The sequence below is a fragment of the Carassius auratus genome, unplaced genomic scaffold, assembly GCF_003368295.1.
Source record: "Carassius auratus strain Wakin unplaced genomic scaffold, ASM336829v1 scaf_tig00215997, whole genome shotgun sequence".
NCBI classification, from domain to species: Eukaryota; Metazoa; Chordata; class Actinopteri; order Cypriniformes; family Cyprinidae; genus Carassius; species Carassius auratus.
Genome location: NW_020528353.1, coordinates 1 through 61,200, shown reverse-complemented (window position 1 = coordinate 61,200; position 61,200 = coordinate 1). Strand labels below are relative to the sequence as shown.

At 35.0% G+C, this 61,200-nt stretch overlaps 1 pseudogene; it reads right to left on the bottom strand.

Moving 5' to 3' along the window:
• Positions 1-15,208: 15,208 nt before the first annotated feature.
• LOC113096604 (UPF0606 protein KIAA1549L-like) lies at positions 15,209-46,937 on the bottom strand (annotated as a pseudogene).
• Positions 46,938-61,200: the final 14,263 nt, after the last annotated feature.

Here is a 61,200-nt window from a genome sequence, read left to right as displayed (position 1 = left end):
AGAATGATCTAAAGAGCATCTTGACGTTATTTTGAAAATAAATGTTCAGCTGAGGAAAGAACCTTTGAGTACTATACATGATCAATTGTTTAAATTTATATTATTTCACTTTTTATGTATTTTTAGTAAATTAAAATAAACAGAAAATAGTTTTGAAATGTAATGTCTAAATGTAATGAATACATTTTCTTCAAACCTATATTTCTCTAGTGTATTATTATTATTATTTAAATTTATTACACTTCAAACAAACTCATAATGGTAATCTATCAGACAAAACAAAAACTTATATTCCACATAAAAGCTATTTACTTTATACAGCCTCTTTGCCTTACACCATTTATTTTTGCGTGACAATGAAAGACAATTTGTTTCAACACAAAGACATAGACTAGCTTCAAGCTAATGGAGATGAATTAAGCAAAATTCCAGGTTTATTTCATTTGCAATGCTTTCCCATTTCCACCGAAGGGGTTTAGCTTAGGCCATTTCATTTCCACCGTTCATTGTGCCTTGTTAGGTTAATTCACAAACAACATTACACTCCCAAGGTCTCATTTTAAACATATTCATCATCATAATAATTGAAAAACCTTACAAAGCACCTTACAAAGCTTGTTTTTGATGAATCTGAGGCTTGGAAGCTATTTGCCTGATTTATGTTGAACGTCTTCTATCATTTGATGATGAAATGCAGGGGTAATTTGTCTGTAGCTTATAGCTTACAAGCTGAAAACCTTACGCTTAGGTGCCCTACAGATCTCCAAAATCTACCACAAGACTTTTCCGGAAGACAAACTGCAGGCTTAGCAACATCTGGCATGGGATATGAGTTTTGCAACACTGCTGTGAAATATAATTTTGCCACAATGTTTGAGTCACTTCTTTCCTATTTTGTAACTGTGTTTCACACCAAGAGATTCTGCTGCCGTCAAGCTGATGTTCTGCGTAGCCCTTGGCTCCTTACAAAATGAAACACAAAAATGAAACTTTATTGACTGCACCTTGGAGATACCAGGGCGTAGCAGTCTCTTTACTGATATCTCAAGTGCATCACCTTGTAGAAGGAATATTGGACGCGAGTAAGATTTAAAAAGAAAGAAAAACCCAAGAAAAACCAAAGCAGCCTTGGAAGAGATTTCAGATTGCTCCTCATAACCTTCCAATACATTCCCGCAGAATCCAATTAGTTCAAGATATGGAATAAAACGATCACAGAATGGGAAATGTTATCGGCCTACTGATGTTAAGACAGGATGTGTGGGGCTAAATTGAATATTTCTATGAAGCTTTGAGTTTTTCGGGTTGAAATTCACTTGTTTTGCCAATTATTTTATTTCCTGTTTCATAGTATGTCATTCGCTGCAACTCTGATATATTCAGTGTGCTTCTTTCAATTTACAATTAGGTGATTCAACTTTAGTGTGACAGCAGATTGAAAGTGTGTTACCAACATTGCGTATAAATTACTGAGCTTGGATTGCGGGTGCTGTATATGCCCTTCACTGTGATATCCATCATCATTTTAATGATCTGCAGCATCTGAACCGTTGGAATGGTGCGGTGTCAGCCAATTCGCACCAGTATATGTCGGTGTTAAGTTCAGGGCTTTCTGATTGCACAATGTCCCCGTCAAAGGCTCTGCAGGGACTTCAGGTATAAGGCTGACCTGTCATTCCCTGCAGGCTCGTGTCTCTTTATATGCTGATCATTAGCCGAAGTGAGATGTTTGAGTGTTGTTTTGCACAGAAGCAGAATATGTGGTTATACTTTCTCACCCAGCACTCAGCTATGGGTTCCTAACCCAAATATGGGCACAGGACTAATAGGGGAAAACAATGACGAATCCAAATAATAACTATACAATCATCCATACTTATGTTGGTGTTCCTGGGTCCAAAAATGACTAGCCTTTTCAGATTTCCTTGCAAATTTCTAAAAAATGAAAAACATTTAAATTATGCTAGACTGTCAATAGTGTGGAATCAATATTTTGCCAGCTTATTTTTTTTTTCTTTTTCAATTTGCATGTTTTGTACATCTGTTTGGAAATGACTGATCTAATACGAAATAATGCACTTTAGTTTTGAGTAAAAAAAAAAAAAAAAAAACTTGTGTGGATATTTTTGGCAATATTACCTCAAAACTGATGTGCATTAGCTAAGATCAAGTAGGCCTATGATCAATCTGTTCCAAAAATGAAATACAAAACTATTGCGAATTGAAAGAAAACAGGTTAAGAAAATAAAAATCCAACATTTAGTTACAATATAGCATAACAAATTTTTTTAGAAGCAATTATTTGTAGGCCAGTCATTCTTCACCAGGAACATCACACATTTAACACATTGGGGGAGTACAAAAATTATCAAAAAATTTGACAAGTGATCATTTTGGGGAAGTTGCTATACCCTGTATGAGCAAAATCAGTAGGTTTTAGTCCAATGCCGTAACATTAACTAACATTTTATTCTGTCATTAATTACTCACCCTTATGTCGTTCCAAACCCGCAGACCTTTGTTCTTCTTCAGAACACAAATAAAGATATTTTGGATGAATTTGAAAGCTTTCTGACCCTCCATAGACAGCAACACAACTACCATGTTCAAGTTCAGGAAGCTACAAGAATACTACGAGAAAACAAAATTAACAACTTTATTCTAGAATTTCTTCTCTTCCGTGTCAGTCTTCAACGTGTGTTCACGAGAGTACCAAAAAGTTATCTCGTAGCTTCATAAAATTATAGTTCGACCACTGATGTCACATGGACTGTTTTAATGATGTCCTTACTACCTTTCTGGGCCTTGAATGAGTTAGTTACATTGGTGTCTATGGAGGGGAAGAAAGCTCTTAGATTTCATCAAAAATGTCCTAATGTGTGTTCCTAGGATGAACCAAGGTCTTACAGGTTTGGACCGACATGAGGGTGAGTAATTAATGACAGAATTATAATTTTTGGGTAAACTATATCGTTTAACAATGACTAAAAAAAGAGAAAATATATAATAATAATTAATATAATAATAATAAAGTAAAAGACAGCATTTTTTTATTTTTTTTTTTGAGAGAAAATTCAGCCATTGGTAAAAACTAAATGATTGTCATGCTAGCACAGGCTGTATGACATAATCATCCTCCAAACCATGAATAAAACTACTACTACTACCAAAAAAAAAAAAAAATGGATATGACCAAGACTACATGAAATATGGCTTCACATGCAACAACAGGCTGTGCCACAACTGTGCTGCAATGCCTTGCAAATTACTGGCTGCTGAAAGCATGAAAACATCAACATTCATGAGACATTCGGAAACCAAACTTGTCTATTTTCCTATTTCCACTGGATCTAATTGTTCCCGGTGTGTTCCTTATCAAATCACAAGATCACAGGTAACATAATCAATGCGGGAGTTGCTATATCATTTCTGCAAGGCTGAATATCTGGTATTTCGTTTAGGCAACAATGCATCCGTCATGCTGTAAAGAATGATTTGAAATGACTGGAGGAGAGACGGCTGTAAGATTAAGCTATCATTCAAAAGACATTTGATTGACACATTATAAACTCAAAGACTGGGCTAATTTATCTTCAAACTGAGTCACAATTCAAATTATGGGGGAAAAGCTTTTACTCAACTAATTGTAATACTAGTTTTAATTTAAAGCGGCAAACTAAGACACAACAAACTCATGTGTTCCCAACTCTCTTTCTCTCTCTCTCTCTCATATACATATATATATATATACATAGAGTTTGACTGTTTCAAATACGTATTCATATGAAATCTGCATTGTACTTGTGTGTTTCCCAATAATACTTTTCCTCCCTAGAAAAACTAGCATATATTTTGCACCATCCTAAGGACAGCATGAAAATGTATGAGCTAAAAACACAGAATATATCAATTTACTCAGAGCATCTGGGAACTAGGATGATCTAGATAATGATCATCTCTCCGGGTGTTTTTCACACCAAGCTGACTGAATCTTTACTGATCCTCAACTGAAGGAGAAGAGGTGTGGAACGAGGGATCCATTAGAGGGAAAGGAAACAGCAGTCAAGGCCTCCATGCTCTGATGATTTATGTGTTCAATATGAGGGCAAGGTGCATTTTTCTCCATTTTAGCGCTTTAGCCCTGACACAGAGCAAGGGGGTGCAGGAGGATGTAAAAGTGTTTGGTTTTGACTCAGAATCACAAGATGTTACTCACACACAAACTTTGCCACAAGTACAAAGCCAGTTCCTGCCAAAACAGGATAGGGGACATCAATTTAAATACTGATATAATGATTAAATAATTAATAAAAGTAAATAAATGATGAACACAATAAAATAAATCAAATAAAAATGTATAAAATAATTGAATAACTTAATAAAATAAATTCATTTAACTGAATAAATGGAACATAATAATTTAAGTGGTCTATACCTGCAAGTTCAGAATACAAGAACACACACATTTAGAAGCCTCAAAAATGGATTTTGGACCAGACATGAGTCCACAAGGAAATCCAAACATGTAGCCTTAAAAGCACACAAACCTCGGCCTCCAGAGCACAGAGATGTCATAACATGGTGATTTGTAGTGATCATCACTTAGGGCTGTTTTGTCCCAGGTACATGTTGCAGTTTTGAAACGAGAGCCGTGGATCATCACTAGCCCTCGCTCAGCTGAAACAACAATAATTTGGCTGCTTGGTATTCTTTACTTAAATTACACTGAGATTGTCAGAAAATATGGGCAATTTTGTGCTATTAGACTGTCATGCTTTCTCTTCATTTGCTAATTAGCCTACTGAATTGTAGCTCCAGAGCATGGACTGCAATCCTGGTTATACAGCATCCGAGCGAATCACCCATGATCTGCAATCACAAATTGAAAAAAAAAAAAAAAAAAACATATAGGCTACATTAAATACAACGCAAGTGTTAATGATGATCACATCTAGAATCTGAATATATAATTACATACCGTATCCCCTTTTATGCTTAGCTGTAGCTTCACTTTTGATTACTTCTGTGTTTCACTAAAAGGTTCAATGCAATTGTCCCATGATGCAGAACCTTGCTGACATTTGAATGCAACACCACAAAAGACCTGCCAGTTGCATCAGTTCTCGTCTGCTGCTTTAATGAGGTTCGGTGGGTTGTTTTTGTACGGAAAATTTCGAAAGTGCACAAGGGAGCTAAAGCGACAAACAACTCTTAGCGTTTCTATAAACATTGGATTACAGTCCGCAGTCCTTTTTCCCCTTAACTGATATTAACTAAACACGAGAGATGAGTAAGATGCTGCGTTTTATTCTTACACGCATCTGCCAAAATAAACTTTCTCACGTATTGGATAAGTCCTGCTGTGGATCTGGTGTCCAGCATATTCAGGATTTAATTGGAAAGCACTGGTTGATATTGTGATAATCAGGCAATGTGATTTTTAGTCCTTCCATGAAATCAGTTTATCGTCGTAACATTTCTGAACAATTTCTGGAGATAGAAAAGGAGGACGTCTTTATTCAACCCTGAAACTGGATATATGTTACCGTGATCCCTCTACGCTTGCAGAAGGACACATACCTAGCACCTCACAGCACAACGCAGCTCTATTTTGCTTTTGTCAGACTGCGCTAAACTGTTAACCAAGTATGAATTTTCTCACATAGATTCAACTCTGGAACTAACGTGAAATAGTATGTTGGTCAAATGTAAAGAAACGACATGCTATGTTGTTATGAAAAAATATAAATATTGAAGTACTAAAGCTAAAAATCAGACTAAAAGCAAAATTGAAATAAAATAAAACGAATAAAAATGACAAAAATGTAACAAAATACTCAAATTAAAATAAAAAAGCATACTAAAATAACACTGCGGTTTAGTCTACTGCATTTTATACTATATAACAGTTTGGAAAATCTGCTTGAAAAGGAGTTACAAATAAAATACTATAACAGCAAGTCCCCAATGAACTTTTCTCCTTAAGATCAAGTTCAGTGAATAAATAAAGAAACTAAAGAGCTTGCTTTCAGACTCTACGTTTGATGCAAACTGAGAAATCCCATGAAAGGGGTGGTGATAGCAAGGGTTTTGCCCAGTTGCCAAGTTTTCTTCAGAGCAATCCCCCAGAAAAGACACAAGAAGTTGTCAATTTCCAGTTGTCTTTTTGTATGCCAGTTGTTTTTAAAACATCTAGTCACCCATAAAAAAGTTGAAAAAGAGTGGTCGAGGCACAGTTGCCTGCAGACTTCAATGGGTTAATAATATATTTTTGCATAACAAGAACCATTCATTTCACTTTGTTGCAACATACTGAAAGAGAAAATGAAAGAGAGAGTAATAAAGTTTTAAGACCTCATTTTAGGGCATCATTTACTCTTTTTTTAATTCTCCATTGCCCAATTGAGGTTGTTCCCGTTACCGCTTTCCCTGTGGTTACATCTAGCGTAAGCAGTTTTTCTCCAGTAATTGTTATTAGCACCATGTCAAGAAAACGTTCACTCAGCTCCCTGCCCGGCCACACTGAGTTTAATGTGACTTGAGATCAGGGGGGATGGGGTACAGTGGTTGTACTACAAAAGAGCGGTGGGCCATGGAGGTCATAGAGATCCAGTATGTGTCCAGATCCCAGTGGACAGCTATGACGGAGGCTAGATTGCCCTGTCACATGACTCCAGACTGAGAACTAATGAGAAACATGTCTGGAATCGCCAACGCCCCTTGACTGGTATGGCTGGATGAAAAGCCAGTTTACACTAATGTTAGTCATGGGACCATGACCATGATGTCTTTGAGAAGGTGGAATTGATGTAGGGGGAGGGAGAAAGTCAGCTGATGAGAATGAATGGCAAAGAATGGAAGTAAGGACGAGTCTAAATTAAATATTGGTTTAAAAATGTTGACAAACCATTTAGACCATCCGGTCAACAACCGATTTATAAAACCGAGAGCAGGACTATATTTTTCTATTATATTCAAAAAAACTTGGAACATTCGTTTAGTTTGTTCGCAAACAATTTCTGTCAGTGAACGACATTCAACAATACAGGGTCTCCATGGCACCTACCAATAAAGCCCTGATAACATCCAAGTAAGTGGACATCTAAAAGTCAGCCAGGGAAAAGTTTTTGGTTGCCTGGTGAAAAGCTCAGTGTTGGGGCACAAAATATGTGCAAGATAAGAGATATAAGGACAAGAATAGCACAAAACATTCAGACTCAGAAAAGCTTGACAGTAGAGCAGGTTGCAACTGGTCATGAGGTGGTGAGCCTAAAACACACACACGCTCACACACTATCCCACTGGCAGTCACAGTCGATAGATGGACCGAGAGATAGATGAAGAGGTAGGAAAATTTAGTGACAGATGGAGAGAAAATGTGTGTGGGCAGGGGACAGTCAGCCACAGGGACATGCAGTGAATCTATTGTTTCCTAAAGGTGAGAGAGAGAGAGAGAGTAAGAGAGAAAGGCAGAGAGAATGGAAGACAGAATAAGAGGTCGGGAGAGAGGCTGTGAAACGACATTCACCAGCCCTGAAAGACACAATACATTCAGCTATCAGGCTCATTGTGAAAACCCTCCATTTCACAATAGTATTAAAAGAGAGACAGCGGCAAAAGAGACACAGCGCTTTTATTTAACTCCTCAAAGAAGAGAAGACGCGCAGAAAATGGAAAATGTGACAGAATTACAGTCACAGAAAATAGCCTCCGCTGGAAATCGATTCACACTTGACAATCAGCCAGATAAGGCAAAAATGGTTGTCATGCTGTATCATTCAGTTGGGAAGAAAAGGATATTTTGTACCATGATGCATCATGGGAGGGAAAAGTGGTTCTGGGAGTCTTTCTAAACTATTACATCTTGAAAAGCCGTCTCTCCAAAGATGAAATGACACACAGCGTCCCCTATTGGGAATGAGATGTAATTTCAGATGTGTCATACAATCAAGAGCTATGCAAGAATGCTAGCATACTGTTTAGTATATGCTGAATCATGATTAGTATTTTTTTAATAGGAGCATTATGATTTTGCACCTTGATCTAATTTTGGACCAAAATGTCTTAAATGGTGTGCAACTAAATAATGAGTAAAGAAAACAGTTGAAAGTCAGTGTGCATTGCATTGTGGGATACACTTTACATTCTGGGAAAGTATTAGGTGATCTGGGATTACAGGAAGACCAAAAAAAAAATAAAAAAATCTAACTTTGCCAACTGAATCAAATCTGAAATAAAATGAAATTGTCGCATAGACAACTAACTGAATAACAAACAAACAAAAACCTAATAAAAGTGACAAAAGCACATAATAAAAGTGCTAAAACTTTAACTCAAATGAAAACACTGATGCAGCATTTATGCTATTCTAAACTTATTCCAAAAACAACAACTACAAAAAAAGGTTTACAGAAAGTGGTCAAGGCTTTTAAAAAATGTATTCTAATTATCATTAATGATTATATCATGTCTGCAGAGATACAGAAACCTACCCTTATTTAGTAGCAATATTTATAAAAAAAAATTCTATATATATATATATTTCAATTCTGCATTAAAAAGCAACTACATCAGTGGAAAAGAGGGTCATCTACCACCATTATACATATTTTAGCGCATATTAACATGAGCCTAGGAGTATTTCTAGTTTCTTAAGTAACTGTACCCGACTCTACTAAATAATACATTTAATTAACACAGGTAATTACTGATAGAATGCCTCAGAAGCAAAATCTCAAAGGTTAAGGGTACCCCTTTCACAGTTACTCCCACTCACCTAAAATAACCCTTAAATAATCCTTTCAACTTCATACAATGCTGTCCTGTCAGCATAGAACAGCTATCTGCATGCCACACAAAACAAAGGTACTCTGTGTGGGCTGCTGTGTCTCCCATTAGTGTAGAGTAATTGTGTTTGAATGTGTACCTGAATTGCTTCTAGGGTGTTCAGGACAGTGTGAGCGGACAGATAAGAGAAAACAGCAGACGGAGCGTCTGTCAGACTGCTGATGCTGCACTTGTGTCTGAACGCTACGGCACGCTGCAGCCCACTTCACCAGCGCTCATTTGCATAAGGCAGACGCGGCCAATCAGTAACGGGTATGCAAATGAATGGAGTCATCGCCTTGAAACACGAGCATAGGGATAGAGTATTTTGCTTTGTCAGAAAAATAAATAATTTCCGCACACGAGCAAATATTTATGTAAATTACAGAAAGCGGAGGCGCAAATAATCGAATGTTCCGCCGCGGATAAAACTGCATTTCTAAGATTGAGTGATTTAGTTGATCCCAGAGAAAGGCACGAACTAGTCCAAATCGGCTATGATAACCGTCCTCTAAGAGCAAACAAAAATACACATCTTATCAAATGCAAAGTAAACATTGCTCCCCGCAGGACACAAAACGATTCCTAATTCATGAAACGGTTGTCAATCAGAATAAGAAAATTCAACTTAGGGGACAGTCTATGCACAATTTCATCATTTGAAAACCTTTTTATCATCTCTTTGCCTCCCTCAATGCCTCTACCTCATTCCCTCTTTCATGCTCTCATTTTGCCCTTCAACAATTTAATCAGAGCCGTAGCACTGCCAGGTATATTGAGCTATAATTATAGCCTTGCTTTCTTATTAGTAGATGAGACTTTGATAATGAGCCCTCGGAGAGGGTCCAAATGGAATTGCTTCTGGCCAAACAAGGCATCTATATGAGCTTAGCGCTCGTATCGCTCGTGTAAAAACGTGATGATTGCGAAGGAGATGCCGAATGGAGTTCAGACAGATATTGTAGAAGACCAACAAGTTCATTAATTCAAGATTTGTTCCATTTCTGTCCAACTAATGAGAAAATTTCGCACCCTGACTCATCCAAGCACTTACTCAGCATCCTCGGCGTTCAGAGCCCAAATATTGCTCCATTAAGTTTGACTCATAAACATTCTGCTTAAAACCCAAGTTCTTTTCTTAACCATTGCATCAGAATGTTCATCGACTCAGCTGACATCTTGATATTTCTAGTCGAGCCAAGTGCTAGAAATTGACTCACCCAAACCACCCACGTGAAAGAAACGGCGTCTATCGAGAGCAGCGTTTACCTCACTTGTAACACTTAAATAGCACATAATATTTATGGTTCTTGACATACCTTTTACTTCGTTGAATACTTATTTTTGAGGAAGTGTATTTTGAACGTCAACGAAATGTGTGCTTACCTGAAACAAGAAGTGTTTAATTTGTGCAGCACTACTGGCAACAAATGGAACTGCACTCGTGAAGTCGTTCTTGAAGACTCTTGTGGACGGAGGCGGAGACAGACACGGAAAAAAAGGTTGAACAAAGTCTTTATCTTTATTATCTTTGCACACAAAAACTATTCATGTAGCTTTATAAAATAAAGGTTGAACCATTGATATCACATGGACTATTTTAATGATGTCCTTACTACCTTTCTGGGCTTTGAACGTGTCAGTTGTGTTACAGTCAGGTTCAGAAAGCTCTTGGATTTCATCAAAAATATCTTAATTTGTGTTCCGAAGATGAACAAAGGAGTCTAAGGGGTTTGGAATTGCATGAGGGTAAGTAATTAATGAACTATAACTCGAAGTATCCTGACTAATGGTCGACCGATATATCGCCAAGGCCGATATGTTGCCGATATTTGGCATTTTTCAAATATCGACACTGGCCGATAAGTTTTTCTGCTTGGCTGATGTGTTCAAGAGGGGCTTTTATTTTAATAAATATTAAACACTAAAACAGTTATTAAATAAATTTATAATAAGTTTGCTCATCTTTGGTCTGTGGCTAATGGTAACAATGCTGCATTCAGTATATTTATAGGATGGTTGTCAAGCACACAGTTCAGTGTTGCAAAGGATACATAGGACTTTGAGGGTGCTGCAGCAGTCTTACTGAGAAGGCGTTTGGGTGGTGAGGGTCATTGTTCTTAGTCTACAAAGAGCCGGCGTGGGGCAGCTGAAACATTCACCCCTCCAACTATTAATTACTCAGGCAGTCATCCAGTAAGCTCCTTATCACACGCCGCTGCCACTTTCACCAGAGCTGTGCAGCATTAGTATCACTGCTGGATTATACCACATCTTCCATGAGTCCTTCAGTTTGTTATACACACACACACACATTATATATTATGTAAATATATAATGATCAGTTTTAAAGTTCTTCATTTGGAATGTGGCAATGTTCTTTTAAGGTTACCTTACTCAGTTCAAGTCATACTCTATATGAAAAATCCAAAATTAATTTAAACCTTGAATATTTACATTTGCATATCCCATAGTGGCTCATAGGAGTTAAAATTTTAGATGAATAAGTCTTTGGCTTTAGCAAATTCTAGATTCTAAAGTGAATAGATGACATGCATCCAAAATAGTGCTATGCTTATTAAATATTCAAAAGAGCTGTAATAAACCACAGGGACCATAACACAAAATGAATATTTGCTGTTATGATTTAACCAGTGTAAAGAGCTGCGATGCAGGAAATACACGGACAGTGCAAAATTAAGCCGCTTGAGATAAATATGCAAATATCCTCCTGGCGTATTTAAAATGTAAACATCTTCGTTTAATAATATCAGTGCTTGGCCTACCAACATTCTCTCTGTAATCCAAGAGCCCTGTGATGCCTCGGGGACCCACATTTTTATCATTTTTTTACTTTCCCAAACTTGTTAAAAATGCATGCTTGCATTCACATTGTTACTTTATGGCTTTCTTAAATGAGAATCACTTTAGCTTTAACCATATTTAGTTCACTTAAGCTGTGTTTTCTCTCTCTCTCGGTGGAAATGTAAATCCTCCGAGTGGCTGATACCCTCCACTCTGATCATTTGCTGAGTGCTGTGCAATTCCCATTTGTTTGCCTTTCAGTGATTGCACATTAATTACTGAAAGAGGCGATTAAACATCTCTTATTACACCAGTCCTCCTAGGCAGTCCACACGAGCTGAGCCAGCAGAGCTTGAAAGGGCTCCAAACGCTTATTTACATCCTTCACAACAGTGCAAGTAGCCCAAGCCTAAGGTAAAGCTGCTGCTCTGGCTCTAAGGCCAAACATCTCTGACAAGCCAAAAAATCAGTGAGAAAAAGACAAAGTGACAATCACAGTAAACTGCTTAATGGGCAATGACATACAAGTCTGTCCATAATACCCATAATGCAAAACAATATTTTATTGTTAAATATATGCTAAATATATAATCTTAATGGTTAAGCTTAATTAAATATAGCATTTTGAAATGGAAAATTACTTGTCATATACCAAAATATATTTTTGGGGCAAAAAAATTAATTTCCAATCATACAGTACTCTACATTTAAGTTTTATTCATTATTTATTTTTAATAAAATGTGTTTACATGTTACAGACAACAAACTTTTTTTTTTTTTTTTTTGCAAATGTGAAGGGAATGTATTTTCTTCTACTGAAGTGTATGGTGGGCAAATATATATAAATAATTAAAAAAATAATATACACGATTCAAATGTTTAAAATATAGATTCAAAAATATACAAAAAAAGAATATATATAGGGATTATATAAATATATTTTGAAACATTTTATCAAAATATATTACAAATAAACATGAGTAAAGACAAATATTTTATATGTAAATTTATGTTGGTTTATTAAAGTTTCGGAAAATATTATATTTATACCATTTTCAAGGAGTATTTACAAATAATGACTCAAATTTCATGTGGTATAACCATCAAATAAAAAGTGTTATAATCACTATTTTCAAAATAGTTTCTAAAAATAAATAATAGTTTAATTTATGAATACACACACACACACACACACACACATTCATAAATATATCTTAATCACTTTGATATGGAAGACAACATAGTCTATAATTAATGTTAATATTTTTTTACACTTGCAGAATTGACAATGTTTTATTCAATTGTCCACAATAGCTTCTAATTAGTAGTTTTGTTGAGTTGTTTTGTGTTCTTTGGTCACCTTTAAACTAAATGACTGCCAGCCTATAGTCATAATCTAAGCCGTTTGGAGTAAATTATGACCAAAAATGCATTTACTCTATGTAGCTTTACCTGCAATATAAAGAGAACAGTGATTAGCGGTTTAAATTCTGCCAGACGTGATAGAGACGAGCCTCGTCCCTGCAGTGATTGATGTGACTCATGTGGCTCTGGATGGCTTTGCTGTCACAGATAAAGGGCCACAGATGAGATCGAAGTGGACAGGCCTCTTTTGTCATTAGAGAAACTCACCTCAGCCGGTCTGACAGCCTGCCCTCCCGGACAGTTCACCAGTCCGGCCGATGAATGAGACACTTTGGCAGGTGGAGATGTGAGTGAACGGATCCCCTCAAGGGAAGAGGATAGAAACAAGGGACGGCACCTTAATATCCAAAGCTGGAAATACTGCTCGAAATGTGCTTAAACGAAAGTTAGGGAACATAATGGATTTTACAAAGTGAATAAAAGCCGCTCCATCAATGCCAGGAATAATTTTGTAGCTGTGAGGAAGCTTTGGTTGCAGTGGAGAACTAAAATTAAGTGGAAGTGCGTCCTCTAGTGGACAGGATATGAAACGCTAAGTAAAGCTAGGCTAGCAAGGTCATACAGGCAAAAAAAAATAACACTCTACACACGATATTAAGCCATTTTACCATTTTTTTTTAAATGATCAAGTTTCTTAGTTTTTATTAGAGTTGATTCAGTGTGTAACTCACAAAAAATGAGTCCTTCAAAGCGTTAAACCATTATAATAATGATGGTTATCTTACATGTTATGCTAAATGAAACAATCAGGAAGAAAAGAAAATAACAAGTAGCACGGTTAAATCGAATATTTTTTTTCTCTTTACAGTAACGAAGGAAAATATACAGTACATCTGGCAAATATGGAGTTGTTTAGTGTTGTATAAGTAGGAAAAGAAGTCAACATCTTATTTGTTATGATGATGTACACAATGAATATTACACAATTTTCTCACAGGTTCACAACGAGGCATTTTTTTTGTTCTTTGTTCTTTTTTTTTTTTACATTTGTAGCACAATATCTTACAGTTTTTAGCATAATGTCCTCCATTGTTGGCCGAAAAAGGGTGACTCAATTAATATAAAAATATGAAAAGAAAATGCTTTAAAAAGGAACAATTACATGATAGATATTTGCACATCCCCTGCACCACCGAAGTGAAACGGAAAGGACAATGTTTATTTAAACACAAATCAAACAGTAGTGGCATTTTTAATAATTTACACAACACATTATGTCAGTTTCAAAATCCGATTATGTCCCTTGATTTATTCTGAAATGGGCCTCAACCAAAACAACGAGAGGTTTGTAAAGTACATGGAAAGGTAGCGTCTATTCAATGGGATACTTCTGCTGTGATTAACCTTTTTACAATAGCTTTCCATCCTATAACTGCCCAAAGAAAATATGGGACTTACATGACATACAAAGCCCTTATGAATCATATGTCCAGACTACATGCATTAGACTCATTCTCTTAAAAGAGCACATGCCAATCTTACTTCTGTAACACTGTACTTGCTTAGTTATAGCAAATTCATGTCTTATTAAGATAGTATGTTAGAGTTTTAATTAGATTTTATATTATCAATATATTCTAAATCAAATTTCAAGTCAATTTTGGTGTATGCTGCATATTTGATATATATATATATATATATATATATATATATATATATATATATATATATATATATATATATATATATATATATATATATATATATATATGTATATATATATATAAATATATATATATGTATATATATATATGTTTTGGTACCTTTTATAAGGCAATAAAATACGTAGTTATAGTTACTCTTTCAGTAGTTACAAAAAGGCTAGTAAAAATATGAATCCCTTCATCTATTCATCATTTATCAATCTCTCTGTCCACTAAACCTTTATGGCTCTCTTCCCACGTCAAACCTAAACATTTCATGCCTTTCATGAACAGTTGTGCATCGTGAAACACTTAATTACAGCATAAACTGGCTTTTTTTTTTTGAAAAAAAGAAAAAGCTTATACTATTATTATAATATTTTTTTTTTGCATTGTGACTACAGTAAATACAGTACAGGATGTCGCATCCCTCCAAATGTTTGATTTCTTTAATATCATTCATCGTCATCGTAGTTTTTTTTTTTACGTAAGCTGTATGGAGTGCACGAAAAGAATCGCCTGCAATAATATCCGTTTCTTTAAAAAAATGCATGAATGAGAGCAAAAGACACAGATAGGCATCGATGAAAGCCCAAGATGGATTTTGTTTTTTTTGTTTTTTGTTATTAGTAACTTGGGTGTTTAAAACACACATAAAACCACCTGCATTAGATACAACACTTCTTAGTTTGAAAAAGCTTTAAGAAAACACAGTTTTGGCCAGTGAGGCGACCTGTTGGTAGTTGTGGTGATTTACCCTCACTGTAGACGTTGATTAATAACGGGTGCTGCATCTCGCTTAGGCTGGCAGGTGAGTTTGTGGTTTGTGGGTCCGGTTGGCCGTTCGGCTGAGCTTCGTGGTCGGTTGGGGCCGCTGGATCCGAAATTTCAGAGTAGGTGCCGATTCTTTTTGATGGTTCAAACCCTGAAAGTTACAAGCACATAGCAGCTTCTTAAAGGAACAATGCATCCTCATGTCATCCCAAACCTATTCCAAAATACAGGCTGGAAACAATATGAGGGTGATTAAAAACAAAACAATAACAACAACATTGTATGGACAAGTATTTGATTATATAATTTTTAAAAAGGTCAAAATAATTATAAATGTATTTCATAATTAAGAATTAATAATAAATGATTAAATAAGAAAAAAAAAATTATTAAGCTGATTTTTCAGCATCATTACTCCACTCTAGCCTGAGTTGGTGCTCAATAAACATTTATTATAATTATCAATATTGAAAACGTTTTTTAGCTGCTTAATACATCTGTGGAAACTGTAATGCACTCCCTATTTAAAATTCAGGTAAGATTAAAAAGAAAAAAACACTTTTATTCGGCAAGGAAGCATTAAATTAACAATTAAATTAAAAGAAAATTAAAAAAATTAAAAGTGATTATATGTTGTCCAAATGAATGAGGTTTTTTTTAATTTCTATTTATAAAAAAAAACCTGTATCACGGATTACACAAAACTATTAAGCAGCAAAAATAGTTTCCAGCAGTTTTTATAATAATAAGAACCATTATTAATTGAGCACCAACAATAGTCCTTTAACTCAGCACCAAATCAGCATATTTTAATAATTTCTAAAAGATCCAGACACTGGAGACTAGAGTAATATATATATATATATATATTTTTTTTTTCAATAAATGTAAAATATTTTTTTTATTTATAGTCCGCTCATGTGGCTGTGTAAATGGCTAATAATCTAAAACTCCAAAGTACCCTGGTAAATGTCTGTGTCTGCTCAACATCAGAAAGGACTCCAGTTCAGCAGATGGTCTCCAGATGACACTGGTTCTGTAAGACATATTTTCAAAAGGAAGAAAATGACATTTACTTTTAAGATAACACCACAGAGACAATCCAGATGAATAAAGGTTGGTTGTTGATTCTTTGAGGTCGGTAACAAGATGTGAATGTAATGAGGTCACAATACCAGAGATGTGTTAGGAGTCATCGGGTACGGTTAGTCACGCCGGAGGAACTGTATACAGAAACAGAGCTTGCCTTTACCGTGTCATTCCACTGATGTGGAAGGTCCTCTGGCTCTGGAGGGTAGGACATCCAAGACGGGCTTCGGTAGGAGGACGGGGGAGACAGGACGAAGTAGTCCGAGTAGCCGGGTCGGTTGGCAGATATGGCATATACTGCTGTCATTGGGTTTCCTGTAAACATCGGAAGATACAAATGTTTTCCGGCATCTTTGGAAACCAAAAATCTTCAAATTGATTCAAAATGTTGTTTTATAACACCGTTTACTAAAACACACTGACCTGAGTAGCTGGTCATAGACTCGTCGACAGTGACAGCAGGGAAAGGAGCTCGGTTGATTGGCAGGTAGGGGGTGCCATTGTGCTGACTCATCTCTGAGGCCTCAGAGACACGAGGCTTCAGACTGGTGTCTGGTGTGGAGCTACAAGAAGAGATGAAGCAGGCTTGTTATAATGTGATCAAACCACCAGGGGGCAACGCTGGCCGGCATCGCCTCAGAACCGCATTAAAAAACAAAGCATCTCAATGCAGTCAGCAGCACTGGCAACCATGCCAAGCACCTTTAATGCATGCCAGCCACAGCATCTCAGAGGAAAGAAGCTTATTTCAATATACATGCTCGTCTCAATAACGCTGGCAATGTGATGCTGTAATGCTATGTGCTGTGACACTGTCAGCAGGGGGGAAAAATGTGAAAAAAACCCTTGTCTTTGGGACAGTAGCCTAAGATGTTCATAAACATTAGCTGGAAATGTATTTCTACCAAATCTAACTCTAAAGAGCAAAGTGACAGTCAGTGATCATCAGACAAACTAATAAAGCAAAAATTATATAAACAAGTAAATGGATATAATAATAAAAATAAAAAGTCAATCAATATATCATCATTATTCTCATGTGGATAAGTATTTGCTATTTGATATATATATATATATATATATATATATATATATATATATATATATATATATATATATATATATATATATATATATATATATATATTTTTTTTTTTTAGATAAACAAGCAAACAAAATATTTTACTAATTACTCATTTAAAAATATTGCTGAATAAAAATAGAAAATAATAAAAATAATTCTGTAAATTTCTCGTTACAAAAGGACTAATGAATGCATTTTTAATTTGTTCAAATTGAGGATCTTTGATTCTTAATTTATCTACATCCTAAATGTTCATTTCTTGATTGATTAGTTCTTTTCTAAATTTGATGTATCATTTTTTTCTGCAAATGATCACTGACACATTTGGCCTGCCATAAAAGAATATACATATATTATGTACCTTTTAGGTAGATATGATACAAAACCACACTTAAAAAAAAAAAAAAAAAAATCCAAAAATGACTTTAAATGTATATATATATATATATATATATATATATATATATATATATATATATATATATATATATATATATATATATATATATATATATATAAAATTAAAATAAAAAAAGTGTGAAAATGATATCAATTTAAGATATATAATATAGTACAAAACATTATTTTGCAGCAGGGTGTGCAAGTGCTATCAAATTTTAAATATAAAAGAAAAATTTAATATTTTAGTAGTTATATATATATTTTTTTATAAATGTTATGCTTGATTTTGTACCATGCACTTAAAAAATGCTATCAATATATTAATATAATATAACAAATTTAAAACGCACATATTTAATTTAGTTATATATATTTAAATATATTTTATGCTTGATTTTGTAGCATGTGCTTAATGCTATCAACATAATATGACAAAACACATAATTTTTTTTTTATATTTAAATTTAGAATTTTTTTTAAATGAATTTTATGCTTGACTTTGTAGCATGAATTTAAACAATGGTATCAATATAATATAATAAAATATAACACAAGACCCAAATATGAGTATACATGTGTATTTTGAGGTTTCTCTCACCATCTTAGTGAAGTTCCAGGTGGGGCTCCACCTCTTGGAGGGATGAGGGGTGGTGGGAACCCAAACCCATATCAGGCAGCTGTGTAAACCTGAACCCCTGCAGAGCCAAGCACAATCACCAGTGAACTTTCTAAATACTCATATGGTGACATATAGCAACATATCACCCTATATGCCCAAAATATAAACAATCAAATGAACTGCAAACATGAGTGGCATTGAAGACTGGCGCTCACTGGTTTGGGGAGGCTACACTGGTGCATATCCGGCCCAAAGGAGGAGCCGCGCTGTAGAGCTCCACTGGGGTGGTTCATAGTCCCAGGTGCGCTGGTAACTCCATCCAGGTAGGGGCTACCGTGGCTGGGGTTGTACGGACTGTGAGGGTGGTGGTGATGGTGGTGGTGGTGGTTGCTCGGGGCTGGCTCAGCAGAGGCCAAACCGAAAGCGTTGTCCAAGAGGAGGTGCATCTGCTGCCTCACTTCATCGATCGAGGGCTGCGAGCTCAGGGTGGACGAGTCGGAGTGGCCTTTGACCTGGTGACCACCACCAAAACCCAAGGAACTCAGAAGGCGGTCCACATCTGTCTCTTCAAATGGCTCGGGCTCACCCTGAGGTGGGATCAGTGACGAGACGTCATCAAACAACTAGTTAATAATCTACTCATTTTTTGCTTAAACTGTTCAGGTTGAGATGTTTTAAGGTGCTGAAACTATCCATTCATTTCCAGTTTTAATTAAGATTTTAAATCCCAATCACAAGACTCAGACTTCTGGATACTTTTCTAGGTCAACTGCATTGCAAATACACTTTTAAAAGCTTAGCACAATCACGGCTATTACCCAGTATCACATTTCCAATCTAAATCTATGCAATTAAATATTATATTAACTACTAATATAGAAAAATGTAATTTTTTAGTATCCCTCTAATGTCTGTACCCTTAAACATCAATTGAAAATGTATTTCTATCTTACCTACCCCTTTTGGCAATCTGATCATCAATAATGTTACAATTGAGAAAATGTTTTCTCTCTCTCTCTCTCTCTCTCTCTCTCTCTATTTGATTATATATATATATATATATATATATATATATATATATATATATATAATAAGTGAATATACTAATTGAAAAAATATAAATACATTTATAAATAAATAATATTAAAATGTCAATAAAGTATTTGCTATTTGTTACAAATGTTTAACATATTTAAAAATATAATTTATTCTGAAAAAAATTAGATAAATTGCAAATAAAAGCTAAATGTTTTATTAATTACAACTACAGGAATTATAGTGATAAAACTAAAAACAATGAAAATTATATTTTGAATTCCTCATTACAAGATACGGTTCTTAATCTATCTACATGCTAAAAAGATTTTTTTTATTATTGGTTTATAATGATTTTCTATTGATTAATCAATTATTCAGTTGCCTTATGATTTCTGGTATGTTTTTTATATGATTATTTAAAGCCACATGATTAGTTACAGTATCTAATACAATCAGATTTGATACATTATATATATATATATTTGCATCCAAAATAAGTTTGTTTACATAATTTACAGTATGTACAGTAAGTGTGTAATGTGTATATCAATCAATCTATCTATCTATCTATCTATCTATCTATCTATCTATCTATCTATCTATATATATATTTTAATGTTACATTCAATAATATTCTGCTCTGTTTCATGATGACGTAGGTAAAATTCAGGGTTAGAGCACCGGCTACCGTCATCTCAAGCTCTTTACCGTCATAAACTGGGTTTAAAGTTAAAGCTAAAGGTAATCGCCTTAATTTAAGTCTCAAAGAAAACTTGAGCTGAGAGTCATTACTTAAGCAAAAAGAAGCTCTGCCGGCTCCCTGATCTGTGAATGGCATGCGGCGTGTGGAAAGACTACAGCACAAGACTTTATATCAGGGATTTGGGGTCCCATGATGCAAGAGGCTAGCAGCGCTTACATCGTAGCCGCTGTTGCGGATGCCTCTCCTAGATCTCTCCCTCATGACCAGCATGTCCATCTCTGTCTCTACTGGACTCGGGGTGTTCAGAGACTGCCTGCTCCAGTATGCAGGTTCCCTGTGAGAGTCACTGTTGAGAGAATGGGTGAAAAGTTCAGTATTGTCTTACGAATCAACATGGTTATTATAGTCATTGTTAATTTTACATTGTGGTTTATTTTTAGTCTAATGCACAATGAAATATTGATTTCCAAACACTGGAGAAGAGCTCATTAAAGAGTTCTTTATTCATGCCATAGGGAGAGTTTACTAAGAATGAATGGTGTTGTTTATTTTCATGAACTGTTATTTTACCACACAATTCAATAAAACGAATTATGCAAAGACACAAACATTGGGGTAAAACTGTATATGTGAGTTGGTCTGATTTGTTTAAACAAACTAAATTTTTTAGTCTGCAATGATGTGCTTTATTAAATTGATCAAAACTTACAGTAAAAACATTTATAATGTTATAAAAGTGTACTATTTAATTATAATATATTTTATGTGAACTTTCTGTTTATCAAAAAATCCAGAATGTATTTTTTAAAAATATATTCAAATAAAAATAAGTTATTGTAAACTGTTAATTAATTGAAAGTTCACAGTTTTGCTATTTTTACTATATTTTTAATCAAACAAATGCAGCCTTTCTAGACATAAGAAACTTCCTTCACAAATATAAATATATATTAATTAATAAGTTATTCATAAATTCATAATTGATTCCACTTTTCATTTTCTATCTTTATTCAGTATCTAGTAAGACACAACTGGCTTCATTTCCTCAAAATATTTTGGGATGACTAAGAGCATGGGTTTCATCTCCGCCCACCTCCTGCGGTACTTTACGTAAGTGGAGGGTTTCCTGTCCTCCTTCAGCCCCCTCAGTTCTTCCAGGTCCAGGGAAGCGTTCTCTCGCCTCAGCCGGTCTCGATGGCTGTACATGTGGCTGCTGCTGCTGCCGCTGCTGCTAGTGACCGGCCCGTCACTGTAACCTTTCCTTTTAGCTTTTAACCTCAGCTTATTCCGGTAATGCTCGATGTCCGACTTCTGCTTCAGCCCCATGTTGACCTGCAGGTGAAAATCTGATGTTATTTATTAACTCCCAACTTTGTGCTGCTCGGCTGACCGTAAGTGAGTCTAAATAGAATCCTTTTTTGCTGATCTAGAGGGAAAATGTGTGGAACAGATTCTCTGTGGGTTTGCCCCGTAAACTGACAAGGACTCAAAACAGGTAAAAATAAATCACCAATAAAAGCCTCTTAATGAGGTGGCCCATCTCCACAGTGACAGCGAGCTCACCTCTCCATTCAGGATGACAGAGTCTTGGCTGTGATTGGAGGAGTCAGGATAGGAATAGTTGAGTGGGGCAGCCATAGGCTTGATGGTGATGAGGCGTAGAGAGCCAGTTAGAGAGTCATAATGGTCTGCAAACACACAGGAGACACATCCAGTCACAAAATTACAGCAGGAGGGTAAAAAGGGGATCAGCAAAGAAAGCAGCTGTAAATATTCAAAACAGAGTCTGATACTAGCACACATTATACCGAGCAATCATCAACAAAGATCATGTTCCATGAAGATATTTTGTACATTTCCTACCATACATATCTAAAAACTTTATTTTTGATTGGTAATATTATGTATTGTTAAGAACTTCATTTGTACAGCTTTAAAGGTGATTTTCAAAAATGTTCTCAGATTCCAGATTCTCAAATAGTTGTACCTCGGCCAAATATTGTCCTATCCTAACAAACCATACATAAATGGAAAGCTTATTGTTAATATTATTCAGCTTTCAATAATAATAATAATAAAAATGTAATTATAATATAATCTAATATATTATATTAATAATAATATAATGACTGGTTTTGTGGTCCAGGGTCACATTTTATTATTCTAGTGTTTCAAATATATATATATATATATATATATATATATATATATATATATATATATATATATATATATATATATATATATATATATATATATGCATGTATATATATATATATGTATATATATATATATATATATATATATACACACACACACACACACACACACACATTGTAAAACAAGACAAAAATACTGATTTCAGAAATTTTAAGATGTATTTAAGTAAAAAATCGATTAACTAGATCCAGCGTTCCTGATTGTAAATAATGGGCTTCATAGATGGGTAATGAATCTTGAGGAATGTGAATTGTGTTGTTCCTTTTACCTCTGTCTTTCTCACCATTTCTCGTGTGCTGCTCTTCTTTAGGTGCTTTCTGTGCCGTTGATCTCCGAGCAGTGGAGCTTCTGCCCGTGTTCAGCTTCCCAGATTCATTGCTCGAAACAGAGCCGTTCTCGCTTGGCAACCTGCTGCGGGTAGCCATGGCAACAGAGGCAATGGTTAGTTTGCTGCATGCAGTATGATGCAGGGTTAACAGTTGCCTTGCAGGGCCCTCTGGCCTCTGTTAACCTGGATTAAATTGCAGTGGTGTCATTTAGCAGACATCACCGTAGGGTGAGCATCCACTCATCATGTTTTGTGCCATTTAAACAAATGTTCAACAACAGGACGAATCCTGCTCTGAAACAACAGCCACAATGATCCACAGACCACATATCAGAATGCACATCATGTGCCAGCGAGAGTTCTAACACATCACTGCTGGAAAGATTGTTGGCAAGCATATCACATTAACACTGACTTGGTAGGACAAAGGAAATCTACAGACCGTTTGTTTATGACATTTAATGGTGTGTACACCAAAAGCAAATCTAATTATTTGCGTAAATAGATTACATCTACTCACAAATATTCGCAAAGATGTGAATTTGCACCAGGTGATGCGTTTTCCATGATATTGACCTCAATCGTGTCTTCCACGCAAGAAAAAACATTTCAACTCTAATGGAAACTTTGCATCCCTTGTTGTCTCGCAAGTCAATCAGAGAAAAGCTTATTGACACGTCTAGTTGTATTAGATTTTTTTTTTTATATATATATATTTTTTGTTTTTATTCAGTGATGTTGAAAAAAAATGTGAAGCACACACCATTACTCGCTCTAGATTACTCACAGGATGTTTTTTACGCCATTCGCGCAAATAAAAAAATACAGTAAAATCAATAACAATTTTCTCTGATACAACCTGGACATGTCAATAAGATTTTTTCTGATTGGCTTGTGCAACAATGTGTCATGAGAAATTTCTGCTTGAGTTGAAATTTTTCACCTTGCATGGAAGAAGGGATTGAGGAGAATATTGTGCCTTTATGGCAAATGCAATGGTGCGAAACATCTTTACATTGACTTTGTAATCTACTCGTGGGAATAACTAAATTTGCCTTTGGTGTGCACAAGAAACTAAACAGATCAATAGATCAAGTTTTTTTTAGATAATATCCTGGGGCATACATATACACCAGATCACAATAATCCAAACGTGCTAACAAGGTAGCAGATAACAAATATTTCCTTGCTATAAAAGAAAATATAGATCTATGTTGGTAATAAAACTGCAATTTGAGCTTAAGTTTTGAAATGTATTTATCAATATGTAGCTTAAAAGTTAACTGTCAAATAGGATGCCCAGGTACTTATAACTTACAAATTGTTTTTGTTCCCTGGAAGGATAAAATGTCAGGACGATTACTTGGTAAAAAAATCATTAAACTAGTTTTATCTGTGTTTAAAACCAGCTTAAGCTGACAGTCAAACACTGACTGTAAATAGTGAAGTGCTTGTGAAGCTGATGGAGGACTCCAGTAAATAGCAGTGTCATCTGCATACAGATGGAACTTCAGATTTGGAATGTTATTGCATAAATAATTTACAGACAAGGAAAATAAAATAGGTCCCAGAACAGACCCCTGAAGGATACCTTTGGAAAGTGACAAAATAGATGAAGTACAGTCTTTTAAAAGCACACACTGTGTTCACCCTGAAAGATAGCTGGCAAACCATGTAATGGCATTTCCAGAGATACCAACAATGGAGAGTCTATTTAGAAATATGCCATGATCAACTGTGCAAAAACCTTTGATAAGTCAAGAAAAAGAGCTGAACAATTTTTTTTTGCAATCTAAGGCATCAATTATGTCACTGATCACTTTCCAAGCAGCATTGACAGTACAATGCTGCTTTCTAAATCCACACTGAAAAGGAGAAAGAATATTTTTATTTCCCAGAAAATATTTACATTTCTCCAAAAGCTTAGATAAAGCTATATATATATATATATATATATATATATATATATATATATATATATATATATATATATATATATATATATATATATATATATAGAGAGAGAGAGAGAGAGAGAGAGAGAGAGAGAGAGAGAGAGAGAGAGAGAGAGAGAGATGTTCATAATAACATAATAAATTTATATTCACATATGTACAGTATTCATGTATGAAATTCACAGTAAATTTGTTTTACTCAGAAAAAAAGAAATAAAGTGAGCTCAAAATGTGGTTCTATATTGATTTTATACTTTAATTGTAGATTATAACATCCATAAAGCTCAAGGAACCATAAAAGCAATTAGCTATAATTACAGAAACAAGGACTATTTCATTTTCACATCAAAATAAAAGCTTCAGTCATAACCCATTCTCTCTCTAAGAAGAAGGTAATCAGCCACAGTCAACAAAATATGAATATTACATTAAATCTGCTAATCTCTCAGGCATGTGTGCCAACAATCTGCCATGCACATAACACCCAGCCCCGCTGGACTCGCAACTGCCACGGCCGCACCAACACAAGCACACATCTTCTAGGTCGAACATTGCCCAAGCTGCCTATGGGCACACTGAATCATACATGATTCTGTAGCTGTGAGTGTACTTAGCTTCTCTGCATGCATCTCAGTCTGTCTCTGCCAGGTTTAAATGCTCGTGTATTTACCGCATTTGCTTTTCCAAATAATTATTTCCCCAGCTCTGCTCTCTGCAGGATCATTTCCTTTTAATCGAGCCACTCAGGAGAGATAACAAACGGCAGAATACATTTGTATTCCAACTAATAAGCGCGGATGTTAATAGAGAAAGAGCGAAAGAAGGAGAAACAATGAGAGGGAGAGGAACGCGAAGCCACACTGCAACCATTTCAAGGATCAGTGCTTTATGCTATGTGGCATTGTCCAACGTACGACGCAAAGGCATATTTACGATCCCACAGCCCGCAGAGAGCGGTTAAGAAACCAGTAAATGTGGGGTGGTGAGTTTTAATGACCTTGAAAGGCTGCTTTTGTGACGAGAGCGTCATGCTGAACACTGATAAATTTCCTACCATCTTTCATTTGCATTTTTATGCGGGATCAGAAAAGGACCTTGGGAGGTTTCACAGAGAAATTTCTCTGAAGTAATGGGAACAAAGAATAAAACACTAACAAATTAATCTAAAGAATCTGGTGCTCTAAATCCAATGAACACTTTTTTTTGCTTGTTTGATACAACCCCGATGAGACACTTGATAGTATGAATATATAATGTATACATATGAGTTATGACTTTGGTCCCAAATAAACATTACATAAAAATGGTTACGTAACACCATTTTTGACATGCAAAATTTAAATATGACCCGAAACCCAAGCACGTCATTATGCAAATTTTTAGTGATACTTTGATACTTGTCTGTATATATATATATATATATATATATATATATATATATATATATATATATATATATATATATATATATAATGGGGTAAAAATATGCATTTGCCAACTGCTAATTTTTCAGGTCATTTTGATCATAACATCAAGGCAATTATTATACATTTCAAGGATGCATCAATTAAAAATCTACAATATTTTGTCCAAATATATAAAAATAAATACATTAAAAAATAAATAGTTTTAAATTCTACATAAATTCTATATTGCCATTCAAAAAGGTCTGTACAATTTTTTTAAAAGAAATTCATACTTTTATTCAGCAAGGATACATTAACTTGATCAAAACTGACAGTAAAGACATTTATAATGTTAAAAAAGATTTCCGTTTACATAAATGCTTTTGTTTATAACTTTATATTCACCAAAAAAATCCAAATCAGAATATTAGAATGATTTATGAAGGATTATGTGCAATGATGCTGAAAATTCAACTTTGCCATCAGAGTAAATTCTATTTTTTAATATAGTGAAATCAAAAACGTATTTTAAATTGTAAATAATATTTAACAATATTACTGTTTTCACGGTATATTAGAGCAAATAAATTCAGCTTTGGTGTGCATAGAGACTACTTTTGAAAAATAAAAATATAAAAAAAATCAGATTTGCTGAAGACTCCCTAAATATTTACATTATTATTACCTGTAAATGATTAGCATTTTTAAAGTTTGACTTTGAGCATTAAATAACGGAAAAGGTCATTACAGATGTATGCAAATATGCAAAAAAAAAAAAAAAAAAATCAGAGGGCGAAATCATGACCAAAATGATACAGTGTCTGTATATCTTGATTTTGATTCAAAAAATATTTCACACAGAGTACTCTGTTCTCATTTTCCCTGCTGCATCTTAGAGTCAAGAGCTCAATCCGCTCAGTGGTAATTATACGTCATACTTGAGGTGTACGTGATTTTTCAGTGGAAGAAGATAAGAAATGCAACTGAAATAGAACTGTGTGGTCATATCGGGTTGGATGGCCTTTAAAAATGTATGATATTCAGGCTTTAGTGTTCTATAGAGAGTTGAGCGATATACTATCATACTAGCTTATTCCATTTGGTACGCCTATAATATGCACATACTTCCTTTGTTCTGTAATAAAAGCACTCACCTGAGATGCATCTCTGTCGACTGGGGTCTTTTTGAGGCCGTGCCATCTTGTAACGCCGTCACCCTGTCTTGTGTAAGAGGAGCATCCCGTACCGGGAGGGACAGGACAAGTGTTTCCTTGGTGACAGTGAGAGCCTCCTCACCTGGCCGGCCCATGTGCTGCTTGGCGTAGTCGAAACCCTGCACAGGCTGGACAGGAAATGATGCGCCGGGATTGAATAAGGACGAAGAAAGTAAGAGTTACACAGTGCAGCATCAGGCATTTTATTTCAATCAGCAAAGGAATGCCGGCCATCCTAATTTATTCATAGGCTGAAGGTGCTTTGAGTCTAACTATATTTCATGGAGCCCGCATATGATGCATCAAGTTGCCATGGGATATTTAAAATGGAAGAGCTATGAAGCTCTCGTTTTAATGAATTATGGATCAATCTCCAGCAGAACTGGGCGCACGGAGGCAGGGTGCCTGTTGGATCTTAAAAAAGTGTCACAGGGCATCGCTGTTATCATGTAAATGGGGAAAATGTGTGATTAATTCGATTAATAATTCATGATAGGTTGCGCTTTGCACATGCTGTTGTCACATTTACAAGATCTATTAGGGAGGTGTATAATTTCTACACCTTGTGTCATCAAGCAGAAGCGCAAAAATAATTATGATGAAAGTATAATATAAAAACTCAGGCCAGTGCAACAAGCTGATAATTATTTTCATGTTATGGCTGATAAATAATACATAAACAATATTAAAATTCTTTACAATTTTGAAGAAAATAAAAAATAAAAATTAATCACTCATTCTAAATGCTAAATTAATTGAATTAACATTTATTCACTTAAAAAAAAATTATATATATATATATATATATATATATATATATATACACACACACACACAACTTAATTTATAAATGGAATAATTAAACTATTTAATATATTTACATGTATTTTATATATATATATATATATATATATATATATATATATATATATATATATATATATATATATATATATATATATATATATATATATATATATATATATATAAGTATATTTAAAAGCAAAGTAATCGATGAATAAAAGCTTACATTTTTTATATATAAAATGTTTAAAGATTTAAAAATGAAACCATACATTTATGACTTATTTTTTGTTACTTAAATTTTCACACACACACAAACACACACACACACACACACACATACAATTTTTTGTTAATTATATATATATATATATATATATATATATATATATATATATATATATATATATATATATATATATATATATAATTTTTTTAACAAGTTTACAAATGAAATAATGCATTTATGAATTTTTATTTATTTACTTAAATTTTTATTTCAGACACACACACACACACATATATATATATAAATTAAATAATTTTAATAAATAAAATTTCAATACATTTTAATATCGGTAGGTACTGATTTATCAAGCATTACTAGCAAAAGTGTTACACCAAAAAGAAACAGTAAAAGTATAAACTTCTGTGAAAAGCAGCATTTTCATTTTAGTATTATCTTCCTGACGCTGACGCTGACCTTGAATAAGGTCAAATCCCACTCAAATATAATTCACATGCTCAGATGAACTATAATTCACTTGCTCTCCCTCCGATTGTATTTGAGAGAAGCCAGAGTCTTTCACTGGCTGACGTGGGTCATGACAGTCCACAAACCCCTTATATAAATCTTAGTTTAATCCAAGTTCAATTTGATTTAAGCATAGAATCAAGGTTGTATGTCTTGCACTGGATGTGAACTGTGCAAACAAGCTGGGGGAACACATAAGGACTGTTCAAACACATTGACAGGTTGAAGCAAAAAGCATGCAAGCGCACACAGAATTGATCACGTCTGAGCCTGACGAATCATCAATGTCAGCATCTGAAATCCTTATATGACTTTATTCTTATTCCAATCATCCAGTGAACGTTCACACACCTCCTGCAACACCCTTATGCTAACATGGGAAGAAGCTCTTGTGTGAAACTGGATCGCTTTATACACTGATCCGCAAATTACCATGCATGGGCAAAATCATGTTCCTGAAAGGACGTCTTAATTGGACGGAGTAGGGAATGTTTTCAGATCAGAGAACATGGCTAAGAGGGTGTACGATCAAAGAGACGATTATCATAATTACAACTGATTTGCATATTGTTTTACTTCATTACTAAAAACAATACAGTTTTACTCCAGGGATAGCTCACTCAAAAAAGGCCGTACCCTCATGTTCCATAACGATTGAACTTACTTTCTTCAGTGGAACACAAAAACAGAAGTTTAGCAGAATGTCAAAGCTGCTCTTTTGCATACAATTAAACTGGATGGTGGTCGAGCTCCTAAAAGACAAAAAGCCCTATAAAAACATAATAAAAGCAGTTTATATAAACTGTACATCACATATCAAGTCTTATGAAGCCATTTGATAACTTTGCGTGAGGCACAGACTGAATTCAAGCTGTTATTCATTGAATAGTTTGCTTGATAGCTTTGGTCACCATTCACTTTTATTATACAGAAAGAGTAGCTTAGACATTCTGCTAAATATCTGAGTTCTACACAACAAAGAAAGTCTCTTTTGCTCACCAAGGCTGATTTCATTAATAAAGTAAAAAAGTGAAATTGTGAAAATGACTAAAATATTAAGTTACTGTTTTCTATTTTTATATATTTTGAAATTAAATGTGTTCCTGTGGTTACTCCAGTTATCAATTATTAAATTACTCCAGTCTTCAATGTCACACGATCGTTTAGAAATCATTCTCATATGCTGATTTGCGGGTCAATAAATGTTTCTTATCATCAATGTTGAAAACAGACGTGCAGTTTAATATTTTTAGTGGAAATTCTGATACAATCAATCAGGATTCTTTGAGAAATAGAAAGTACAGTTAATATTTGTAGCTGTAAATGACTGTACTGTCAGTTTTGATCAATTTAGCACATCCAATTTCTTAATGGACTGAAACTCTTATGATTTGCTATGAAAACTGCCCTCTACACATGAGCACATATAGCAGATCCTATAGCTCCTTCCTGTTGGGTCTTTCAATGTATCCCGTTTTAGATTAAAAGTCCTTGCAATCTATTTAAACTTCACCTAATTATGCATATATGTAACCTTGGTATATCGCTCAGCTTGGGGTGGCCTAATTTCTTAATCTGCATTTGGTCTGGATTTATTAGAAAGCCTCATAATCATGACAAAGAAATCATAATTGCAGTAATAATATGACAATACTTAAAATCATCCCCAATCTGTTATTAGTCAACGTCCTGCAATCTTAGATGGAGGGACAAGAAGGGAGATATTTGTGCTGTGCAGATCAAAGATATTCTCAGTGCACTAGATCTTACTGAACAGCTCATCGATTACATGGAGGATATATAACCTTCTGTTTCCCCTTCCCCCTGAGGACATATTTCCCACAAGCACAGTCAAAAAGAAGGATTTGTGGACCACAAACATGCAGCCAAGCACCATGCACAAGCCAGAAATACCTGGTGGTGATAACTCCCATCTCTTCGATATGAGGTCTGGACAGGAAAAGTAGTGAAGACACAATTGGAGGGACATTTTGGTGGCGTTAAAGTGAAATGTGTCATTCCAAGGTTTAAACAGCACATCTCATGTGTCGTGACAACACTGAATGTTTGAGGAACAAGCCACCATTCCAAAAGCCTATGTCCAGCAACATATTCAGATGTAAAATAAAGTAATAAAATGATTTTGTAGATAGTATAAAAGGAAAGCAGGATATTTTGTTAGTTAAAATGAGATAACATCACCAGTATGACACAACAATGGGTCTCATTCCCTCTTTTAAAATAATCCTGATTCATTAATAATGCAAAGAAGAAAAAAACAAATCCACATATGAATCAAACAGAAATTTTGTATGGTAACATTTTCTTTTTGTTCTCATGAATTTTATTGTTTATAACAACTTACGGTTCTTATTAGAGTTATTAATTTCAATACAATACAGTTATAATTTTATATTTGTAAACATGGATTTATATAACATTAATTTTGCATTTATTAATGTAATAAGTTCAACACTCAATAAAATATTCTCAGTCTCAAACCAATATCACATAATAAAATATAATGAAAAATATAAATAAATAACTATGATTACAGTGCAGCTTTACCAATCCCAGCTTGTAGGCCTGCTCATATTTAAATATATATATATATATATATATATATATATATAACTTTTCCAAAGTGTAAAGTGCAGCAACAACAGTTTCAATTTTTAGATTGCTCAGATTTCGTTATAGCGTTGGCCCGATCGGAATTAAGAGCAAAGGTCTGTTTAAATGCCAACGGAAGCTGCATTTGAATTACGATCGTTTTTTTCCCCTAATTGTAGTGATGTTCACACTCGCGTGATGCCTTTTGAAAACTATAGAATCAGCTGCAGGGCGTGATTTGCGCTGAAAGCGGAGACTTCCGCCACTTAATATGTTTGTGTGGAAACATGAAAATGTACCTATGTTCCGCGCACAAAATATTGCATTCAGTCATTCGGTACACACGTGCACCGTACCGAAAGCCCTGTACCGAAATGGTCCGGTACGAATACATATACCATTACACCATAAAAAAAAAAAATACATATATATATATACACACACACACATACAAACAAAGATTTAATTAATATAATTAATGTTAAATAATAATTATAACATGAAATAATAAATATTTCAGGTTATAATTATTAATTGATATGAATTCATATAATGAAATCTAACTAGAAATTATTGGAAACTAAAATAATAATTTTTAAAAATCATGAAAATTCTTCTAAATTGTTTATTGTGGCGAGTGGGGCGGGGCCGAGAGGCGTGGGAACGAGGAGTGAGGCCAGGTGTAGTGATTGGAGATGAGCTACACCTGTGCCCCACCGCCGGTCTTGAGTCTCACGGTCGTCGCTCCAGTTTTATATCCTTCCATCTCCTACGTGGGACTCAAGACCGGCGGTGGGGCACAGGTGTAGCTCATCTCCAATCACTACACCTGGCCTCACTCCTCGTTCCCACGCCTCTCGGCCCCGCCCCACTCGCCACATTTATTAAATTACAGTTTTTCTCAGTCACTTTGGTGCATTTTTCAAAACAGAAATGAAATTTTCAAAACTACTTGTACAACCTCCACATCATCTAGTCATTAATACACATCATAAAACCAGTTTCTCATTCTTTTGAACAAGTTGCGATTGCTATTGTACATTCATGCAATTGATTACGCACATTTATCTGCGGTTTCCTACATTATCAGTTGCTAATGTCATGTTGCTCAAAATGTATTATACGGTTTTCTGTGCAATAGTCTTACCCCCCAAAACATCTAGTCTTTAGTTCATAGTATAAGTCATTAAATGCAAAATGGTTAATCTAGTTGTCATAAACTGCCAAGCACACTTTTTATTTGTATTTTTACACACTATTATTAGATGTTTTGTCAATTTGGCATGAATTGTGCAAGTGAATCTTTACTAATGAAGAGAATGTAGATGATAAACCAATGATAAACCATTTCTCTGAAATAGCTCAAAGGTTCATCTCATGAATCTTCAGTAGGAAAGCTTATACTGTATAGACAAAGGACAACACAAGAGTTACAAATTCTGAAAATGGAATTATTTTCATCTTTGTTCCCATATTTCCTTTTCTATATCACAATGGCATTGTAAAAGTATTTTTTATTTTTTTATTTTTTTGGTCAGACCACTAGTAAAAGTGTAACTGGGAATTCTATCCAGTCTCTTTCAATCAACATCCCACAAACAGTAATGTGTAAATGTGTAGTTTTGAAATGGATATATGGCATACATAAGCATATGGCATACTGTTCAATACAGTAGTTTACATCAGAACATCCCTCCACTGTTAAATTGACAACATGACTAAGCAATTTGACTGTCTTATCCGTAAACTATGACACAAGGACTTGTCATTCTGATGGCACTGACATGTTCATTGACACAGATATTTATTTTTGAGAGATGAACTAAGGATTTTGAGCAAGAGACTGGCTTTTGCAGGTCATCCATTGTGTTTTGATATTTGTACGAGTTGTTTTGAGAAATGCACTTACTGTTTTGCAAATCTCAAGAATGATTAGAGAAATGTACCAAAGCGACTGAGAAAAACTGTAATATATACAATTATATTAAAATAATTCAAACATGTTTTATTTATATGGTTCTAAGCTTTTTTATTTCTATTTTTTTTCAGAGGAAATAATATATGTCAATAACTATCATTTTATCTTTGTCAGTCAGAATATTAATATTGGTATATCTCTATTCCAGCTATTAGTGAATGAGACCAATTGCCACTGGACTTTCTTGTAAAGTTATGTTAAATGGATTTATTAATATGATGCTGACATAGCGGTCTCCGTTTGGACAAGGCAGTGATGTGTTTATTTGAAAAGCCGTTGTTTGGAAGAGCCTACCTTGGTGCGGGGATGAAAATTCCGAAACGCGCCTGTCTTGAATACGGTTCGGTTTCTCCTGCATATGATAGCGACCGCAATAAACACCACAACCATCACCAGCGATACAGGAATCAGGACTGCCAGTATCCAGAGGTTACTAGGAAGACTCTTCACCACCGCTGTTTACACACAAACACAATCACAAACATAGATTGGAAATCAATAGACTAATTCAAAATGTCAGCACATGATTTCCGCCACTTGTGTCTTCAACACACTCTCTTACAGTAATCCAACTCCCCTCTGTCTCCTACTGTCTGTGGTTAGCTCCTAATGAGCTGTATCTGTCTTTCGGCTGTAGCTCTTATCTGGGAGATTAAACCCCCACTGCTGGGTCTGATTGTGTATTATTCATACAAAACTGGGGCTTTGCTCGTCTCCGGCAGACAAACTGGGCTCGACGCCCCAGTTGAGAGCTCAGTAAACTTGTGTTAACTCTCTACACCCAAATCCCCTGCGGTTTCTCTAGCGTGGTGTGAGATAGCTATAGACCTCATTTGGAAAAATAAGCCAGCATTATCATGCTCACTTTCTTTGATTCATTATTAAGTCAAAGTAGAATTTTCGGTTCATTTCCACAAGTTTCACTGATAAAATATTTCAGTCGTCTATTCTTGCATTAATAAAGATTTTCAGATTTTCTACTATAAAAGCAATCTGCGCAGAATTAGATGCTAGGCTAATGGCAAGGCAAGGTTGCTAGCTAGATACTTACTTGACAAGCCTGAGATTTTTGGTCTCCAAAAATTGCGTCCAAATTTTGACATGAGCATTTAGAGAATGCGTGCAGCCGAACGTAGTGCTGTATATTTTATTCAATAACATGCCCAAATATAGGTGGTCAACACGTGCACTCCAAAAAATTCCATCCTTGTTCAGTGTCTGCACTGTTTTTTCCAGAAGTTATGACCGATAAAATTGTCACTGTATTTGTTTAAATTAGAGTTGTGGGTATCTCTTAATTCCCTTCCTTTTCAGTAATTTGTTGTTGTATACTTCAATTATTACGTGTAAACTAGGATACATGCGCACTATACTTATATTAGGGCTGGGCAATACATCAATAGCAATAATTATCGCGATATAATTTTAAAACAATATGAAGAGTTAGAAATAATTTTTCGATAATGTTTATGCACCAAAAGCGGAACAAACAGAGCTAACGGTGCCACACAAACCATCAATCACTTGGATCAAAGTTTAAACGAGTGCAGTCGGAGCTCACTGCAAACTTTAAATAAATAAAGATCTGACATTTATTGTGACAATTATCGAAATTGACTTATTTGAAAAAAAATATTGTGATAATTTTTTGTGACCCTGCAATAACTTGCGTACTTTGCGTGCATTAAAAAATAAAGTATAATTTGGGTTTAAGTCTAGAATTATTTTCTGTTTGTTTTATTGTCCAGATATGGAAGCTTGTTTCCGCCACAGAATAACAAAAATAAAAAGTAAATATAATTAAAAAAAGTATAACTTTTTTCATGATAAAAAGTCACAGTTACCTGTTTTATGTTTTTTATTCTGTGGAGAAAAAAAATGAATTGTGAGATGTATATTGAGAATTCAGAGGAAAAAGTCAGAATTGCAATATATAAACGTGGAATTGCGAGAAAAAAAAAGAGAATTAGAGATATAAACTAGGAATTGCAAGAAAAAGTGAGAATAGTCGTACATAAACTTGCATTTCTGAGTTTATATGACGCAAATCTGACTTTTTTTCTCATAAGTGTGAGAAAAAGTCCAAACTGTTGGTCAAACTCAGAACTGTGTGAAAAAGTCAGAATTGTAAGGCTGATTACTCGATTACTCGAATATTCGTTCGGTGTGTTGACATTCGATTTAACATTTTGAGATTCAAATACCCCCCTTTTTTTTAAACCAGGCATTTCCCTTGAAACAGTACTCATCTGGCTTGAATATAGCTGGGATTTTTTTTTACTATTGGGCCGAACGGTTGTAAGGACTGTCAGGTACGGTTAAAGTTGTATTTCCACGTGAGCCTGATACGGCGCAGCACGATTACAAACCGTTCTCTGCCTGGTTAGACAACCCTGCTAAGTTGAGCTGTTAAGAGTGCTATGCTACTTTCAAAAAAATAAATAATAATTTTATATATATAGGCCTGAGACAGTTTGGTCTATGGAGGAAACATTTTTGCTTATTGATATTATACACGTCGTTGCCTTCTTTTTATTTTTCTCACGTCAAGTATTGTCTTTTTTCCTGTTATTGAACGAAGTACTGTAAATATCAGATAAAAAGGAGTCCCAAAAACAGAAATATCTGATCATCATCCATATCGCTGTTTATATTACACTGACTGACGCATTTGTATTGCATTCCAAAGAGCTCCGTTATAAGCACCACAGTGGAAAGTGAAACAGTATCCGTGCTGACTGGCCCGGATTGGCACGGAATGGAACGGGTTTGGCCCGATTGTGGAAAAGCGGCTTATGAATCGCCCATGAGTGAACATCATGTTTCAGTTTATCTGGAAGAGAAGACAAAAATGCCAAAGACCTCAGCTGTGTGGGAGCACTTTAAACTGAGTGAAGACAAGACAAAGGCAGCTGCCAGATATGCAATTTGAAACTGGCTTACCACAACAGCACATCGAGTTTGAATAATCACCTGATTTCTATAAGTAGTACCCCTATAGAATATTGTTGGTATAAAAAACGAGCTGCTTTTATCCTCATTTTAATCAGTAATTTTACACATGATAAAAATGTGCACTTAATTTGCTTGGAAAATACTTGTGAATACAGCAGCCATAAAAAAAAAAAACGGACAGTAGCCCAGCCTAATAATAATTTGTCAATATTAAAAGTATTGTTCGTAACAGACCTGTGTTTCATATCACTAGTGCAGTGTTTATTCTCGGAGCAAGCCTTGCCTGCATGAGTCGCGCAAAATCCGGCCCACGCGGTTTTGTAGTTTATAAAAAGTTGATTAATTCGTAACGTGTCACGTTACCATATTTCACCAAAACGCAACAATGCACTCCTTGGGTCCGCAGCAACACACCTTCCATGTGTTTGGATGAACGGTCCCTGACATAATATTAATGCAAACAGACACACAGATATTCCTGCCTTTATTAGAGAGGAAGAATGTGTTCAGCCCCCTGTCTCCGAAGCTTCGAATATTCAGTGTTGATTACTACCGAAGCTTCGAAGATCAAAAAATGGTATTCAAACCAGCCCTACAGAATCGTGAGATAAAAGTTTCAATTACCATTTTAATTTTTTTTCTATAGTGGAAACATGCTTTCATATCCAGCTGATTAAAGCTGTATGTTTTCGCAAAAATTATTCTAATCTGAGTCATACATTGAGAGATATGACTGGTGTCAGTAGCATAAAAAGTGTGTGACTGACTTGCAAATCGAATTTAATAGTTCTGATTAGGGGTAAAAACATGAACCATAGGAATGAGCATTAGCAAACACTGCAAACATAAATTATAAAGCACTTTTGACACCATAAACATTAACAGTAGTTCTAAATAAGATATATAGTAAACACTCACAGAACTATAAGTTTTCCTGCATATAAAAAGAAACTAAATGATGGTTCGTAAAGAAACAGGGCTAGAAGAGTGAATTATATACATACGCTCTGCTTGAACTTGGACGAAGTAGCCCAGAGTGAGAGCCATGGTCTGAGAGTCCACCGTGTTGAGGGTCTTAGCTGCAGCAGTGCCAGTTATGGGAGAGCCATCTACTTGTATGTAGTAGGTCATTTCAGCTGGGTTCTTAGGACCAGACAGACGCCGAATGCTGACCATCTGTACGAGGAAAACACCTCGAGTTCATGTTTGATATTTTCACCATAAACTTTAAAAACTCAAAACCTTCAATTTTCAGTTTTAAATGGGCCATACTCTACACATTTGTCACATTTTTTCACTTGAATTCCATGTAGAATTTTCTTGCGCCAAAACAGATGTTTATATGCAAATGACCTATTTTATGATTGGCTAACTTCTTTGCATTCAAAGTGAGTAACATAGTCCCCATCCACTGTTTTAAATAATAAATATGCTCTTTTTTTTACAGTATGATGCAGCCATGAACACATTTTACCACTTGCTAATTTGTTGCACATTCTATTGAGGGCGGGGTTTTCTCATTCTAGAGCATTTGACTGGACAAAAAAATCTGTGTAGTCCAGGATGAGTCATCAAAATATGTAGTCCATTTTCTCAGGACAAGAAAAACGAGCAAAGAACAAACTGATGGCACACCTGGACGGTGTAATCGCCCACAGTCGTGGCTCTCCTGAAGCGGAGGCCGCGTCGACTGGCAACCAGAAAGAGCTCCGCCAGCCGCTGCTCCATTAGACTAGCAAAGCTCTGATAACTCCCCTCAAGAGAAGAGCTATCAACGTCCTGAATTACTGCGGAGAGAGAGAGAGAACGACAGAGAGGGATGAAGCAAGGTGACAAGGAGAACATACCTTTCTAAAAAACTAAAAAACTGCAATTACTATAGAATTGATATAAAATGATTCATTCTCCTGACAGGGATAAAAAAGGATGAACGAGGGAAAGAAGGGGGAGGTAGAGCTAGCTAAGGCAACGGAGAGAACATTGAGTCCAAGAACTTAAAGCTAGAAAAAGCTATTTCACACTCGATATTATGATCCGATGTGATCTCAAATCAGTTGATGGAGGAAGCTAAATAATACATCAATAGCTCTCCACAAGAAAGAAGACTCTGTGTTTAAAAGAAGCAGGATAAACCATTAGCTAGATTTAATCATGTAACACATGCTGGCAAATAGCTGTCTGGGTGCTGGTTAACAGCTGAACTGAGGTAATTACCTGTGATTACCCAGTAATCTCGGGTTGCTACTGAAGTGTTAAGGTTGTGGTACTCTAGAGCTGTGAAAAGAGAAAGAAAGACCGACAGATGCTTATTAGAAGACCATTCTGGGAAAAACGGAAGTCTGCCATCAGTTACTCATAGATTAGTGTGGATAAATGTGAATTTTTATTGTTATCCTTAGTTATTGTTAACAGACCTGTGCATAAAATAAGCTGATTAATATATATATATATATATATATATATATATATATATATATATATATATATATATATTTTTTTTTTTAATGCAATAAAATGATGCTTTTTAACATGTATATTTTACAAAATATGTTTTCTTATCCATGGCACACAGGCATTTTATTTCTACATTTAATTTGTTAAAATTATATTTTACTTAAACAATAATAATAAAAAACCTTAAATAGAAAAGTGAATATTGAATATTAACATGATATCCATTAAATACATAAATATTTGTTTTAATGCAATAAAATATATTGCATTACTTAATATAATAATATAATATAATATATTGTTTTTATATGATATTTTTAATTATATATTACAAATTAATAATTGTTATTACAACAAAACTGAATACAAAATATTAACTATATAAATTACTATAATACATATTTTTTATGCTATAAATTATTATATTAATAATTGTATTTATTATAATTAATATTCATATATTAATGTGAATCTCCATAATATTTCATGTACACCTACATGATTTCATTTGGAGCACATATGGACTTTTAGGGCAAGATTTTTATCATCACAGTACTGATATCAAATAATTATTATTATATAATTATATTATTAATCATTAAAAAACAGGAGAAAGTTGCTGTTTAAAGGGATAATTCACCCAAAAATGAAAATTCTGTCATTAATTAAACATGGACTATTTTTTGGGCCTAGTAGTACCCTTGCCGTCTATGGAGGGTCAGAAGGCTCTCGGATTTCATCAAGAATATCTTAATTTGTGTTCCACAGATGAACAGAGGCCTTACTGGTTTGGAATGACATGAGGGTGAGTAATTAATGACAGAATTTTCATTTTTGGTTGAACTACCCCTTTAAAATAATTTTAAATGTAGTATAGCAAGTTAAACAGCAGAACAAGTTAACTTCCCAAACTACTCATCCAAAAAAGGAAAATGTTATGCGTCCTTGTAAAATGTCTTTTGGATCAACCAAAACTGAAGATCTCTGCCTCAAGGAAAACAAACTCATGGAGTCAAACAGAAATAAACATGAACTACCATTTCAATGTGCACTAACATGTAAACACCAGCTGTGCAGAAAATTAATGTAACATCAAGCGGTAAACACAAGCTGAAACTTACGCTCAGCGATGATCAGAGGGGGGAAGAAGAGAAAGTAGCCGACCAGCTCGGCAGTGAGCTGGTTAAGGAGACCGCTGGACACAGTACCGTTCAACGGAGTGCTACCGTTCCACACCACATACACCAGAGTGACTGCCAACGAATTCCCAGTTTGATACGTGTTCAGAATCTGTTCGAAAACACAAATCCAAAAGACGAGTCATCAGAAGAACGGTGTTATCAGACCTCTGAAGATTTATCAAACTTTGTTTTCAAGTTCAATTGAAAAACTACCTCAACAGAAAGAGTCCCATAAGAGTCCTCCACTTTCTCCTGCGCCTCAGCAAACACATTTTCCAAGCGTTGCTCCATCATTTGGATGAAGCCGCAAGACTTGATGTTGTCCATTGGCCCAACAAACCTGAGAACTATATGTAGGAAAACAACAAACTGTTAAACAAAAACAGATCCCAAGTTACCAAGTTTCAACTGTGTAAAATGCGTTTCATTAACAATAAATGGCTGTGGGCTTAAGAGTGGTTGGGTATGTAATGCAAAAAAGGGTAAACAAAGGTGCTCAAGCATAAAACTTGTCAGATAGATCACTTCCAGTCAGATTTTCCACACAAAAAAAATTCAGTTGGAAAAGAATCATACCCGTTTTGAGTTGCAGGTGTATGCCCAGGCTGGGCAACCACGGGGTCACAGGATAAGGGATGGCCAACACCACGGGAACATACTCTCTGATGTCATTCAATAGCTTGTCAAAGCCATAGGAAACTAATGTGTCCATCACAACAGAGGCCACCAACACAGACTTCCCTCTCAAGACGTAGTAGCCCACAGTCACATTAGAAGGCATGCAGATATCTCTTTCCAACTAAAAAAGAACACAGATCATGTGAAGTGACGTGGATATATGGTAATGGACATCTGACACAATCTATGTTTTCACCAATCTTAATCAGCTCTTTGGCTAGTTCTTTTTAAATGGTCCTGTGGTGTGACCGATTATATTTTAACTAGAACGCTACCGTTCAAAAGTCTGGGGTCAGCAAGATTTCTTTAAAAAATTCAGCAAGAATATTCAGCATGAATACATTTAATCAATCTAAAATCAAGCCATTTATAATGTTGCAAAAGATTTCTAGTGTAAATCAATCCTTTTACAGTTTCCACAAAAATACTAGGCATATTAGAATGATTTCTGAAGGATTGTGAAGAAGTAATGGTGGCTTTTCCATTACAGGAATAAATTACATTTAAAAATTTATAAGAAAAATAATAGTTATAATATGCAATAATAATTGTAATAATATTTCAAAAAAGTCAGTTTATATTGTATTATTGATCAAATATATGCAGGCGGGGTGAGCATAAGAGACTTTATTCAAAAATATGAAACAGAAATTACATGTATAATATGTAAACAAATAAAAAATGACATATTAATTAAATAAATGAATAATTAATAATGTATTCATAATTTTATTGATAATTAAAATTATAAATTGTAATAAATATTAAATAAATTGGTGATAATTTCAATTTGTATATTTTGTTTTGTTCTCACAAAGACTTAAAATATGAAAATCCGTCATAAAAAATAACTAATTATTACATTTTAAACTACAGTAATCTAAACAAATGACATAATTAATTTTGATATTTACTTTGAGAGAATAATCCCATTTTCCAAAATGATTAAAAAAAAGAATAAATATTATTTCTATTGTGCCCTTTCAAGTCAAACTGTCATTTTAACAAATATTATTGAATTGTGTGTATTAAGGACACACGTAATGCTAGCTATTAAATTAGTCTTAGCAAGACAAAGAAATCAGTCATTTTACTCAAAAAATATCATTTCCATCACAGAATGCTATGAAACACAATACAGCAACTGAGACGTGAAGGAAATGACACACAGTGGAAAAAACACAAAAATCTCCCATGATGCCTGGATAAATTAAAATTAAAAAGTCTACAGATTATCAATATTTTAATGAGTTTTTAGATGTTCAAATATGCCTTACTGAAATCATATGCTGTTTTTATTTATAGAGCTATATTTGCACAAATGCTCTTACTGGCTTTGTTTATTGTTAAGCGCTTGAGGCAAATGCTAATACAAATCCCACATGAATAAATTTCATCATATTGAGCCAAGCTGACTGACCATCTCTCTCTTTTTACTCCAACACAAACACTCTCTCTCTCTCTCTCTCTCTCTCTCTCTCTGTGTTCATGTGTAGATAGTGATCCTGTGGTCTCCTGCTGATCACCTCCAGGGTCTGTAATGATACAGAACCTCTGATCTGATGGACAGTTGACGAGGAGGAGGAGAAATTGGAGGGAAAAAAATTACACAGTGAGCGAAATGGACGAATATAGAAACAGATTGAGTCGTTCGGTACAGAGCTTAATAGACACAGACGGTCGCTCTTCAAATGCTAATAACAACCTTTTCAGTAGTCATTCACAATTAAAGAGACAGTACACCCAAAAAATTTAATTCAGTCATCATTTACTTAGGCTTAAACCCATATGACTTGTATGACTAATAACTTAAAATGAAGAAAGTCATACATGTTTGGACTGATATGATGTGATTAAATGATGAAAGAATTAAACAATTTTGGTGAACTGTTCCTTTAACTCTCTATTTAGACAACTGTGCTCCCCTCAGCACACTGCCTCTGCTCTTACCATGATATTGATTTTTTATTTGCAGCATATGAGGTTCCAGCGCTGCGCTATTTTTAGACGTGCCTTTCTGACGGACAGACATGCGAATGCTCCTTAGGTTTTAAACTAAGTTTTTCATAAGAGGGTCCGTTCTCAGCGCTTGAAAACAGGGAGATGTTCTACACAATCACATTCAATGAGCTGCACACTGAATATAAACAGGAAACACCTCCCACGCAGCCTCCCACCACATTGTCCTCTGCTAAACTACAATTCCCATGATGCAACAGTGATAAGGTCCCAGAGGACTGTGGTCAAAGCACTGTGCTTATCTTGATTCTACTGTTTAAGTCCTATTTTACTGTTTCCAATAGCAACCAACTATTGCGATTAGTTCTTTTCATTATTTATTTAGCATTTCTTATTTAATGCAATGGAAGAGAGAGAAGGGTTTGCATAAGCATACAACCATTTTTATTATTGCTGCAGTGTATAGTCTGTACACTGTGCATACTAGTATGCTAATTATTTTTAAATTATGCATTTAATCCTTCTGAATTCTTTCAAAAACATTGAAAAATCTTACTGACCCCAAACCTTTGAAGTTTTATAACTGCGTAGTGGCTTTTGGCTCAAAACACATGCAAACCCACCAACCTGAACACGGATGTTGCTGTCGTTGAACGCTCGCTGTAGTGCCTGCGTGATACCTTTAGACAGGTCCTGTCTCATTCCAGCCTCTAGGCGATTTCGTCGCATCTGGATGGATAACACTGGGTGAAAAAAATACAACACATATGAAAGTCATGATTTTCTAAGCATCTCAGATCCCGAGAGGGACAGCCAGGCCTATAAACATGTTGGTTTACAGTAAACATTTGTTGGCTTCACTGCAGTGCATATGCCGTCACTGCAGAATGTAGGAAAGGTGGAGTAAAATGACTGCATAATGTAATATTATTTGCATAATAAAGCCTTTCACAAGATTAAGTAGATATGTGCATTTGTACTGTACATTGGTTTTGTCTTATGGCTCTGTTGTAATGAGCTGAGCATAATTTAAATGTCAAAATAGATTTGTTACTTGAACGTGTATTTATCATTTCATAGATGTTAACAAATATATATATATATATATATATATATATATATATATATATATATGTGTGTGTGTGTGTGTGTGTGTGTGTGTGTGTGTGTGTGTGTGTGTGTACTATATGAGCTCAGCATAATTGAAAAGTTTCTTTGTTATTTAATTTTAATGTATGTATGAATTCATGTTTATACATGATTATTTTTAAATTACAATTAAAATCTAATTGAAAATACTGAAATATTTTAGGCTAAGCAAACAAACGCAACCAACCTCAAAAACATTTACACGCAAAGCAAAATTTGGGTAACTTGGAAAAATAGATGTCCTGATTGGGTTTTGTTTATAATCTAAAAAATATTTTCCCCACAAACACTGTTTAGGTCCAGATATTACATTTTGTTAATACTATCGGTTCGACAACATTATTTCAACGCAATCTATGAACAATTCAGCTCAACAACCTCATAAATTTGCTGTAATGGAATGCAATTTGCATTGATAGTGGTGCAATTGTAAATAAATTAACTAAAATAACGGCCTAATTTCTTTAGCGAATAAACGTTAAAACAGCGCAGAAAACTCACCTGTTTTCAACCATAATCTTTCGGTCACATTACAGGTCAAAGGTGAACTGTCAGTTGGAGGGCTGCTTGGTTTAGTCGTGGTACTTCCAGAGGTAGATATAGCGGTGGTTTGACGAGGGGTTGTCGTTGTCGTGGTTGCTAAAGTGGTTGAGGGTGTTTTTGTGGTTGTTGGTGCTACTTTTGTGGTGGTGGTGGTAGTTGTTGTCGTAGTGGTAGTGGTGGCTGCCGTCGGTGGTTCTGTCTCGGTTATTGTGGTCTGGCTGGCTGTCGTGGTCGGCACGGTGGTCGTGACCTCTTTCGCCACAACAACGGCAGTGGGCGGAGTCACAGCCGTTGATGTCACAGTCAAGGGCGTGACAGTCGTGGTGGTCACTGTGGTGAGCTGCAGACTGTCGCTGGTCACAGTGTGGGAGTTGCTGAGCACTGAAGCGTCGGATGAAGCGTTTTCAGCTCTTTCAGGACCGGTGCCGTTAAAAGCGGAAATTGAGACCGAAGTTGTCACATTGTCATCTATCTCTGCCACAATCATGAAAGAGGATCCCGGGGCGGTGGGAAGATCAGGGTTCCTGGGGAATTCACTAAGAGTGTCGTCTGAAAGCAGAGAACGTTTGAGTGAGTCACCTCAGGAACAGGAAGTGAGATCGAGGGCACACATGAATGCTCGCTGATGGTGAAGAATGACACATAGCACATGTGGGAGAGGACGGATGTAGCTCTTGGGGATTATGCAGTAGCATGACTTGTCGAAGTGTGTAATTTTTGCACCACTAGTGTCATCAAACCGAATATAAATGAAGATAACTGTAAATTATCCATTGATCAGATGAACAAATTCAGTGAGAGTAAATGTGCAAAAATCACATACTTCAGTTTTAATGTCAACATGAAATCAGAGTTGACTTAATCAGGATAATAATAATAATAATAATAATAATAAAAACGAATTCATTTCAGCTGGTTGCTAAGGCAGCATGTCTCATTTAGTTTAATTTAAATATTTAAACTTGACATACTAAAATAATTAAACTGCGATAAAAATTTAACTATACAGAAATAAAAAAAGAACTACTTAAATTGCCAAAGCACGTCAAAATTACTAAAAATTTAAACAAGCTAAAATAAAAACAGAAAATATATATTTTTACAAATATAAAAAGAAAAACTTATTCAAAGTATTAATAAAAACTACAATAGTATTTCAATGATACTAAAATAACACCACTGTTAAAAAAGGGACCATAAAGGCTAGTAATCCTGACCATGTTTGTCTTTATTTGATCAAAAATATGGTAAAAAGGTGTGAAATATTATTACAATTTAAAGACAAGCATTTTCTATTTTAATATATTTTAAAATATAATTTATCTCTGTGATACAAAGCTGATTTTTCAGCAGCCATTACTACAGTCTTCAGTGTCACATGATCCTTCAGAAATCATTTGAATATGCTGATTTGCTGCTCAAGAGACATTTTTTATTATCATTATTATCAGTGTTGAAAACAGCTGTGCTGCTTCATAATTTTGTGGAAACAGTGACAAATATATTTTGTTTGGGATTCTTTAAATAAAATAAATAGAAACCTTTTTTGACATATTTAGAATATGTTAAAAAAGAATAAAGAATATTTTTACTGTGATGTTTTTAAACTATTTAATCACCCTTGCTGAATAAAAGTATGAATTTCTTTTTTTTTTTTAATTAACCTTTAATATCATAATCTAATATTTCACAATCCAATCAAATCCTGATGAAGTCCTACAATTTTTAAATTTTCACTCAGAAATATGCCACGTTGCGCAAATAAAATGTGATGTGAATGCAATATTATTGTAAAAAATGGTGATGGTGATGATTACGATAACAACAAACACAATGACCTTGAAAATGATGATGAAGGTGATGAACGAATGGTGAAGAAAGGATGACGACAACATCAAATCAGCAAAGTCCCTGAAAAGAGACTCCTTTAAATACACCACGTCTTGATTTCTGTACACAGCATCGATTCAGAAGCTCACAATCGAGCAGTACCTGAGCTAGTGGTCAAGACACTGTTGATTTTATGTGCCGGGGATGGTGGATTTGGCACTCTGACGGCCAGCTCCCCGGGGGATTTTTGATTGGTGCGATTGTCACTGTTGCCGGGTGGGGAGGGCAGAGAATGCACCAGCGCCTGAGGCTGTGTCTCTGCAACCTGCAGGGTCTGCACCGAGGCGAACACAGGCTGCTCCCTTGTGCTTTCTGCCCTCGCTGGTGGGGAGTGGAACTGCGAGGCGAAGTCTTCGTTCTCCAGCAGCGACGAAGGGACTGTGATGTTTGGCGCTCCGGTTGGGACCTGGGAAGGAGTGAGAGGTTGTCCTGATGCCTCTAGTCTTGCTTCGTCTGGTAATGAAAAAGGAGATGTTATGGTGCAAAATCATAAACATTTATCCTCTTTGTCTTATAGGAGGAAATGCACTAGAGAAAATCAAAAAAATAAGTGTATGTTTTCATACTTGACGGCATTAGAGGCAGCTGCATTAAGCTTGCAAACCTAATGACACGCACTGTTATTTAATCAGCATTAATGATAATGCGCTGTATTAAATTGCTCTCAAGGTATCTGAGACAGAGAAACATGATGGGGAAACAAACCTAGCAGGCTGCCTCGCTGCCTGCATAAGCTTTCTTCTAAGAAAGCATCGTGTCATGGGATATTTTAAGTGACCAATTCTGAAAAACGTTTTTTGCACCAAAAACTCGATTCACAATTTTAATCGAGTTTGCCGTTAGCATCTTGATGAATTAAAAGCTCAAAACACTTATAGTAACAATTATTTTAGACTTAATTCAAGATTATTTAAAAAAAACAAAACAAGAATTATTATATCTATAAAAATATGCATCTTGTGTTAAAAAAATATAAAAATGTATATAACATGTATAGCAATCAAAATTTTGGATTAATTGATCTCTTATTTAATATTTAATCAGGCTATTTTTATAAACTCATTCACTGATGTTCCTTGCTTGTTTTCTGAGATGTACATTTAAAAGAAATGTATTTTCAGTAATTATAATTATAAAACAGTGATTGTAAATGTAAAACAAAACTTAATTTGAAATATAATCCATGAAAACATTTTACAGTAAAATGTTTAAATTCAGTGCATGTATAGTGAAGGCAAGTAAAGATTTTTTGAATACACTTACTTAAAGTCCCTCTACATTAAAATTATTCTCTTGGGTAGCTTTGAATTATTTAGCTCGCTTAACATTTCAGAAAAGAAAATCACAGCATTCCTTCTCTCGATTGCCATCCACAACTGTTGGCGAGTCAATTTGAGATGATTAATAACATGATTAATCGACCTTTACAGCTCTTTACTTTATTTTTATCTTGGGGAACATAACGTGGCCGGAGTCATACAATATAGTGACTTGAGGACATTAATCATAAATCCTTTAGCCGGAGGACCAGATTAGAAATATGCAGGGTTTCTTGGGTGCTGCGAGCTCTCTTGGTCTCTTTCTCACTCTCTTTCTGTGCTCCTAGTGAGCAGCCTAAAGCTTCAGTGCTTCAGTAACAGATTAATTAACTCACCCAAACACCCTATATGAGATTAGTCACAAACAACTTCAACATAATATTGAGTGAGAAATTAAAATATTAAAGAAATATTGTAGAATTATTTGGATGGATGGATGGACAGCTGGATAGATAGCATAGAATTATTTGGATGGATGGATAGATAGTGCAGAATTATTTATATGGATGGATAGTGTAGAATTATTTAGATGGATGGGTGGATAGATAGCGTAGAATTATTTAGATGGATGGATGTATAGATAGTGTATGATTATTTAGATGGATGGATGTATAGATAGTGTATGATTATTTAGATGGATGGATAGTGTAGAATTATTTAGATGAATGGATAGATATAAAGTGTAGAGTTATTTATATGGATGGATAGTGTAGAATTATTTGGATGGATAGTGTAGAATTATTTAGATGGATGGGTGGATGGATAGTGTAGAATTATTTGGATGGATGGATAGTGTAGAATTATTTAGATGGATGGGTGGATAGATAGCGTAGAATTATTTGGATGGATGGATAGTGTAGAATTATTTAGATGGATGGATGTATAGATAGTGTATGATTATTTAGATGGATGGATAGTGTAGAATTATTTAGATGAATGGATAGATATAAAGTGTAGAGTTATTTATATGGATGGATAGTGTAGAATTATTTGGATGGATGGATAGTGTAGAATTATTTAGATGGATGGATGTATAGATAGTGTATGATTATTTAGATGGATGGATAGTGTAGAATTATTTAGATGAATGGATAGATATAAAGTGTAGAGTTATTTATATGGATGGTAAGTGTAGAATTATTTAGATGAATGGATAGATATAAAGTGTAGAGTTATTTATATGGATGGTAAGTGTAGAATTATTTAGATGAATGGATAGATATAAAGTGTAGAGTTATTTATATGGATGGTAAGTGTAGAATTATTTAGATGAATGGATAGATATAAAGTGTAGAGTTATTTATATGGATGGTAAGTGTAGAATTATATGGATGGTAAGTGTAGAATTATTTGGATGGATGGATAGATAGCGTAGAATTATTTAGATGGATGTATGGATGGATAGCGTAGAATTATTTAGATGGATGGATAGTGTAGAATTATTTAGATGGATGGATGGATGGATAGATAGCGTAGAATTATTTAGATGGATGGATGGATAGATAGCATAGAATTATTTAGATGGATGGATAGTGTAGAATTATTTAGATGGATGGATGGATAGATAGCGTAGAATTATTTAGATGGATGGATAGTGTAGGATTGTTTGGAAGGTTGGATAGATAATGTAGAATTACTGTATCTGGAGGGATAGATACGTAGATAGACAGATAGATAGACCTACTATACTTTCTATACTATCAGTATTATATCTAACATTTAAATGTAATCTGGTGATCTACCCATAATTACGCAAAATGTCTATAATAAAGATGGATGGATGGTTAGATTCCAGACTATTTAGCAAAAGCAAAATCGAGAACTTTTGACTGGGTATTAATATGATCTTTTACCAAGAAAACAAGACATACTAATTAACTCTGATTTTCTGCAGAATGTGTGTGTGTGTATTCAGATACTGTAAGCGGTCACGTTGAATTCCTATTCTCCAACAGATAGCCACCTGCTCTGACAGTTAGAACATATGGGATGGTCCTGATTAACAGGCAGCAAGAGAGAAAATGAGATGTCGTGTGAAGGGGGCTCTGGCTGTACATCCAACCCATCGTCCTAATGACTGCACTTCCTGTGAACGGGATAGCAATGAACTCTGAAAGCTCTAGACACTTAAGTACGCTTGTTGCCGGCTTGAAAAGATTTAAGTACCCCATAATGTGTCATGTGACTTGGGTCAATGAGCTGATCCAATCAAACTCTAGTGCCAGGCAGAACAGAGCGAGTTGATTGGAAGACAGGACGATACATGCCAAGATGGCTTCATCCATCACAGTCCCCAAGTGTGTGGCCTGGTCTCAAACGGGTCCCACTGCCACTGCATATTGTTCTATATATGGGAGCTTTCTATTCAGTGACGTCAAGTGTTAAAAATGAAGGCCATGTTGTCCAAGCCGTTGTTCTGCTTTAATGTAACTGGAGATCAGTGGGCTAGAAAGACATGGACCTTCTCCATTATGAGGACAGGTGGTGAGGGGGCTGATGGGTAACAGGCCAAAGCCATTGAAGGCCATGAGGGAGTATATGGGGAACCGAAGCATGGAGTCACGCCATTCCAGCAGGACAGATCCGCGTCCTTACTCTATTCATAGTTCCCATCTGCTTTTGTTGCATCTTGTTGTTGCATCGCGAAGGCAACAGCATTACATCTGTTTATCACAAAGTAAATATTTAAAGGGATATTTTATGCAAAAATGTCATTTCAAGCCAATATGAATATAACAGATGCTTTTTTCGTAGAACATCCTGGCCATTTGTTTTCCAAAACAACCAAAGGAATGATAACTAAGGCTGTCATGCTCAGAAATGACAAAAAAAGAACCACAAAATATCATAAAAGCAAACATACTGTATGACTCATGCACTATATTCCAAGTCTTCTGAAGTTTCCGTGAAAAGACAGACTGTCAGATAAGTTGATTTTCCCTGAAAAGTGATAACAATGTCCAATTTGTGAACAAATCAGTGATGTCTAGTTTGTAAATTAATTGTTATTGTAAGTCAGATATTTTCAATGAACCGTTTCATCCAATTCACAAAACTGATGATTGATTTGTTAACAAATCAGACAGATAGGGTTCTTGAGGTCTGTTCAAAATCTTTCTATGGCCTCAGAATACTTGGAATATGACACATGAATCACACTGACTACATTTCTAATGTTATTATAATACTTTTATACGTTTGTGTCTTTTTTAAGCCTGAAATCTCCAGTCCCCAATCACTGTTATTGCATGAAAGCAATGATGACATTGTTTGAGTAATGATGATTGAGTAAATGATGACAGACACCATAAATCTAAACAGTCACTTGATAGTACTAAAAAATAAATATAACTTGCAAAGAGGATTTTGTTAAAATCACGTTTCACTAAACCTGTAGTATATTTCATATTTTCAACATCATGACATTTCACAGCAAAGCAGATTAGGGCGTCTTTGTGCAATGATGCAGATTAAATGCTTTGACATGGAGTGGGATGTCATCCAAACGGACACCCATCAACCCTCAGGAGAGAAAGCACTTTGAGCATTGCATATCAAAATTATTACACACTGACCGCAGATAACGTACTAACGTTTCAGTCGTGGAAATACTTAGCCATTACTGTTATTATTATTGCATGATTGTTACAGCAAATACTTTATTATACTTTTGCCTTAGTACTCACTATTGGTTAGGTTTAGAGTAGGGTTTAATGTGAGTGGTACTGTACATTATTTTCAAATGCGATACAACATTGACCTTTTAGTGCCAGACATCAGACATTTCATTTTCACATTAAACATTTAAGTTGAGAAAGATGCACCAAATTTGCAAGCAAGGTTTTCTCTTATTCTTCAAAAACACCTGGTTTCTGTTTTTCAACTTTCAACGTGTATATACCATGGATTGCCATTGATGGTGTCATGTGGTAAAACCATGGTACTGAATGATAGCCTTCCAAGATACGTCAAAGGATACCAGGGTATACGCTTAAAAACACTGTGGTACCATTAGGGTACCATGGTACTTTTTCAGTCGAGATGAACATACAGTATGTTCTAATTTTTTAGCACCATGTTTATTAATCACAATGTTCAAAACACCAATTATGCCACAAAGTAATTGGTAAATAATGGTAAATACCACATATTGGTACAAAAAAAAGAAAGAAAAATAAATAGTCTAAATGCACTGTAAGTCGCTTTGGATAAAAGCATATGTTAAAAGCTTAAATGTTAATGTAAATTAATTATGTACAGGGCATAGCACATACTGTACCTTAAAATCTGGCTATACTGAGAATGGCTTGTGGGGACTAAACCACGAAGAGCTGCCAGCAAGAAAATAAAAAAAGAAACAATTGACTCCCATTTCAACAAACTGCTCTCAGCAGGGCAGGGCTGGATAAGGCCAGACTAAATTAAGACAACACAGCACATTTGCTTTGGGTGTTCTTGTTTACATTCAGATTCTATTCCTGAAAGTTCTTGTTTCAGACACCTGACAACGGGTTTGAGGTTCAGTAACAATGACACAACTTTTCGTTTTCATTTGAACTATCCTTTTCAAGCATAAAATGCCAGTTCTGGCTTCCTTTTTTCTTAAAGCAAAGGCAAAAGATGCATCATAATATATGAACAGCTGGTGCAAAAACATCACCTTAGGGCCTTTCTTAAACTAAGCAACAACCCACATCCTTCAGTGTATTTTAAAATGCTGTGAGCATGGAAATTAGGGGCATGGCGGACACGCACATCCCACACACACCAACACCATCACTGTTTTTAGATGAGGCAGGGGATAAATCTGAGAGACAGGGAACAGTGTGCTCTTGGCGGGAGCCGAGGTAACAGCAGTGGCAAGCAGATTTGAGATTTGAGCTGTATTAAAGTTTATCCTTCTGCTGATGGCTATATGTGTTTTTAGAGTAGATATACAGCGGCACACCTGCTGAGAACACAGGGATGGGTAAGTGCTGCAGAGCACAGCCCATCTTTGAATAATTCAATGGCTAAGCATCTGGCCCTGCATCTGAAAGCAACCTGACATGGCCGAACACTGCATCAAGGTCCATGTTAAACATCACTAAATAACACTAATCATTTTTTCCATTTATATGCATACAGTAGTTAACCACCGCCCTCCAACCAAAAAAAACATTACATTAAAAACATAAATTATTTGCCCTATGTCATTTCAAATCCATGTGCAAAAAAATATCTGAATATTTTCCAAAATCTATAACAGTAAATCAAAGGCACTAAATTAAAGCTGTTGAAGATTGAGTTTGTCTCGTGATATTTTATGATTGACAGTATCTTCTTTCATGATTTCGCCATCATATCCTGTCTTTTTTCCGCAGTCATGTTGAAAAAGTAGCAAGAAGGCCAAAACAGAGATAATATTATATACTCATCAGTATATTCTATTAGAAAGAAATTAGATGGCAATCAAATAATCCAGATTAAATCCTCTTTCATTTGAGCAGGAACCTTCCATCCATTCCCACCATCAATCCTCAATTATTTATTTTTAAGTTATGTGGCCACAAATAAATTAATATTATCCATCTAATAAACAAATAAATTAGGTTTATGGTCTTTTTTCCGGCCGATTTTAACGGATGTGCAGCCTCGTGCAATGACTACATTAGGTTCATTCAACTTGAAGCAGCGCTGCACAGAATGATCACTGTACGACATTTAACATCGGACGCGCCTACTGTAATCATTCGCTATCATGTCATTTGTGTCTGGAAGTATTTCGAAATCTGTGCGCAGGACACGGGCATCCGTACAGCCCTGGAAGTGCAGAGCAACACATCTAAGTCACAGATAGCAGGAAGCAAACAGCCGTTGGTGTACTTGTACAAAAATAAGAGCCCCTTTCCTGCATTTACTGAAGTTGCGCAAGCGTACTATACCTGTGACAAAAAGAACTTTCATACACATTTGAAAAGACAGAAGTAAACGTCGGTTCTGTATAGGATGATTATTTTTTAATTTGACCTTAAAATTACATAGACTTAATTTGATTTAAAATCACCTGCTGTAGCACACTGAAAAAAGTGTTACATCCAATTAAAAAAATTTAGGGTAATGATTCACATCTGTATTTTTTTAATTAACTTGAGCCAATAGTTATTTATTTTTTACTTAATTAGTCTCACTTGTAAAGGCCAGTTTTATGTAGTTTTACCAAATAAACATCTTGTTTATGCATACTTTCCTTTTTTTCTTGTTTGTTGATTAAAAAAAAATCAGCAGGAATCAGCTAGTTTGCTTGTAAAAAAATCGGTATTGGAATTGGCCATGAAAAATCATGATCTGTGCATCCCTAATAAAAACTACCAATTGAAATGTGACATTACCTACATTCGCATTCCACCGCTATATTACAGTAAAAATGACTGAAATAGAATGATTTTTAAACTTAAACCAGCATAAATGTAACCATATATCATAGTTTGTTTTTTTCTGGCACAGTAATGAGAATGTAAACTGGGCAGGAAATGTGCTTAAAATAATGTCACCGGTTTCTCCCCCGTTTACATCACAATCCTGAAAAGTGAGCTATTGAGCTGCTGTTATCATAAAAGCTGTGGCTCTGTTTAGCTGAAAGGATGATGACATGAATTATTGATGAAGATACAAACACAGATCTGATTAAAATAACAGCCCGTACCCTTCCAGCCTCTCTAACTGATGAGGCAAACCCCATCTCACACATCTGTGTAAGCATCACCGAGCAGCTGCTGATTGGATGAAGCTGGTCATGTGACTTCCTTGCAGAGCTCTGGGTAGGTCATCTATTCCCCGTCGAGTCTGTGAGGGGGGGTGGGGGGACTGACTTACACTAATCATATTCTCCGCTGGAGGGTTGAAAAAGACTGATAATGTAGTCGGAAATATTCCATCATCTACTATTTAAAAATTCAAACATATAATGGATTGCAAGAACAACATAAACCTAAACAATACGCATACAATGACTGATTTATTTTGACTCGAGATGAAATTAGCGCCGACATGCCAGCACAGCAAAAGTGAAATACTGCAAGCCCTTACGCTACTTTCCCATCAATCCTCGTAACGGCATGCGTCTCTTCAGCCTCCTGCGCAAACCTGCAGGCTTAACTGATGCTTTTCCATGTTTGTTTTACTTTTCCCAGCCTCTCACTGCATTACACAACTGTCAGAATTGGTTAGTTTCAGCTCTGGCATTGACTGGAAGTGATATAAAAATTTTACACATAGTGGAAAAGATTCTATATTCCCTTCTGGAATGTGTTGGAATATTCAGGAGCTCGTGCAGGACACCTTTGATGCACTTGACTCCAGAGTCTCAAGAGCAAGGGAGGTTATTGCAAACCCCATTAAAACTGAATGAGTGTCTTGCTTTAGCTAAGAATAAGTAGCAGCTACCAAAAGCATTATTTCGCACATGGTTTGTTATTTTAGAGCCAGTGTTTTTTTTTAATGCTAATTGTTAAATAAGTTACTATAAATAACCACTACTACTACTACAATACGTGAGTTTATTTGCTTAAAGGGTTAATTCACCCAAAAGTGAAAATTCTGTCATCATTTACTCACCCTCAAGTTATTCCAAGTTATTTGAGTTTCTTTTATCCGTTGTACGCAAAAGAAGATATTTTGTAAAAAATGAGTAACCAAACAGGCGATGGTCCCCAGTGACTATGAAAAAAAATTTCTCTCAAAATATCTTCTTTATAACAGAAGAAATAAACTTCAGTAAATGAAGACAGGATTTTCATTTTAGGGTGAACTATCCAGTAAAAAAACAATCATCCGTTTTAATCTTTATGTAGCAACTTATGTTGTAAAAAATAAAAAAGAAGTAGTTTCAAAATGCACTTTTAAATTTAAGTATGAAACCATGCAATTTATGTTGTTTAATAAACCAAAGAAATTTCTACGTAATTTTCATTTCTAACTGTTTTTGAAGTAATATAATTATAACTTCTCCTCTCCACATAATACAGATGAACTAGAACTATTAAAGTTATGTGCTAGTTAGAAAGTGTAAGTCACGTTGTGAATATGTTATTTCCGTAACAGTACACTAAAACATGGAAAATAAACTATTTCTCTTATCAATCATATTATTTTCATCTACAAAATTAAAAAAAAGAGTCTAGTGAAACGATCACTCATTTAAAAAAAAAAAAAAAAATGCTCGTCATGCTCTACTAGTGTCTACAACTTCACGCTTTACGTAATCACGTTGGAAAGGTCACGCGTGATTGGTTCTTAGTCTGTGTACTGTGTAAAGGTAGGGTAAAGGTAGGGTAAGGCAAAAACTCCATCTCATTTTCTCCTCCAACTTCACAACTGTGCGACGTTGTCCTTTTCCCCTTTTTTTTTTTGTTAAAGGGCATTTGTCTTTCTTTGCATGTTCACTTTGTAAACACTAGGGTCGCAGCGCAGAGCCAGTGCAAGATGAGCATTTGTGGTTAAAAAGTATATAATTGTTTTTTTGTTTTTTTTAAATGACCAATCTTTTTGCTAGATAAGCCTCTTATTTCTCGGCTGGAATCGTGTAGAGGCCAATGAAGTTGCGTTGAAGTTGCAATGTGGACCTTCAACCTGCTGATCCCTATTGAAGTCCACTGTATGGAGAAAAATCCTGGAATGTTTTCTTCAAAAACCTATGTATTTTTTTTTTGACTGAAGAAAGAAAGACACGAACATCTTGAATTTTAATTCTGGAGAGAACGAATACTTTAATATAAACACTCACAACAAAGTGTTATTTCAGTGCATTTAGCACCTAGTTAAACTACATTGTGGCTGCTAAGTGAATATAGACGCAGGTTTTAGTGCTGTAATGCAGCACAGAAAAGTAGCGCAGCTGTTTAGTGAATTGGCCCCTCAGTCTCTTTCCCAGTTTTCCAGACCATCTCTTATGTTCAAGCCAATCTGACCCCGAGGGAACGGAGCAGAGCAAGCGAGAGTCCTCGAAATATACATTCTGCACACAAATTCCACTGAATATTATGGGCTTTAACATAATAAACATGACATGGCCACATAACATCAGCCTTCTCTGAAGGCAAAAATAGATAATCCTATTCCTTTTACATGGCATCATTTTGCCCCAAGGGATTTTTATTAGGGTAAAGCCGATGACGTCGGAGGTCCGACAAGGACAGAGCCCATTATGCATAAAGCGCCCTTCTCCTTTTTCTCATCTAATGAGCACTGTCATGTGTGAAATTTCAGGTGTGAACATAAAACGCAGGACTTGCTTTCTTCTTTCAAGCTGCGAAGGCAACAGTTTAGCAATTAAATATATCTAAGGGTAGGAATGAAATAGAATGTGGCGATTCTATCAACAAGAACCACTGAGTGGCCGTCTGATATAATTATGCAAGCGATTCGACAAGCATAGAGAGAATTATGCGAATGCACATGCCTAATTAGTTCGGATGTTTGCTCCGGTTTTCCCATATGTTTTCTGGAACGACATTTTGACAAGCTTTCAAACACCTCTAGAGTCAAACGGGGCCACAGTTATGAGTTCCGTGTAAATGAACAGCAGAGTAAAACGAGGACGCAGCTTTTGATCAGGCCCAAAAGACAGACAGACATCAGACACCGAAACGTGAACAGCTGAGCCTGTCTGGAGCTTTGAAGTACTAAAAAAAAAAAAAAAAAATCAGTGCGCTATAAAAGCTAAAAAAAACAATAATTCAATTACCACCATGTGCTGCTATACAAAAAGCACCATAAAACATGAGATGTGTCAGTTTATGCATCTATTGACCCCATAATGCCCCTTTTTCTTGCCCACAAACCAGATTAGCCCCTCCCCACCATAAACCTTGTTTCATAAGCCTGAGGAGATTTTCAGGTGTGAGCTGGCACACAATTTCATTACTGATTCTCCGAATTGTGAATTAATCTGGCAGGGGTCAGCATCAATCCCCTTGATCTAAGCAAAACTGATAAAAGTGATGGAGTAAAAGGGAGCGAAAACGATAACTCTTTGGTTTATGGCATGGATAACGGACATCATAATCTGTTCATTCATTAACAAAACAGATTAAATAAAACATATTTGTTTGTCATCGCTCCTGGCAAAGGAACACTTTTAGGGAGATGGTTGGCATCAGATGGCTGGATCTAAGTATTAGCTCGATGCACGTGACCTGAAAATGACTGGCTTGTGTTATAGCAGATGTCCTCATAGGCAAGTGACAAACAAGAGAGCTGTAATAAAGCAGGAAGCTATCATTAATACAAAACATTAGGGATCAATATTTTTCTTGCCGATAATTATTTTTCATGTTATGCATGTCAAACGATATTAAAGTAAATATAAAATAAAACACTAAAATGATTACTGAAAATATATGTTATAAATTAAATTCTACCATTTTGTTTAAATGGAAAACAAGTGAATTTAATAACTGTCACTCACAGTTTTGAATATAGACTTTATAGTGCACGTTCCACACTTTAATTTTTATAATTCATGACTGAAAACATTTTGTAACATGATTTTGATGTAGCATTTACATGGTAATGCAATGTCTGATTTTAAAATGGGTTTTAAAGGATGAATTTTGAGATTTTAGGTTTTTTAGTTGATAAATAATTTTTGATTATTTCTAAAATGTGAGAGAAAAAGGCAACGAAAAAGTCTTCTTTTTTTTTTAAACAAAGGTCAAAACTCTTGTTATAATTTAGATTTTTGAGGGTGCACTCTTGTTATAAATTAATCTATTACTTTTCCTACAATTTTTTTTTACAAAAACATTGGTAAAATATATATTTGGGAGTCTTAGACCTTTCCATCGATATATAGTTTGTCAAGATTAGATTCGATTTCATTGTAATATAGTGAAGTTAATGTAGGCATCCCGTATACGGGACGGTGTGATAGTTAAAGGGTTAAGCAGCATAGAATTATAATGGACAGTAACAAGACAAGATAAAATCATAATGTTTTGAGAATCAAGTAATATTTTGAGACTTTTGAATCCATTCTCAAAATACTTTTAATCTCACAATGATTCTGGTAAACCTACATTTATTCATTTTCAGTATTATTTATTTTTGACGGCATTTAGTGGCACTAAATGCTATCAGATAATATGGAACCCATATATCATCCAACAGAAAATAATAACGTCATACAATATACTGTACGTCAGATCAAATATTGCAAGTTTGAATCTGGCTTGCAACATTCCAAATCCAATTCCAAATGTCACAATATCATATTATACCTTTATATTACACTGTTACAAACAAATAACCCCAAAAAACTGCAAAGCAAATGCAAATCATATCAAAGTAATGGAATAAATACTGTCAGATCCCATTATTCATACCTACAGTAGTTTATACTGTACCAAGCTATCATCAATGAGAATTCAAACTAAAGTATACTAGACTATCTACGCTAGTCTAGGCCTACACTTCAGTCTGAGTCACACTAACAAAAAAATGTAAGTACAACCGCATTATCAAGCGATCTGGATACTCCATTTTTCATATTATGAAGAATTACCCAATAAACTGCCAAGGAAACCATTTTTGCTCCAAACATCCTGAATCCACAGGTTGAATCATAAAACGGAAGAGGTGGTGGGTAACCTGATTGAAGTCATTCGTCTCTAGAGATGGGCTGATTGCTAACGGCTTGTCAAAGATCTGTGCTGATCATCCATCATCACACAGTCACTGTCGACGCTACTGAACTCATAACTGCAACTGTTATTATAGCAATTGTCCCAGGCATGCACCTTTGAGTATATATTGTTATAGAAGAGCATAATCACCATAATATTTGTTACAACGACAGAGGAACGTCGATACGAATTAGGGGTATGGATTTTAGCACAATAGAAAGAATTTTGCCAAATAAGAAAGAAGCAGGAAAAAAATAACATTTTGTATATATGGAAACAGAGCGAGCGCATCAGACTCGACATAATCAACTTTCACACGGACTGTTTCGCTAATGAAGCATGGAATCGTCGGAAATGAGAACATGTCAGCTGTGAAGACGGTCAGTCAGAGAAGCAGATCAGCTGCTTTGGTCATAGCTGACATCAGCAGATAATGAACTGGTTCAGGACTCTAGTGGGCAGTAATTAAACTGAGAGAAACACGTATTAAAAGACCGACTTCTGTCCTGCTGGAAACTGTAATTTAGCTTCAGTTTGAGGCGTCACACGTCTAGCTGTGAAAATGCGATATTTTAGCGTTTCAACACTTAGTTGTGGTGTACAGCATCTTTTTCCTGGCAGACGCTGACCCTCTGGAAAGAATCCTGGTGCTAACAAAGCTTATTCCGGCTCTAATGTAATTCTATGGAGTGTGCAAAGACAACCAAAATGGATGGTTAAAGCTCAAGCCAAAAGGCTTAGAGTAATAAAATCATGCTCTTTATTAAGGTTTTTCACCTTCACTGATACCACTCACTGACTATTTGACATCTGTGTGGACACACTGAAAATTTAAGAAGACACTGAGAAATAATGGAAAGGCAGCACTCTATCGATATTCCTTCAACAGTCTGGTTGGAGGTGTTTTCAAAAATGAATTATTATTATATTATTTATTAATTACTAAAAATCTATATTAATAAAAAGAATATGATTATTATTTTCAGTATTTCTTTAACTGTTGTTAACATTTCTATTCATTATTATTCATTGTATTAAACATCTACAATTAATTAAATCCCAAACAGCTTCAATTACACTTTCCATAATTCTGTCGATATTTACAGCCTTAGCCATCGAAAAATGCTGTGTGTTTAGAATATGAATTATTATTTATTTATGTTTTACATTATTTCAATTAATTATTATTTATATTATTTGCTTATTAATAGTGGTTTATATTATTAATAATAATTATTTAAAATATTATTTCATTATTATTAATTAGTGCTGTCAAAAGATTAATCGCGATTTGTTTACATTATATATGCATGTGTATATTTATCTGTGTATATTTATTAAGTATATATAAATACACATACAATATATTTCAGAAAATAGGTTGACCTTTAAAATAATTATGTCATGTAATTAATCTGATAATGGATTGACAGGCCTAGTTAATACACAATAATATTGTGCCAATCTTGTCTTAAAGCATATCAATATTTCACAGCAATGTCATTCTTTTATACCTAAGTCTTTTATGTTGCAAATCATATTAATGGCAGCATTAACAATGTAAAGAGCTCTCCTTTGTTCTCAGTCATTTGAACAGAACATGGCTGTGAATCAAAGACTCCTGCTGTTGTCATTGCATGCTTTTTTTTTTTTTTAATGCAGTTCTCCTCTTGATGGAGGTGAACAGATGGGTTTTGCAGTGATGCTTCAAACATTTTGAGAGGATCAG